At 37.7% G+C, this 72,089-nt stretch overlaps 2 protein-coding genes and 1 long non-coding RNA gene across 4 annotated transcripts in view; all 3 read right to left on the minus strand.

The window, feature by feature from the left end:
- Nucleotides 1-16,849: 16,849 nt before the first annotated feature.
- IFI44 (interferon induced protein 44) lies at nt 16,850-35,274 on the minus strand. The gene is made up of 9 exons (XM_039221702.1): nt 35,172-35,274; nt 34,466-34,932; nt 29,560-29,596; nt 28,420-28,615; nt 27,869-28,018; nt 22,415-22,586; nt 21,251-21,351; nt 18,648-18,823; nt 16,850-17,566 (listed from the first exon to the last, which is right to left on the minus strand). Exons 2-8 carry the CDS (start codon nt 34,920-34,922, stop codon nt 18,656-18,658), a joined length of 1,281 nt encoding a protein of 426 aa, XP_039077633.1. The 5' UTR covers nt 34,923-34,932; nt 35,172-35,274; the 3' UTR covers nt 16,850-17,566; nt 18,648-18,655.
- A 4,416-nt stretch (nt 35,275-39,690) lies between these two features.
- On the minus strand, nt 39,691-55,651 carry IFI44L (interferon induced protein 44 like). 2 transcript variants are annotated; one of them, XM_039221700.1, is made up of 9 exons: nt 55,284-55,432; nt 52,472-52,941; nt 51,884-51,932; nt 50,959-51,154; nt 48,922-49,074; nt 46,478-46,649; nt 41,098-41,198; nt 40,639-40,813; nt 39,691-39,880 (listed from the first exon to the last, which is right to left on the minus strand). In XM_039221700.1, the coding sequence occupies exons 2-9, from the start codon at nt 52,929-52,931 to the stop codon at nt 39,858-39,860; spliced, it is 1,329 nt and encodes a 442-aa protein (XP_039077631.1). In that variant the 5' UTR covers nt 52,932-52,941; nt 55,284-55,432; the 3' UTR covers nt 39,691-39,857. The 2 variants fall into 2 exon arrangements, with proteins under 2 accessions (XP_039077631.1, XP_039077632.1); XM_039221701.1 differs by lacking the exon at nt 52,472-52,941 and adding an exon at nt 55,616-55,651 and having other exon boundaries at nt 39,692-39,880; nt 55,284-55,376.
- A 2,108-nt stretch (nt 55,652-57,759) lies between these two features.
- The window catches only part of LOC120223523, a 15,132-nt gene continuing 802 nt past the window's right edge, over nt 57,760-72,089 (minus strand). Inside the window, exons 2-4 of the long non-coding RNA XR_005526323.1 lie at nt 68,182-68,414; nt 61,349-61,460; nt 57,760-58,206 (exon numbers count right to left, since the gene is read on the minus strand). This is a non-coding gene — a long non-coding RNA (uncharacterized LOC120223523). The remainder of the gene's footprint in view (nt 58,207-61,348; nt 61,461-68,181; nt 68,415-72,089) is intronic.

Below are 72,089 nucleotides of genomic sequence, written 5' to 3' on the forward strand. Positions count from 1 at the left end.
ACAAATGATTATATATCCTGTGCAAATTAATATCTGCTGTGCTATTGCTTCTAATAAGACACCTTTACATAAAATGGGGTAGTAATATTTTACTCCAAGATTCTACCTCAAATTTTTTGCTATGCATTTATCCTCTCTGGACCCCAAAAGTACTGCTCCTCATGCTTTACCCAGTCTCTAAATATTGTCAAATCAATTGATGAAATATTTTTAAAAGACAGAAACAATAAAATCAACAGAGGGAAGTTTTTCATGGTGTTGACTTAATTGGTAGCTTCAAAGCATTGACCCCACCTCTACAGTTTTAAAAAATCCCCCCAAAATGCATTCTATTGAACTTCTCCTTTTGGAGGTACCAACACATAAGATGGAAACATAAATATCTTTTAAAAAATCTGCTTACAATCATATTCTTCACAAATAGTTCCTCTTCTGCCTTCCCCCACCTCAATGAGAGAAATATACTTCCCTACAATACCATGACTTCAGAATAAGTCCCCAAACTTACTTTGACCAACAGGACATGACATGACACAAAATGAGCCTTGGCAGGTGCCTGGGAGATCATCTTACTCTCTTGTGCCTTTGATATCATTATAAGAAGAGCTTCCCCAGATCAGCTGCTGCCCACTCAGTCTGGGCCCAGAATAAACAGGTGGAACATATCTGAGTTTAGCCATCAAACCAGTTTCAGCTGGATCGCAGTTTGAGGCAGAACCAACCCAATTGCACTCACCATAGATTTGTTTACCCCCATATGGGCACATAGGCAGGAATAAATCATTACTGGACATCTGAATTTGGGATTGGTTAAGAAGCAGTAACTGATGGGGGTGCCTGGGTGGCACAGCCCGTTAAGCGTCTGACTTCGGCTCAGGTCATGATCTCAGGATTGGTGGGTTCCAGCCCCGCCTCGGGCTCTGTGCTGACAGCTAGCTCAGAGCCTGGAGCCTGTTTCATATTCTGTGTCTCCCTCTCTCTCTGACCCTCCCCTGCTCACGCTGTCTCTCTCATTCTCTCTCTCTCTCTCTTAGAAATACATAAAACATTTAAACAAAAGAAAAAAAGGAAGCAATAACTGATGATACAAGACTTAGTGTCATCTGATTCTCACCCTGCAGCTTGTAATAGTAACTTTGCCCAGAGTGGCTGGGTAACTTGTCCACATTCACCTAGTGAGATAGTGGCAGAGCTGAACTCCTGATGCACATACAGACTAATGCATGCTCATGAAACCACATTTACCTTGAGCTTCCGGGACATGCTTTGTTTTAGAAAATCATAAGCAAAGAAGAACCATGATTCATTTCCCTCCAGCACTGTGCGTGGGCCTGGAGTCAGCTCCACTCTTAAAATTGGAATCCCCGACCAACCATAAACCCCAGGACCTTCTTACAGGATGCTCAGTAAGCGCTAGACAGGGGATGCTCCCTCCCATAATGAAAAGTACTCATATTTTTGCTTTAACTAACAAGATGGGAGCGTCCAAGCTTCTCCTTAGTGAACATCAAGTCCATGGTAAGGGAAAAAGAAGGGAAGGAAGGAAGAGAGGAAGAGAGGAGGGAGGAAGGAAGGGAAGAAGGGCGGAGGGAGGGAGGAATACTGATAAGACATCTAATAAGTCGCCATTTTCCAGCTCTACTGCTTTAATGGCAAGTGAAATGCTGGCCTGACAATACATGTGATTGTGCCCTGTAATGGAAGGCATGTAGGTGTGAGAGAGTGTGTTCATAAGCAGAGAAGGAGGTGAAGAGTGTGGGAGGATGGGTAGTGGGAATGGTGAGTGGATATTTGGGACCAGAAGGGAATTTGCCTCTTTAGCATGTCTCATATCCCATGTGAACGGATCCCAGGAAGTTCACACACTTCAGACACTATCAACACATGTACACACACACACACACACACACACACACACATGCACACACCAATAAAACCAGGTGAAACATGGCATGAAGTACAAGAAAAGAGATTCTGTAGATTCTCAGATTATTCTCTTGAACTTCTATCAATCTTCAAACAGACACTGCTTGTGTTATAGTTCTCTTGAAAGTAATTTTGATACCAAATTTTTCCGAAAACAATACACATTCTAAGCAGAACTGCAGTAGCTTTACATACACTTTTTACAGAAAATAAGAAATAAATAGGATGACCCAATCACACTGTAAAGAATTAAAGTTTAAATGTTTTAGAAACATTTGAGGAAATAACAAAAGCCATTTTTCCCTTTGCCGTATATAAGGAATCCCCAAGTCCATGGGGTTTTACATAAAAATCAATGGCAAATTATGGTACTTAATGAAAGAGGAAATTATAATTATAGCGCTGCTGGTAGCATCACTACAGTTAAGGCTGAGCAGTCTTTCCCATTATCACTTATCAGGATTTAATAGCTCAGATGTTTTGAGTCCTACTTGGCTGAAACATGATATAAAACTCATCAAGCTGAATGCAATTAGTTATTATTATTGTTATTGCATAAACAAATCTTTTCATCAGTAAAGCATTTTTTAATTATGAAGCTTAAAGAGACTATTTTTTCTAGTGACAGGTGCAGGGGTGGGGAAATAGACAGTAAAAAAGGGCACATGCTTAAAAGAAGGTAAACTGAATGTGGCAAGTCTCTCAATTAGAATAATGCACTTTCCTTTGGCGGTGGGTACCAGGGTGGCCTGCTATGAAACAAAATCTCCTGGGAAAGGCAGCGCTGTAGAAGACTGAGGGAAGCCATTCACTGGCTTCTTCAACCCATTTTCCTAGTATAGACATAAGTGCATGTGCAAATAGGAACACACAGCAGGGCTCCTAGAGCTTCTCAGCACACACTTGACAATGCCAACCTTGCTTTTCTGGAAAAAAAAAAAAGTGCAGCCACTTTGGCTTATGAATGTTCTCTTATTACTCAGTCCACAGGTGTGTACCCCATAGATTTGACAGGCCCCAAGGAAAATGTTCAGGAAATGGTTCAAATAGCCTCTTGCTCTCCCATATGGGTATCCCCCTGGAACCAAGATGGGGGGTTTATGCTTATTGCATATCAGGCACAGATGAGGAAGCCAGAGCAGTAGAATCTTTTCTTTTAGAAGTTTTGGTACTCACAACATCAGAGTTCCTTAGCACTTGGAAAAGCCAGCTGTGACTATACATACTGGAGACCTTCATTTCCCGAAGAAGAGGGTAGATCAAATTAATAGAATATGACAGGAAAAAGTAAACGGTACTTGCAAAGTATCTATTATATGCACTATGTACCTCCCTGAATTATTTCATTTAATCCTCATGACTAACCTGTGTTTGCTGTTTTCAACTCAATTTACAGAGAAACACAATGAGATTCAAAGAACTTAACAAGATTTTTCCCAGATGCTTCAATTAGTAAGTGGAAGAGATCAACTTGAGCCTCAGGTCTTAAGAGGCAAGTTCAGTGCTCACGCTATTTTCCTTCTTAACCTCCAAAACCATACCCTATTCTGTTCTCAACACTGTCCATTAAGGTCTCTACCCCCTTTTGTTAGAGAAACTGCTCTTGTCAAGTCCACCAACAATCTCCATTGCCAAACCCAGTGGTAACTGCTCAGTCTTCATCCTTCACAACCCCTCAGTCAGCCTCCAAAACAACGGACCTCTTGTGCCTTCTTGAAATCCTCTCTGATCTTCATTTCTATAATAACTGCTATATGGAGGTAAAGGTCCTTCCAACCTTGCTGGAAGTTTCTTTCTTAGTGCCCTTTGATGGCTCCTCCTTTGCTCGGCCTCTAAATGCCCCAAACCCAGCCCTGAGCCCCCTTTTGTCTTTGCCCTGCTCAATGCAGCCCCAGGGGCTTCCATTCAGTTCCATGGCTTTTCTTCCATCTCTGTGAGATGTGGATTTGTACATATAACTATCTACTCAATAATTCCATACATTTCTAATAGCATCTGATAAGTGACATTCCCAAAATAAACTCTTGCCTTCCTCTCCTTAGAAAAAGACTCTATTTGGGGTGCCTGGGGGGTTCAGTAGGTTGGGCGGCCAACTTCAGCTCAGGTCATGATCTCACAGCTCGTGAGTTTGAGCCCCGCTTGGGGCTCTGTGTTGATAGCTCAGAGCTTGGAGCCTGCTTCGGATTGTGTGTGTGTGTGTCTCTCTCTGACTCTCCTCTACTTCACACTGTGTCTCTCTCTGTCTCTCAAAAATAAATAAACATAAAAAAAAAAGAAAAAGACTCTCTTCTTTCCTTGTTTTCTCCATCTTAGTGAGTTGTAGCATCCTTTTTACAGTTGTTGAAACTAAAACATGGTACATCATCCTGTCTTTCCCTTGCCTTCCGTTTGTAATCCAACAACAGAACCTGATGATTCCACACTAAAACAATATCTGAAATCTACTCATTCTTTCCAGCATCCATGTTCCAGATTTACAATTGACTCCTAATTGGGTACCCAGCTTCTACTCCATTTAATAGCCAAGGTGATTTTTTAAAAAACATAAATCAGATCAAGTCACTTCCAGGCTTTAACGCATCTGAAAGAAATACAAGGTTAAACACACAACACACACACACACTTAAAATCTGCCCACAATGCTTTATGATAAAATCCAAATTTATTTCCATCTTCTCACCATGACCTTACCCTCCTCATTCTCTTTCCTTTTCCACACAATTCATACTTCCACACTTTAAACCAGACACACTGGATCTATTGTTGTCTGAATAGATTGAATACCGCCTCCACCACCTTGAGAACTTCGCACCTACTATTTGCTCTGCCAAGAACACCTTGAGTTTTGCATAATTGGATCCTGCTCATGACTGATTCCTCAGCCAACTGTCACCTTCTTAGAGAAGCATTCCAGAATAAGCTTTGTAATGCTGGTCCTGGCACATAAGCCTAAAATATTTATTATCTGGACTTTTGTATTAGTCAGCTCAGGCTGCCATAACAAAATGCCATAGAGAAGGTGGTTTAAACAACAGAAATTTATTTTCTCACTGTTTTGGAGACCCTGGTGCCCTGGAAAGCTGAGTTCAAGTGCCAGCAGGTGAGGTTCAGGTTAGCAGGTAAGGTTCTGGTGAGAACATGATCCAGGCTTGCAGAGGACTGTATTCTGCTGTGTCCTCACATGGTTGAGAGAGAGCTCTTGTGTCTCCCTCTACTCTTCTAAGGACACCAATGCTAGTGAATTCTTATGACCTCATTTAGCTTTAATAACCTTCCTAAATACCCCATCTTTAATACAGTCTCATGGGGAGTTAGAGCTTCAACACAAATCGTAAGGAGACCCAATTTATCCATAGCAGCCTTTATAGAAAAAGTTTGACACGCCTGGTCTATACCAAAAATACACTCCTTCCAACCCACCATATTGCCCATCTATCTGGCATAAATATTTTACTGGCGTTTAATGTCGCAGAGTATATATGCATTTTCCATTAAAAGTATTATGTATGTAGAGAGGAGTCAGATTAGAAATAGCTATGATGTTGGTTATAAAACATTAACCAGTTATTTTAATTTTATAACAGTCTCACTTTTGCTCTCTCTTCAAATTACACTGTTAGAACAAGAAAAAATAAATTTAGGAATAGCATGAACATAAATATCTCCTTGGTTTTCCTCCTTATGCTTAGTAAAAATGTAAAAATAAGGAATAATAAGAATCAGAAAGTCCTTCTAGTAGGCTTAAAGGAGCAGAACAGATCTGTAGTGGGTTCAGAATGCTTTTCCAAAACACACAGCTTGGTTTCTCAGTCTTATTCACTGTGTTTCACATTTGTAGAAGCCATTCTACCAAATGTAGCATTTTCCTAAAGTCTGACTATGTGTGAAGTAAAGGAAAGAAAAAATAAAAGATGACCCCTAAAGAAGGGAGGCCTAGTTGTGTCCATCACTAAAGGGATAGGCAATTAAATTGTAGCAGGTGCATACATAACACAGAGTAATACCAGAGAGCGATTAGAAGTGACAGCGACTTGAACATTCCTCGGAAATCTAGTGTTCAATGAAAAAACTAAGAAACAAAAAATCAACAGAGTGCCATTTATGAAAATTAAAAACATAAACATGTATAACATAAACATCATGAGTGTACATACACTTTCAAGAGTAAATATCAAATACATGCCCCTTGATGCCTATGGGGGAGACCTATGTGGAAATCCAGAAAGAGAGGGGAAACATTTTAAATGGGAGTGTTTTACAACTAGTGATGGTGGTGAGCAGAATGTGAGTGGCTCAGATATTTGCACCTGAGGCATAGAGGGAAGGACGCAGGGAGGGACAGAGGAAGAAGGAAGAGAAGGGGTTAGAAAGAAAAATAATGATGGTAAACATAATCCTCTTTTGATCTCACCATTTCATTGCGTTCTGCATCCTAGGTATCTCAGGCTGTGTTTGCCGGACCATTCTTGAACGTGAACTAAAGGTGCAACCATAGCCCACAGAGCTAGGATCTTAGAGGCAAACAGTATAAGCTCAGACAGAAGTGTCAGACATAAAAGAAAGTCCTTTTCCTTTCCTTGAGCCTCTGAGTCTATCCTGACTTATTTATGCCATCTACTGGCCCTTTCCATTAATAGCCTTTGCAAAGCTCTCACTTGCTGCTTCCCTTGGACAATGTTACAGTGATTTCGGAGCCAGAACTGAGAGACTTTTGGCTCAAATACTCCATTTCTTGCCAAAGATACCCTCTCCAAAGCAACCTCATGCACCTGCTCTGAGATGTCCACCTTAAGCTTTCTCTTTCTTAGCAAAACTCGACAGAATTAATGCCTTTGTTACAAGTATTCTAGGTGGGGGGAGGGGGAGGAACAGGATGCAGGTTTTGATAGAGGCAAGAAAACCATTTCCCAACTTTGCTATAAACATCAGCTTTGATTTCCTTTTCCCTAACTGGAAACTTGCCTTGGATGTAACCAAGGATACATGAGGTATCCTTATGTCCGCCTAAAACTCATTTGTAACACTTTCCCATTTGAATTAAAAAGATTTGCATAAACTTATCATCATCTTAGGGACAGATTTCTGGTTGTTGTTTTTCACTTGAGTGTAAATTTCTGATCTATAACAATCTTACTCACAGTTAAATGTGTACTATCATATGCCCTTATTGTCTTATTGCCATTTCCCCTGTCTCTCTTTTTTAATTTTCTCATTTATCAGACCAGTCCCTGGCTCAACTCATGAAGAAAAGATGATAGTCAGTATTTTTAATGCTGTTTCAGCCAGCCAGCCAGTCAGTTGCCTCATTACTGATGGTTTCCCCGAACATGTGAAGGAATCTAATAGTCTTTTTTTCTTCTTCTAATGTTTGTCTATTTTTGAAGGGGGGGAGGGGCAGAGAGATTGGAAAACACAGAATTAGAACAGGCTCCAGGCTCTGCACTGTCAGCACAGAGCCCGATGCAGGGCTCAAACTCACAAGCCAGAAGATCACAACCTGACCCAAAGCCCCAGGAACCTAGTCGTCTTATAGCTGTTCATAAATGGAAGCCATTCATTAACAAATGTAAAATTTCAACAACAAAAATGAAAATTATGTCTCGTTCCACATTACCTTCTTGCCAGTTTGGTACAGCATATTAAATGATTTCTCATTCATGTTTAGAGCTGAAGGAGAAAAATCAAGCAAGTTATTTCTGAAGCAAACACAGAGAATACCCACTAAACTGACAAGCCATCTTCTCTTCCTTGATGATGGCAGCTGAAGTCAATTCCAGGAACAGATTGTCCTCAGAGTATTTCCCCCAAAGTCCATCTGACCATAATGCTGTCATTACAGAGGAGTCCTGAATCTCCTCAGGGAGGACTTGAGACTCTAAGGGAGAGATCAGAAAATTATAGCCATGGATCCAGTATGCCCACCACCTGTTTTTGTACAGCCTGTGACTGAAGAATGGGTTTTTTTATATTTTTTTTTAAGTTTTTACTTAAATCCCAGTTCATTAACATCCAGTGTAATATTAGTTTCAGGTGTACAACAAACACAGTGATTCAACACTTCCATACATCACCTCATGCTCATCACAGCAAGTGCCCTCCTCTATCCCCATCACCATTTGTTATATTTTTAAAACTAGTTTTAATGTTTATTTAGAGAGCAAGAGAGAGAGCAGGAGAGGGGCAGGCTCGGCACTGTCTGTGCAGAAGCTGACCCAGGACTTAATCCCATGACCGTGAGATTGTAACCTGAGCCAAAATCAAGAGTCAGATATTCAACCAACTGAGTACCCGGGTACCCCTTTTTTTAGGGGTTTAGGGGCTTAGGATTTTAAATGGTGAAAAAGGATATCAAAAGAAAATAGTAATTCATAATGCATGAAAATTATATGGAATTTATTTAAATTTCAGTGTCCATAAATAACATTTTATTGGAACACAGGCTTTCTCATTATTTACTTTTTGTCTTTGGCTGCTTACATGCCACAACAGCAGAGCCAAGTAGTTGTGACAGAGACTGCCTGGCCTGAAAAGCTGAAAATATTTCTAACCAGCCTCTACAGAAAAAAATTGTCGACTCCTGCCCTAAAGTCAAGTCGGTAAAACATCCTTGGTGGTCTCTGCAGCCTGAGATCTATGGGTTCCCAACAAAACAAAACAAACAAAACAAAACAAAACAAAACAAAGCAAAGGAGAACCAGTGAAGCCAGCCCCTCACTTCTCAAAAGTCATTGTTCTTTCATCCTCCTTTCTTCATCAAATGCTGGTCTCAAGACTCTTGGGTTTCCTTTGTCTCTGTTTCCATGGTGTGTTGGTTCACCTCAAACCACACAAGCAAAAAAGGGAAGGGTTTGTACTGGAAATTTCCCCTACAGATCTCAGCTTGTGGTGGTCTCTGGAGTCTAATTCTGAACGAAGAGTTGGGAGCTCCAGGTTGTTTCAAAGAAAACAAGCTGAGGTTCCTCAGAATATGACCCTTACTCATTTCATAATATTATTTGAGGGCAAAAGTCACTGAGATGGCTTCCCTTTTCCATGGTTCCTTTCTTCAGGACATTGCTGGTGAAGTCATGAGTTCCTTGTTATCTCTAAACTCAAGATTGCACCAAGTTTTAAGCCTCTTTTATTTAGATTTTGACCTTCAAACCTGTTAATCAAGTGCCTCAAGGGGTAAAAGTTGCAGAGAAAGAGGAGCTTACCTCTGGTTGCCTCGGTTCCTTTCCAGTGATTTTATTTTTTTTCCAGGAATTTTAAATAGCTGTTTTTATTTATTGATTTCTTTTTATTGTACCCAGTTTTGATTGTTTGTTTCAAAACAGGAAGTTTGCAAGCCACTCCCCTAGAACCAGAAGTAGCACTGTTTTTTTTAATCTCTTTTCAGAAGGAACTAATAGTCTCAAATCATTTTCTACCAGGATTGCCAAATGATAAATCTGTCTGCTTCATTCCAAGAAAAAGTGACTGTAGGCTGGAAATCCTGAGAGATGTCTTTATGATATAAAGTATATATATTTTCTCTGAGTGTCAAAGGGAATCACTCTGTGATAGTAGAGATAATGCAATTATGTGACACAGAAGAGACCAAACTATGACCTACATAAGAATGGAATGTTGTCCCAAGGAGATCTTCGGAAGGTGAAATGCCATTGAGAGAGTATGAATCTGTGATGTCTATTCATCTCTGACTTGCCATTGGATACCCTCATTTGCCCCTTTAAATCATGTTTCCATGTAAATATTGAGCTCCATGACGAAATACTCAGAACCGAATTATCTCTTTCTCTCTACATTGCTTTCTTCTTTTAGGTGACCATACAGTGATTATTTTCCCAAATTGTGGATCTAGTAAACTTCAGTGCAATGTTAATTTCCTGAAAGCAGGCTTTGCTACAAATGAGTCATAGGTAGTGCAGTGTTTTCAATTGCATTTCTCTGATGACTGCTGGTGTTGTCATCCTTTGTGATGGATTATGACATAATTGGCCACTTTCGCAAAGTATCTGTTCCAGTCTTTTGCCTATTTAAAATTGTTTTATCTTTGAGTAAGGATTACTTATATGCTCTGGATATGTCTTTGCTTATTTTTCTGTCTATCAGTTCTTGGTTGACATAGGTATTTCAAAGAGAAAACATTTTTTAATTTGATTCAGTCTATTTTTCAAGTTTTATTTTATGTGGATTTTTTTGTCCCCATTAAGAATTCTTTGTCTAATCCGGTATCATGAAGCTTTTCGTTTAAGCTTTCTTCTAGTAATTTCATAATTTCAGCTCTTTATTGAACTTTATGACCCATTTGGGGTTAACTTTCATATGTAAGGGTGAGACAAGGGTTGGAGTTCCTTTCTTCCCCTGTATTTATTTATCTATTTGTTCCAGGACTGTTTTTGAAAAGGCTATCTTTTCCTGTTGAATGACTTTGAAACTTTGATTGAAAATCCACTGAAGAGTTAAGCATTAGTGCCCTTTCTGATGCTTTTTTACCGTCTCAGCTAGGAAGCACCACATTAGAACAGCAAATCACCTATTGAAGCCTAGGTAGAGCCCCTCTGAATGGATCATTTTTAGGAAACACTTACAGATGCAGACAGTTTTCACTGGTGACTTATACAGCCAAGACTCTACCTGATTCTCCACCTGTTAGCATATACACATACTTCTTTCCAGTCATCTGGGAAGAATGAAGTAAACAACATATTTCTTTAGATATTTTAAGCTGTCCTTATCTTTGATTTCAGTGAAGGGATTTGATCACCCTGAAGTGTCATACAAATTAATAAATGATGATTTAAAAGAGTGCACAGGTTACAATTAGCCCCTGTGAGTCTTTGTCTTGGAATCTGGTATATTATTCTACATTTTTGCAAAGTATTTATAATAACTGGCATTAAGGGAAAACACCAATAATAAATGTGATGCAGAGAAAATAAGTTAATGTGTTTTTACAACTGATACTGGCTCTTAATGCAAATGATTCATTTTGTGACTAATAGCAAAAAAGAGAAAACATGAAATTAGCAGTTGAACAGAGCCACCTAGCATCATCCTGATCAACAATCACCACTGAAGCTTCCGGGGCTTGCATTCACATGATTCTTTCTCAGGGCACGTGTGTTCCCAGACTCTCGGCCCTGCCTCCCGCTGAGCTTCCTGTTCCATCCTATCTGCTCGGTCTCTTATTCCCCTGCCCTCCCCACTGCCTAGGTCTCACTGAAGATTATGAGCTTGTCTCTTCCGGCCAAACAGACTTCACCTGCCTGAAGTAGCAAAATGATATTCTCACCCCTCTGGACATACCGTCCTGTCATTTGAGCCCACAAGTGACAAACTGGGACCAATTATAGATACTTAGCACATCATTTGTAATTTTAAATCATGTATGAGAACAGAACAAACATGGATTGATTTTTATATTTTACTTTGATTCTACTCAACTGCAAATTGTGGTGAAACTTGTTTTGAATAAAACATTAGGAGAGAGTGAGATAAAAGTCACAGAAGGATGGTCTGTAACCTACAGGCTGCCAGTGTCTTTCTGTGTTTCTTCTACCACTCGCTCATCAAAGATACTTTCAAAATCAAGTTACATCACGTAGAACCTCGTCTGTTAGAGTGCACTTTGTAGAGTGTTAAGTGCCTGCCCCATATATGCAAATATTTAAATCATAGTATCTTAGACTTTCAGAGCTGGAAAAGAGCTTGGAATTAATCTTGTGTAGTCCAAGCTTCTGATTTTACAAAAAAACTAAATCTTACAGAAGTAACAAAATTAACTTCAAACCACAGAGCAAAATATTGAATCCCTGCATCCAAAGTCCCATTTTAATCCTCAACTTCAGATTCTAGAATCTGGAACAATACCCTGCACCATAGAGAATTTCATGAATAATAATCTTGAAGGATGGAAGAAATCAATTTTCTTGACTACAAACAAGAGTTCATTCTTGTAACTAAAGATTTACATGATTTTCAGGATAAGCATGTTTTCCATGCATAGAAATGTGGAATGCATAGAAAATGTAGCCCAGATGAGTGCTAAATGTTTTTAAAACAAAATAGGCCTGAAAAAGAAGCAAAATTAGAACAGTACAGGAGGAAGTCTCAAAAATCCGTTGTATGAGACCTTGAAGTATAGTATCTCAAATCTGTGGAAGTTACAAAATAGTTGCAAGTTTCTAGATATTGACTTCTTGGAATGACTCACTAAGGCCTGTATGTTGAAATGCACGTCCTTGGCATTGCTGAGATTCAGTTAGATGGTATCATTTTAATCTTAACTGGGCCCTTGATAGCCCCAGTCCACATTCCTGAAAAGAATCCTGGGGATCATTGTAACCAAACTCTGTGCAGAACCAACCCTCCTGAAACATTTGCACAGTCATGGATGCTTAATAGAGAATGTTGTGGAACAGGTGAATTGTCTTTTCTCAGAATACTGGGAAATTTGTAAGACAAAACATTGGGAAATATATAGTTTGAAGCCATATCTGTAGATAATAACCAACTCTAATATTGGTGTTAATAAATCAAGCTCCACACCATTTATAAAGGAAAAACATACTGGCCATAACTTTCTCACCCTCTATAGCCTTATCTCAGAAAAGAGATAGAAATCTTCTCTGTCTTTGGAAGGAAAAAAAGTCTTTAAACAAAAATTCCATAAACTCTTGGTTTATGCATAATAATCCTAAATCAAATACAAATTAAAATTGAGACAACATGACACTTGAAGTACTATGTTTCCCCTCTTCCACAGGACTGGGATTGGCTGTACAAATTAACTCATGTAGAAATGGGTTCAAGACCTCGTTATCCAAAAGTAATGTAATTGGAAATCATGTTTATGAAAAGCAAAATGCAAAAGTATCCATTTTGTGTGTTCATTGATCACCATAAGACTTAAGTTTTATTCTATTCAAATTTTTATTCTGCAGATTAACAGACATGCTAAAATAGGACACATTGATATTAGCTCAAAATGCAAATATGCATAAATAATAGGTCTAGGGGCACCTGGGTATCTCAGTCTTTTAGGTGTCCGACTTTGGCTCAGATCATGATCTCATGGCTTTTGGGCTTAAGCCCCACATCTGGCTCTGTGCTGATAGCTCAGAGCCTGGAGCCTGCTTCAGATTCTGGGTTTCCCTCTCTCTCTGTCCCTCCCCCTGCTGGCACTCTCTCTCTCTTTATCAACATTAAATGAATGAATAAATAAATAAATAATAAATGAAATAAATGAAATATATAACAGAAATAACAAAGCATAACAGAACACAACATTTCCAAATACTACTGCATCTTCAACAGCAGAAGAAAATTGTCTTCTATTTAAATTATGCATACCTTTTACAAAATTGGACATTTAATTTTTTTTTTCTGTTGTGATAGCTGTTTTAAGAATTAGAAGCTTTAGGGGCACCTAAGTGGGCACTTATGGGTGCATCAGTCAGTAAAGCATCCAACTTCAGCTCAAGTCATGATCTCACAGTCTGTGAGGTGAAGCCCCTCACTGGGCTCTGTGCTGACAGCTCGGAGCCTGGAGCCTGCTTCAGATTCTGTGTCTCCCTCTCTCTCTGTCTCTCTCTCTCTCCCTCTCTTTCTCTCTGTCTCTGTCTCTCTCTCTCCAAAATAAACATTAAAAAATTTTTAAATAAAAGAATTAGAAGCTTTAGCAGTTTTTATTCAAGCTTCCAAATTCAACCTTCAGCATCCTTTCTACTTTGTAGAGAATTGACCAGTAGGGGGCATACATGACCAAGCCATTTAGTATGTTTCTATTTGCTATCACAAATTTGAATTTGAGATCCCTTATGCTCTTGAAGCCAAAGGTATGTTTTCTTTAAAACTGCCTATCAAACAGCCGCAAACAAAACTCCGAAAATTTGATCTTCAGTCTCTCTTGTTTTGTTATGAGCTATCAAATCCAAGTGTTATCTTTGTTTTCAACTACAAGACAGATTTATAAGAGAGACATAGTGACTTATCATTTTGTTATACAAGATTGGCAATGTCCATCAGCATCTGCGTGTCTGTTTCTCACTGCCTACAATGATCATCAGTTATATATATTACTTAATTTAGTTCTTAAGGCATACCTATGAAAAAGGTGTTGTCATCTGTAAGATAAAGCAATGAGAGATTTTTAAAAGATCACTCATTGTGTAGCAGAATAGAGAACCGGACCCAGTTTTGTCTAATTCTAAAGTTGGTGTGTGACATTACTTCTCATTTTTTTATGTTTACAATTGTGAAATATACAACACGTGCGGAAAATTACACAAAATACAAATGTACAACTTAAAAATAACTATAAAGCAAATACCCATCTCACCACCACCCTGTTCAAAACAAAGGACATTTTGGCTCCTACAGAACCACCCGGTACGCCCCCGACTCTTCACCACCCCATACCCTTGAAAGGTAATCAGCATTTTCATTTTTATCGTCATCATTTCCTCTCTTATTTAGACATTTTGTGAAATTTATATAAGTCTATTCACAAGGTATACATTCATTCATGTCTTTACTCTTTCAATCAATACTGTATTTGCAATTTTATACTGATGTATATAGTTACTGTTCTTTAATTTTCTTTCCTATGTGAAACGAAATATTCTATGTAATATACAACAATTTATTATCTTTCCTGATACTGTTTCCTAATACTGTTGATGAGTATGTGGGTAGTTTCCCATTTGGGATGATTATGAACAATGCTACTCTAAAAATTCTTATACATGAATTTTGATGCACACATAAAGAGTGTCACTAAGATACACAACAAGGAGTCAAATTGCCAGCCCATCATATCATCATTTTGGGTTTGTTTGCATATCTACCACTTTACTGGACACAATGAGAAAGTCTGTTAACAGGTGAACGGATAAAGAAATGGAGTATATTTACACAATGAAACACTACTTGGCAATGAAAAGAAAGAACTGCTGATACATATGCAACAATATGGATGAGTCTCAAAATGTGCTGAATAAAAGAAGCCAGACACAAAAGAACATATTCCGTACAATTTTATGTATATAAATTCTAAAAAATGAAAACTGACTTCTAGTGACAGAGTGCAGACCAGAACAAGGGGAGGAATAAAGGGAATGGATTACGAAGGCACTTGTAAGGGGGGGGGGGGGGGGGGGCTGGCGGAGGGGAGTGATAAAAAGAGTTCTCACCATGATATGTCAAGATTATTTTACAAATGTATTCATATGTCAAAACTCACCTATATTTACACCTTAAATATATGCATTTTATATGTCAATTAAATCTCAAAAGTAAAAAAGGATCAAATTATTTCAGTTTCATTATTTTTAATTACTAATGATTTTTCTGTACCGGATATTATAATTTTCTTCTTCTTTAGAGTGCTCAAGTCTTTTGTTCATTTTCTTTTATATTTTAGTTGTCTTCAAGGTCTGTAGAATTTCTTTATACATCCTTTCATTAGTTCTTTGCTAGTTGTATATTCTGCCACACTTTGCTGTGTCTTTTCACTACCTTAATGGGATTTGTTGAATATCAAAGTTACTGATTTCAATGTAGTTGAATGTGTGTTTTACTGTTTTTCTGTTCATCTGCAATGCCACCCCTATAGCAGAACAAATGTCCAGACATGTTTGAGTATGATTCTGGACTCTCTATTCTGTTCCATTAATTTATTAATGCATCAAAGTCAACTTATATTTTCTTAATACGTCTCTGTATGCCTGTTTTCCGCTTTGTTCTTCTTCAAGAAAGCCTTGACTATGTTTGACCCTTAACACTACTCTGTTAATTTTAGAATAATGTCAAATTCTTCGTGATGCTACTTCTCATTTTCAAGCTCTATTTACAAATTGAAATATAGTATGCTCACATTATGAAAACTTTATTATAATACAAAAATCAGAAACACCCAAAATCATATGGTTTGTTTCTATATAGCTATAAACCAAAAAAGGTTTAACGGAACCTATATGAAATATATTGTTGATCTATAAGGAAACTATTAGAACCACCCATTAACATTAAGATAACAGGATAGATGAGAATAATTGATCTTTACCTATGTACAATAATATGAATCAAACAATACACTATCTCATGAAGGAAGTCAGGCCCAAAAGAGTAAATAGTACATAATATTATGTAAGGGATAAAAAAGCACAAGATTAATCTATGCAATTAAAAGTCAGAATAGTGGATATCCGGGGCATAAGAGGGACTTCTAGGATGTTCTGTTTCTTATCTGAGTTCTTGTTTCATTGGTTTATTAAGTCTAGCAAAACGTATTGAGCCATCTAATTGTGAACTGTATACTTTTTATGCATATATATCACTTTAATAAAAAGCTTTTTTAAAGTAATTATTAATGACGTTAGACTTATTAATAAGACATTCTTCACAATCTAAAGGAGAAACTAGATGTAAAACTTCCCTAACGATAAGATACATATTGTGGTACCTCTCCAGTTCAGTTAATCCAACAGTGGCCATGTCCATAATTAACTCCCTTCTTCTAATATCACTCTTCCTGAGAAAGTATGACCTGATTCTCTTCTGGAGAAGAGAAGTGATTGTTCCTAGGGGTCAGACATATGATTTGATCTAGAACAATCACAGTTCTTTTTTGGAGTGTTTCACAATGAAACCAGAAAAGAAAGCCTTCTTCCTTTTCAGGTCATGAGGCTAAATGAATGCCAATTTGAAACCTGCATTCAAGTGGTTTAAGATGTATCAAGAATGTTAGCCTGAGACAATGACAGCAATAGACACAAAGAAGGAAGCCGAGGGTGTGTATGTGTGTGTGAGTGTGCATACACATGTGCGTGCATGTGTGTGTGAGAGAGAGAGTAAAAGAAAGAGAGAGGGAGAGAATACCTTTTGAATCCCTAGATTCAACCATTTCTGAGGCAGTTCGTTTCAACCCCAGCCTTTCTTATGATTTGATTATCTTTTTATTCATATCATTCAGGTTGAGTTTTGTCACTTGTAACTAAAATAGCTGGAATTGACAGAGAAATCAAATATAGTCCTTGCTAGTCTTAATCCTCTAGAACTCTTACTAATATTAATTGCCACATCCTGTAAGGGGGTTTTAGACATTAAATAAACAAACAAAAAAAAGTAGCTGTGCGTGAAAGAATACAACATTAATTGGAGACCCAAAAAGAAACTCAAATATGTTAGTATATGTGCTGCCAGAGTGAGCACTCAAATACTTTAGAAATAAAATAAGAAGGCAAAATTAAGATAACGTGGGTGAGGATCAGAAGTTGCTGACAAGTTATATTAAAGTAAACTTTTCCGAAATCACACATACACATTGAAGTTAAGCTCAGGGTTTACAAGAAGAAATTTTCATTTTTCACAGATACAGAAAATAAATCCAAAAAAATTTATGATCTTTTTTTTTTTTACAATGGCTTTAAATCTTGCTGCTCTTAGTTATGGGCAGATATTACGAGTTTGAAGTGCATCTTCATCCAAGACATAATAAAACATGCCCCTTCTGTTTCAACTACTTCTCTTTTTTCTGTATTTTCTTATTTCTCAATTTTTGTCTTCTATGATGAGATAAAAATTATTAGTATGTGAAGGGTTCATATATTTGTTTCCTCCTTTTACACACTTGATAGTGCCTTTTCTCCAATCTCTGAGAAAAGAGAAACAAAATATTCTTAATGGTTTATTTAAGGAAAAGGAGTATTCCAACCTCGACTTTGGGAGTGCATGTGCCCATCTAAAAGAGAAGAAATGGAGAAATCAAGATGGCAAAGTTGGTAGTAGCATGAGAATGTTTTAGTAGTTTGCAAGTGAGAGAGAATAAAGAGGATATTATATGCTAATTTGATTTCTCACAAATTAAAATAAGATTTGAGTATAGACTGAAATTTCTTTCTGTCTGATATTTGATTGAAACAGTGCAGCATGTATTGTTGAGAGAGGGTGAAAGAGAGTACATCTAATGCTAAAATCTCAGGCCATAAATATGAAAGGCACATATATCTACCACTGGCATTAAGACCACACTGACTACGTGGCATTAAGAGAAACTCTGAGAAGGAGACATATCAAAAAAGTCAAGTCAAGAAAGGCAGAAATGTAGGTCCTAAGAAAGAGGCATGTAATCAAGGGATGCCTGGGTGACCCAGTGGCTTAAGCGTCTGACTTCGGCTGACATCATGATCTCACAGTTTGTGAGTTTGAGCCCCACATCAGGCTCACTGCTGTCAGCGCAGAGCCTGCCTCAGATCCTCTGTAACCCTATCCTCTGCCTATCCCCTACTCATGCTCTCTCAAAAATAAATAAACATTAAAAAATGTAAAAAGAAAGAGAGGCATGTAGTCAAAGATCACACCTGGTCAGGAACAATGTTGATCCAAATCATGTCTGCGTCCCAAGCAAAGAAGCACATTTCAGGAGAAGAGGGCAAGGATATAGCTTGGGATGTTCAAACAGTAGAAATGACAGAAGTGCATCATTTCAAAGATTCTATCTTAAGACAAGTGACAGAGAAGTTGTACAAACCTGTGGGATATACTCTAAGGGTAGGAAGTCAGGAAACGTGAGAGGAAAGAAAAATACAGCTGGCTGATGAGTTAAAGGGTAGGACTAGTCATAGGACAATGACCCAAGAGACACAACGAACTGTCAGGTACCCAATAGATCCAAGCAGGGAGTAGCCACACAGCTGACACCTGTAGTAGTGTCTACACCACTAAATGCATCTTACCTGTTTCCTCAAAAGGTCACACTTTCTAAGAAGTCATCTGAAGCCCACAGCATATGTCTCAGCGCAGAGAGGATCAAAACATCTTTTACCGGGTCCAACTCCCACTCTGAGGTATAATTACTAACCACCAAGATGTCAGAAAGAGCAAATCCAAGTTCTTTGTGGACTACCTGTAACTGCAATACAGAAACAGTAACATATACTGTTTTAGGTCAGTATGCATTATGAAAGCAATAATAAAAAGCAGGAACTTAGCAATAGTGTTCCTGTTAGAGAAAATGAAGATAGAGATCTGGAACCATAAAGTACTTTCTTTTTTTTTTTTAATTTTTTTTTACATTTATTTATTTTTGAGAGACAGAAAGAGGCAAAGCACAAGTGGGGGAAGGGCAGAGCGAGAGGAAGACAGAATTTGAAGTAGGCTCCAGGCTCTGAGCTGTCAGCACAGAGCCTGACGCACGGCTTAAACCCACGAACCATGAGATCATGACCTGAGCTGAAGTCAGACGCTCAACCGACTGAGACATCCAGGCACCCCCATAAAGTACTTTCTGAAAGAACTTCACAAGTCAGCCTCCAGTACTACTGCTAATGTTCATCGAGAATACATGTAATAGATTGCATATGAATTAGAAATGAAAGGAACTAATAGTTGTATATGAAGTATTTCGGAATTGAAGCATTTTTAATACTCTTATGCTAGAGTCTATAATTTACCTGTTTCCTATTAAAAGTTTTAATAGGATTAATCTAGTTTTACTAGAGTAGTTTAATATCAATGTTTAATTCTTGCTTAGACTAATTTATCTATGGAATGATATTGTCTGGATTCAAAATAGGGTCTGTTCATTCTTCGCACTGTCAAAAACACTGACAAACATTTTACTTTCTGTGCTTTCATTTTCTCATCTATAAAATGTAGTAATGGCAGCACCCATCTCCCAAGGTTGTTATAAGTATTGAATAAGAAAATTTATCACATATGTAGTGTTCAGCAAATATTAGCTATCATTATATCCTCCCTACTGGTGTTCCCAAGTTCAGGTTCCTTTGACTCTGATTTATTCTGCATATGGGTGGCAAATTAATTTTTGTTAAGCTTTACTTTAGTGACATCACTACTCTTCATAGTAGCATTATCTGCAATAGCCAAATTATGGAAAGAGCCCAAGTGTCCATCAAATGATGTATGGATAAAGAATATATATATATATATATGTATATATATATATATATATATATATCCAAGCAGGAATAGATAGATAGATAGATAGATAGATGATAGATAGATAGGCATGGATAAAGAAGATTTATATATATATAAATATATATATGTATGTATATATGTATATATTTATATATGTATGTATATATGTATATATTTGTATATATGTATATATTTATATATGTATGTATATATGTATATATTTATATATATGTATATATATATAAATGTATGTATCTATGTGTTTATATATAAATATATATGTATGTATATATGTATATATTTATATATATAAATATATGTATGTATGTATATATTTATATATAAATATATATGTATGTATATATTTATATAAATATATATGTATGTATTTATTTATATAATGAACAAAGGGAAAAACAGAAAGAGAGAGAGACAGAGAGCGAGAGAAACCAAGAAACAGATTCTTATTTATAAAGAACAAACTAATGGTTACCAGAGGGGAGGGGGATGGGGAGATGAGTTAAATAGGTGATGGGGATTAAGGAGGGCACTTGGAATGAGCACCGAGTGATGTACGCAAGTCTGAATCACTATATTGTATACCTGAAACTAACATTATACTGTATGTGAACTGAATTTAAATTAAAAGTTTTTTAAAAAGAAGAGAAAAAGTTGCTGATTCCCCATAATGTAAACAATTAAGTAAACTCACCTCATGCAAACATAACTTCCATACTTTATCTCCCTCTATGAGGATTCAGCCCTCCACTAAACTGAATGATTCCATGACCCCCCCCACACACACACACTGCTGTATTGACTTATGCTACCTCATGGCCTGAATTTTTCCCCCTTTTTTTCTCTTCACCTCCTGAAATCCTCTTTCTCTTTGAAAGCTATTTCCCAGTGACACTCCAATAATCAAATCTTTCCCAATCCTTTAACACAATATTTTCCTCCTCTAAACTTTCAATTTCATTTTGAGTCACTTCATGAGATTTATCATACTCGTACTCTGTCAACTTTCTCTCCTTCCATTCCCCCACCCCCTCACCTCTGCTGATAAAACTGTAAGCTTTTGAGTGCAGGGAGATTGTTTTAATTACCTGTATCTGCTTAGAGACTATCACACTGACTTGATTATGAAAGATAATCAATAAATATTTGTTGAATTGAACCGAACTGAATTAAATTATAATGAATGGAATAATCTGTGTACCTGGAAATATATTATACATTTAATTTTTAAATCTTGGGATATGATTCTGAATTATCCAAGGAATTGCCTTAATTCTTAAGTTCAGTAGGTGCCCATTTTTATTTTTATACATGGTAATATTATGTGATTATAGTGACGTATCTTAGAAAGTGTGTCTACAAAGAAGGACATCATTACCTTCTGCTTTACAGGAATACATCTGTATATGTCTGTTAGGTCACCTTTTGTAATCAGGTCCATGCTATCCACATGAGTGAGCAAAACTACGTGTAGCATACCTAGGTCAAACAAATACATGTCATTTTGATCATTATAGATAGCATCAGTATTTTTCAGTTAATCAGTTATCAATTATGCAATAGGCTATCAATGGAGCAATTCCAGAGATTTGGGAAGGCCCACCACCCCTCAACAATATCTCCCCCTCTAACTACTCATTTGTACTCAGAATTCCTCTGACATAGGAAATTCCCTTCATTGCTTTCCATGGTAAGAAATAAGACTTCAAATGAAACCACCTCTTGGAAGTGACAACCAAAATGGATGCTACAATGTTGTTGATTGGTTTAATATCCTGTCCAAACAGTTGTTTTTATGGAGACTAGAGAAAAGAGATCTAATAAACAAGATGGGGGAGAAAAGGCCTCAGGAAGGCAACAGAATGTGTCAAAGCATCACAAATAACTTGCTCTTCTGTCACAATGTTAGCAAGCACCTCCCTGCACACCACCCTTGCAAGGCTTTAAATTTCAGAAAGCAAGTAAATCACTCCATGCTTCTAACATAATCAAAGTGGTGGTAAACTTGCTCTTTCCCAGACAGAATGGATAAGGTCAAGAAAAGCCAGAATGGGGCACCCTAATTCTCTAGTACTGTTTACCTTCTCCTAAGACTTGATGCTACGCCTTCCCTACCAAACATCTTACTTCCCTGATGCTTTTTCTTACTGAAATATTGTTTTCCATTTCTAATTATTTATTAAGGCTCGAGGGAAAATCTAGAATTTTTGGTAAATAAGTTCATGCTAGGATAGAGTGGTAGCAGGTTGTGAGAACTGTGCCAAACTCTTCATATATATTGATTTGTTTAATCTTTGTAATAAATCTCTGAGATGGGTACTATTATCATACTAATTTTATAGATTAGGAAGTTAAGACATAGAGAGTTAAAGTCACTTGTACAAACTCATAACGCTTTCAAATACTGGATTTGATTGAACTCCACTGATGGGCCAGGGAAGATTCACATACACAATTTCTTAAGTTTTTCATCCTGTTCTGAAACCATTCTACACTATAGTCTAATATGTTGTCCTTAATAGTAAAGTGGAATGAGACTCACCACACTTTATCAACTGCCTTCGAGTTTTTTTTATCTTTGCTATCATCTCATGAGAGAGGTATTCAAGAGAGTTGATATCAAGCACAAGTGCCACACAATGGATTCTGTCCTTCAGCAGTGGGCAGTCAACATAGTTACTATGACCTGGTGTGATCGGTTTCATGGAATTAAACTGTAAGATAAGCATAGTGCAACATATTAACTCCATGGTTATTTATAAGCACATACAATGTATCAGGCACAGTGCAAGTCTCTAATATTCTGAGACTAACAATCTGGTAGAGAAGACAGTCTATGCAAGTAGCTACCAACTCTTTCAAGAAGTCAGGTAAAGCTTCTGCAAGAAAGGAACACATAATCTGGGAGCTACAAAACATAGGGAATTTGTCTGATAACAGGAATAAAGGTATGACAGGCAGTGTTCTAGAAAGAAGAAGCAATGTGGGCAAAGGCAGAGGTGAGAGCATTCAGAAAGAAATCCGGTGTCATCATACAGAAGGCAGGGATGAAAGTGGTTCAAAATGAGATGCATTTATTCTTGAACTAGCAACCCCTCTGCTGGCAAAAATACAAAATGATGTATGTACAAGCCTATTAACTCCAGCACTATTTGTAATGGCAAAATTCTAATATATCAATAGCATAGAGTATTTCATGACCTCTCTGAAAAGAGGGGAGCCACAAATCCTTAGGTATTTTCTTATAGAGTAAAAAATGAAAGTAAACCAAAAAAATTTTATATGGTTGCTTATAAGGAAAAGGGAGAAATGTATTTAAAGGGGCAAAGAAAATGAATTTTTGAACATGCCCTGTTTTGTAAAGTTGACTTTAGAACTATATTTTGGTACATTAAAATTAATTGCATGTGCTTTGGGCAAATTTTAGTTGACTACTGAGGATGGTTCAATACTTTTGATCAGAGTTGTGGTGTACTTGCTATGATGGGTTGGAGAATGTATACAGCAACAGGCACAAACTCATGTGTTTACAGAGGTCTGGTAGGTAATAAAAATGAATGGAGATGTCTGGTGTAAAATAAATATATTTAAACAGGAAAAAGAGAACTATATAAATTATAAACATAAATATAAAACATAATTAAATTTAAAAACCCATCCCTAAATTAAAATAAGCAAAATGAACTTTTAAATCCATTTGGGGGTGTCCTAATCACACACAGAGAGATTATTTCTGATTGACTGTATGATTTTTATAATTGACTTTATTTTTTTTTATTTTTTTAAATGTTTTATTTATTTCTGAGACAGAGAGAGACAGAGTGAGCAGGGGAGGGTCAGAGAGAGAGAGGGAGATACGGAATCTGAAACAGGCTCCAGGCTCTGAGCTAGCTGTCAGCCTGATGTGGGGCTCGAACCCACAAACCGTGAGACCATGACCTGAGCCAAAGTTGGACGCTTAACCGACTGAGCCACACAGGTGCCCCTATAATTGACTTTAAAACACAGTAATTTGTATACTCCTACTACTTGATATGCCTGAAATATATAATATAATAATATTTTTGAAATAAAAATTAAATAAATAATGTGGTTCAAATTTTAAACTTTTGCTGATTTTAATTATGATTATATTTATACTGAATATGGTTAGGATTAAACTGTTCATGGTACTGTTAGAGTTTGTTTGAGAGACAGAGAGAGAGAGCATGAACAGAGAGAGAGAAAGAAAGAATCCCAAGCAGGCTCCACACTGCCAGAATACAGGCCGACAAAGGCCTTGATCTTACAAACAATTGAGATCACGACCTGAAACAATCAAGAGTTGGATGCTTAACTAACTGAGCCACCAAGGTGCCTTGGTACTATTACAGTTTTATTCTGAGATCAGTGAATATTTTGTGAGAAAAAGCAAATGAGTTGTGACATAACATTCCATCATCTCTGCGGTCCTTGAAAATAGAGACTCCATTTGAGAGAAAGCAGATATTGAAACAAGACAGAAGGAGATTAAGACTGTCTAGTCCTGAATTTGAAAGAGAAGTTTCTATATGAATTTATAATGCACTTTATCATACAAAGATATATTTCTTACCTCTGTCCACCAAAAAGGTGAAGAACCAATGACCAATCTCATAGCAATAACAATTCTAATAAGCCAAACCAAGACTTCTTAGAGAAATAACTGACTCAAAAATCTGGCACTGGAAATATATAAGGTGTGGCTTGGACATCTAATCATACCAGAAATCAAGGGATATAGTAGACTTTTAGGTTCATGTCAAAAGGACTCAAGATCTAAATTGTAGAGGCTCCCACTGCTCAGAGATGTTAAATGTGATATTAAGAATGGAGAAAATGGCACAGGATTGAAGCACATTAAATGTGTTCAAATCATGAGTTCATAGTGATAATGAAATAATCACTGGTCATTATTGGCAAATACAAAGATAGCACCTTAAGATTTTAGAAGCATGTAGGGGCGCCTGGGTGGCTTAGTCGGTTAAGCGTCCGACTTTCGCTTAGGTCATGATCTCGTGGTTCGTGGGTTCAAGCCCCACGTCGGGCTCTGTGCTGACTGTCAGCTCAGAGCCTGGAGCCTGTTTCAGTCTGTGACTCCCTCTCTCTCTGACCCTTCCCTGCTCACACTGTCTCTCTCTCTCTCCTAGAAATAAATAAAAATATTTAAAAAAAAAAAAGATTTTAGAAGCATGTAGAAAAGAAAAAATTCTGCCTTTCCCATGTTAACTGTACTACCAGGTAATCAAACAGTAGATGAAGAGAAATTTATCTCCTCATCTAATAAATGTAAAATAAAGAAAGAATAATAAAGATAGAATATCACATTTTCATACCCTAATACATACCTGAATCTAGGCATTGAACATTAAAGAGTATTGACATTAGAAAAGCAAAAGGGATCAAATAAAACAAAATGGGTGTCTCCTCATGGAAGAGCACAGCACCTCTACAAAGTAGAAGCTGAATCTGAACATGCTTCTAGACTCAATTACTAATTTTCAGGATGCATAGAAAACAAAAGACCACAGGAAACTGCATCAAGGGATGCATACAACAAAGTTCAGACTATGTTTAAGAAACAACAGGATTTCTTAAAAAAAACATTATAAGGAAAAACACCAAAAGAGATAGAGGAAGAATATACAGGTTAAAAGAGACTGAATAAATTTATTTCAATCATTTGCAAACAAACTGTTTTTTAAAATGCATGATACTAAGGCGCCTGAGTGGTTCAGTTGGTTAAGCATCTGACTCTTGATTTCAACTCAGGACATGACCTCATGGTTTCAGCTGTTGGAGCCCTGTGTTGGGCTCTGCACTGGTGGTGTGGAGCCTGCTTGGGGTTCCCTCTCTCTCTCTGTCTCTTTCTCTCCCTTTCTCTCTCTACCCCTCCCCTATTCACGCTGTCTCTGTCTCTCTCAAAATAAATAAATAAACTTAAATTTGTTTTTAAAAGCATGATACTTACTTGTAAGACAATTAGGAACTTGGACATTGGGTAATGGTTGATAAATTAAGAAACAATGATAAATTTAAGATATGATAAGGGTATTATGGCTGTCTATAACAAAAAGTATATATCTTTACATACATAAATGCATATGCATTTATGGATTAATTGTTATGACATGTTAAATTTGATTCCAAATACTATAGGAGAAGAGAAAGTGAGTAGACAGAGATAATGGGTTATGAGTCAGAGATTGTTGAAGCTGAATAAATGAGAAGTCATTAAATTGTTTTGTCTCCTTTTGCATAGGTTTAGAATTCTCTATAATAAAATTGTTTTTTTTAAAAAAGCATATTTTTAAAAAAAAAAAACTTTACCTCTATACCAAAGAATGGAAAGCCCTTGCATGAATGGAAAAATAAAACATGCTGTGTTTCTGGATAAGAAAGCTGTATATGTAAAGATGTAAACCAACTTTATATATAAAATTTTAATGTAATTTTAATCAAAGCACCAACAAATCAAACATAAATAATCAAATAAAACACAAACAGGCTCATTTGGAAAAATATATTGTGAAAATGGTCCAGAAAAACAAATGCAAGAAATAAATAACAAATATGACTTGTTCAGTGAGGCATCAAGACATTTTGATTGCTTTGGTAATTAAAACAATTAAATGATATGGCAAAAAAATGAATATCATAAAGGAATCGATAAATATAGCAATAGAACAAACTAGAGAATATAAAAACCAATCCCCATATTTAGTAGGGAAAAGATGCAAAGACATTCAATGGAAGATGTTGGTCCAATTGACTAATCATTTGGAACAGGTGAATTAATGATTAATTCAAAATTCAAATGTTTATTGAAAGTACTAGAAAGTTATGGGACACCTGGGTGGCTCAGTCAGTTAAGCACCAACTTCAGCTCAGGTCATGATCTCACCATTCATGAGTTCAGGCCCCATGTCGGGCTCCGAACTGATAGCTCAGAGCCTGGAGCCTGCTTCAGATTCTATGTCTCCCTCTCTCACTCTCTCTGCCCCTCCCCACTTGCGCTTTGTCTTTCTCTCTCTTTCTTTCAAAAATAAATAAACATTAAATATAAATAAATAAAAGGACTGGAAAGTTAAAACACAAATTGATAGACTAAAGTGGCTTTCTCTTTAATCTCCTCCCCTCTCTTGCCTAGAACACGGACAAGGCTCAAGTAAGAACATCTGGAGAGCATAATGATGAAAGTCCCATGTCTTAGTCAGCTCAGGCTGCTATAAAAAATTACCTTGTGGGATGGCTTAAACAACAAAAATTACTTCTCACAGCTCTGGGAGCTAGAAAGTCCAAGATCAAGGTGCTGGCAGATTTGGTATCTGATGACAGCCTGCTTCCTGGTTTGTAGATAGCCACCTTCTTGCTGTGTCCTCATATGGTGGAGACAGAGGTCATCTTTCTTATGTCTCTTCTTAAAAGGACACTAGTCCCACTCATGAGGGCTTTACTCTCATGACATACTCACCTCTCAAAGGCCCCACCTCCTAACACCACAGCACTGGTGTTAGGGCTTTAGCATATGAATTTTAGGGGGGACACAAATACTTGATCCATAGCACCCCATGCTGAGGGTCTCAGAACAGAAAGTTAGAAGGACCCTTGAATTTAATAACTTTTGAGAGCTTCCACATTGACACAAAGCCACCTACCTTCAGACTTCCTGTTACATAAGAAAAATGACCTACGTGAGTAAATTGACGTAGTTGGAGTTCTGTTTCACGCAGCCAAAGGCAGCTGAATATGTAACAGCATTCAGAGTTGTAACAGCTATGAGAGAAGAGTCTTTTGGATGTTTTAATTCTTTGTAAAATAAAATATCAAGAAGGAGCAAATGATTTTGAATGAGTGCACTTGAAGAAAATAAATGATGATGCATTAAATTAGATTAGCATCTGCTGTTGTCCAGAGTAAGCAAAAATAAACACCTTAAATATCAATTATAACCTTTCAATGATTGGCCCAATCATACCTGGTATCTGTCAGAAATGTGGCCTTTCAAGATGTAGGCTATGTCATCCACACACAGTCCTTTATCTTTCACATGTAGCCCCATTGAGTCACACAGAATAAATGGCAGCAAGTTGCCATCCAACATATCCTTAATGGAATATGTCCTGTACTACAGAGGAGAAAAAAGCAATTTTAAGAGTACACTTCTTAAAAACTTGCAAACGGAGGGACGCCTGCGTGGTTCAGTTGGTTAAGCATCTAACTTCGGCTCAGGTCACAATCTCACAGCTCTGAGTTCGAGCTCTGCATTGGCCTCTGTGCTGACAGCTCAGAGCCTGGAACCTGCTTCAGATTCTGTGTCTCCATCCCTCTCTCTCTCTGCTCCTCCTCTGCTCATGCTCTGTCTCTCTCTCTCTCTCAAAAATCAATAAATATTAAAATAATAATAATATTTTTAATATTACAAATGGAGAAAAAGTTTACATGTAATGAAGTTGATCAGCAAAAGACTTCAAACCTAATTAATCTGAACAAAGAAGCAAAGGCTGAGTGACCTTCCAATGGACATACCTTGTCAGATACCCCGGTTGTATCAGAGCCCACCAGAGCCTGGTGTGTGACATGGCCTCGGAAAACAGACTTTACTGAGTTGAAAAAGCTAGACTTCCCAGCTCCAGTTGGGCCCAGCAGCAGAATTCGTACTTGGGGAACGAGGTTTCTATATGGTTTGTACATTTTCATGTCTGACAATAAGCTCTGGCGGAGGCTGTACAGACAAGACAATTTTAACAATGATTGAGGGTAGGTCACAAGAACTTACCACACATTGTCCTAGAATTTGTTTTTTTTATGTATTATTATTTACTTTTGATGAGCCACTTGTTTTCCTACTAAAAGGACTGGAGGGGCGCCTCGGTGGCTTAGTCGGTAAAGCGTCCGACTTTCGCTTAGGTCATGATCTCGCGGTTCGTGGGTTCGAGCCCCGCGTCGGGCTCTGTGCTGACTGCCAGCTCAGAGCCTGGAGCCTGTTTCAGTCTGTGACTCCCTCTCTCTCTGACCCTCCCCTGCTCGCGCTGTCTCTCTCTCTGTCTCCTAGAAATAAATAAAACATTAAAAAATTTAAAAAAAAATAAAAAAAATAAAAGGACTGGAAACTAACCTACTTCAAAGAAGAAAAAGCAAAAATAACACTTGTAAAGCCAATCAGACATACAACCTTTCAGAGTTAAGCAACCAGACCATACAAACCTAGTACTAAATAGGAACTATGTTAAACATGAAAATAATTTATCAATATAAACTTCAAAAACCACAGTATAATATGTGACTTTTGAAGTTTATGGAAGTGGATAATTTCTGACATGATCTTGCGATTCTATAAGCATTCTCCAACCACCAACCACCCCTTCCAAAGCAATTTCCTAAAGTGGTAGAAACTGAAACTGCAACAATTCTAAGCAAAAGTGTAGACTTGCAGCCAAATAATAATTTTCCTTCACATATATAAAAGCATTAGGAATGTTTTCCCTCTCCTCAGTGTTCTTTCTGTTTTAACATTAGTACTCATCATATAGCTTTATGATTATAAATATAGTTACAGCTTATTCTTCACGATCCACAAGTTATCTGTTATAATTTGTGCTACCGATTTATTGACAGAATATAGAATATGTCTAAGATAATTAACAGAATAACAGAACATTGACTTACTCAGTAATTCCTTCCAGAGTCCTTATGCCCAATAAATCTAGGGAAATAATCAAAGAAAAATGAAAATTACAAGTTGTTGAAATGACTAGTTGACTGAATGAATGTCAATGCATTCGGTAGGGAAAAAGACAAAAAGTAGCTTTCCCATGAGAACGATGCAGTATAATGAAAGCAAGTGGAGAAAATTATGGCAAATCTCCTTAATATGTCATTTGCAGAATCTAGAGCTAGAAGCAAGGTGGGCAATGTAAGACTAGATTTTCTGCAAATCCCTTCTCACCCAATTACCCAGCAGTAGTGTGTGGCTTGTTCCCTCATGGGAAATGAGAACTGGGTCCTTTCTGAATCAGAGAAGCAAAGCGTAGAGACATGGACAGGCCAGGGAAAGGCTGGGAATATTTTAAGATAGTTCTTCTCCATAATCCAATAGGTCTGAAAGGGATAATGTACAGAGACACCCAAACAAAAAACCTACAGACAGCAGATTTTCTCCAAAACCTACTATCAACAATTGGAGCTCCTGGAGCTTCCAGGCCAATTGATTTTCTTCTTAGCTCCAAAGAGAATGTAGGACTCATCCCTACCCAATTAGAGCACAGTGAGAGGTTAAGAAGTGGTCTGAGGGCTTTATTTGAACCAATGAGACTAGGCACAAAATTATTTATTTCCTGTGAAGAGACATTCTTTTGTGGTGGGTTTAAAATGAGGGGCACCTGGGTGGCTCAGTCGGCTAGGCGTCAGTCCAGGTCATGATCTCACCGTTCGTGAGTTCAGGCCCAGTGTCAGGCTCTGTGCTGGCAATTCTACACTACAAAAGAAGAATATTATGTGCAAGTTTCATAAATATGGTTATATATAGGGATTCTAGGCGGTTCAATCAGTTAAGTGTCTGACTCTTGATCTCGGCTCAGGTCATGATCCCAGGATAGTGGGATCAGGTTCTACACTGGGCTCCACACTGGGCATGGAGCCTCCTTGAGATCTCTGCCCTCTCCTCCCATGCTCTCATGCACTCTCTCTCTAAAATAAATAAATAAATAAGGCTATATGTATGGAAACAAAACCTCTTTAAATTACCAAAAGTAAAAATAGTGAAGACTACAACGACAATGATATAATCAAACTGGAAAAGAATAAGCAAAGAGAAAAGCAACCTCTTGGAATTTCACAAAGCACTCTCTTAACTTTAACATTTAAAAGGAAATTAAAGATCAAAATTGTAAGTATATTGCAAGTAACAAAAATATAAACTTTATATCAATCTTGTGATAAAAGTAACTTTCATTAAGAAAAAGAAAGGAGAGGGGCGCCTGGGTGGCTCAGTCGGTTAAGCGTCCGACTTCAGCCAGGTCATGAACTCACGATCGTGGGTTCGAGCCCCATGTTGGTCTCTGTGCTGACAACTAGCTCAGAGCCTGGAGCCTGCTTCGGATTCTGTGTCTCCCTCTCTCCCTGACCCTCCCCTGCTCACGCTGTCTCTCTATCTCTCAGAAATAAATAAAACATTAAAAATTTTTAAAAAAAAGAACAAAAAAGGAGGAAAGTTTTGAATATAAAAACTAGAAACAGAAAAGGATAAAGAAATGAACCTTAGAAATATAAGAAGGAATTAACAGAAACACAAGACAAATTTCATAAATTAAGGGATAGGTTACATTAATATAGTAATGGATTGGTTTAAACTGTAAAACAAATTACTGAGTAGTCTAATCAAAGAAAGCCAAATTCACAAAGTGCCATGTCACAGCTCATGTACCCAAATGACTACATGTCACATAACCAGTAGTAAAACGTGTTGGGAAAAGTTTAGAAGTGACAGAAACTCCCATGCACTGCTTGTGGGAGGGGAAATGGACTATCTATGACTACGTTGGAAAGCTTTGTCAGTGTTCACTGAAACAAACATACATGCACCTGGTGCCCCAGAAGTTTTATATTTATATTCTTCAAAAATATGTATATGTGGGAACCAAAAAATCACATACAAGAATGTTTATAGCAGGATTGTCTGTAATCACCCCAGACTGGAAAACTCAAACCCACCAGCAGTAGTTTTGTTAAGAAAAAGTATGATGGAATCATTACAATGGAATGCTACATGAAAATCAAAAGGAGCTAATCACTGCAACATACAATAATACGGATGAGTCAGTAAGGACGTAGGAGTTAAAGCAGCTGGCTTGAGATACATTCACTCACTGTAGCGAGTCACACCCTCAAGGAGAAAAAGAAAAATGACCCAGCCTAACTTCCTTAAAAATATGCTAATAATCTTATCTCCTGGTATATAGACTAATGATATTTCCTACAAGGAAAGTACTTACCTCTTGAGTGTCCTTAACAGAATGTTCCTGCCTAAGGATTATTTAGAATAAATAAATACAGAGTCTATGGATTTATGAGGCACATCTTCATGGGAAATGTCAGGCAAGCTGTTTGTCTTAGTCATCTCAGGCCGCCATACAAAATGCCATGAACCGCGACAACAGAAATGTGTCACTGTCTGGCAAGGTAGATTTCATTCCGTGGCCTCTTCTCTTTCTTGCTTTGTAGTAGCCGCCATCTCACTGTGTTCTCCCATGACCTCTCGTGTGTTCATGGGGACAGAGAGAGCCCTCTGGCGTCCCTTCGTATATGAATGCTTATCCTATTACAGGCTCCACTCTTATGACTTCATTTAACCTTAATTACTTCCTTAGAGGTCTCATTTCCAAATACAGTCACGTTGGAGGTTAGGGTTTCAACATATGAATTGGTAGGGGTGGGCAGGTGGGGACACATTCAGTCCGTAGCACTGACACACAAATGCTCCATAATCTAACCACTCTTCAATATGTAGGGTGGCCCACAAACTTCATTTAAAAATCTTTTTGGTGGGGACTCCTAGGTAGCTCAGTCGGTTAAGCATCCGACTTCGGCTCAGGTCATGATCTCGCGGTTTGTGGGTTCGAGCCCCGCATCGGGCTCTGTGCTGACAGCCAGCTCAGAGCCTGGAGCCTGTTTCAGATTCTGTATCTCCCTCTCTCTCTGACCCTTCCCTGCTCATGCTGTCCCCCCTCTCTCTCAGAAATAAATTTTAAAAAAATAATAAAATTTTAAAAATCTTGTTGGTGGGGCGGCTGGGTGGCTCAGTTGGTTAAGTGTCCAACTCTTGACCTCATAGTTCATGATTTCAAGTCCTGTGTTGGGCTCTAAGCTGGCGGTATGGATGGAGCCTGCTTGGGATCCTCTCCCTTTCTCTCTGCCCCTCCCCTTCTCTCTCTCTTTCTCTCTCTCTCTCTCTCTCTCTCTCTCTCAAAGTAAATAAATAAACTATAAAATAAAATCCTACTGGTTGTTTTTAGCCAGAAAGCATATATCTAATATACAAAGGAAGGCTGGGAGCCACATAGAATATTCCTATAGACTTTCTGCCTTCTATGAGACTTCTGATTATTTTAATCCTTGAAATTATTAGTAAAACTTTATACTGGGTGAGATACCTGACTGGGAGAAGTCTGATTTTAGAATCCATTACCTTGCTTAGCTTAGTCCCTCAAACATAATGTCGAATGAAAGAGGCCAGACCCCCCCCCCCACCAAATTACATATTTTGATGATTCGACTTACATAGAATTCAAAAGCAAGAAGTAATTAGTGTCAACACAAACCAAAGTAATAATTATTTTTGGCTGGTAATAACCAGGAAGAATCAGCAAGGAATCTTTTAAAATGATGGCACTAATCTATTTCTTCGTCCAAGTAGTGGTTACGTCAGTGTGTCTAACTTACAAAAGTTTATCAATTGGTACATTTATCAATTGTGCATTTCTCTGTTTATGTGTTATACTTCAATAAAAAGTTTACTTAACTGATCCAGGATGCTCAATATCATGGCATACCCAAGTAAATTTACCCGACATCAACAAAAGCATTTTAAATGTTTGGGCAGCCAGGAAAAATGATCAAATGATTCAAAGGGAAACAACAAAGACAAATAAATAAGTCTGGGCCTGTGTTTTCCACAGCAGCATTAATGCTGTGGAAACATTACAAAATCCCTCACAATAAAATGTGATTCAAGTATCACATACTCTGACAATAATTCAAGACTACAGACAATTAGTTTGGAACACTAAAATACTCAGAGAGTATTATTCCCAGGGTCCATTCTTTTAAATGGATAGATGTAAATAACTATTTCGTGGAAGAAATGTAAATGGTTAGTACACACAGACTTGCGAGTAATCAGGAATAAGCAAAAGAGAAAATGAAAAAGCATCTTTAGCCATCAAAATGGCAAATATTCTAAAGTGTGATAATATCAAATAGAGGTAAGAAAACAGGGAAATAGACATTTCTATGCACTCTTGGGAACAGTATGGACACTTGAAGCTTTTGAGAGGTGTCTGTCAACCTGGGAATGTAAATATTTCTCAAACAGCAATCCCATCTCCAGGAAGTTACTATATTAAGTAAAGTAAAGAAGTTTTTTGTACACAGCTATATGCATAAAGATATTATATAAAAGCATGTTTATAGCAGCAGATATTGGAAAGAATGCCCTGTAGCAGAAAAATAGGTAAATTAATTTTGGTCTTTTGATATAATGGGAAACTGCAGGATCTAGTACCAATCAAGAAAAGTTCAAGCTTTGGTTTCATTCCAAGAGAAGCCCTCTTCAAGTTTGCTGCCTCTCTCTCTCTCTCTCCTTCTTTACTTTCCTCCCCTTCCCCTACCCTTTGCCCGTCAAACACACTCCAGAAAATTCAATATGCTACTTTTGACTATGGTTGTGTCTCAGCAAAGAATGCGTGACCAAGTTTCAGTCTGGGTCACCCGGAGATAAGGACATTCTTCCTTAAAGAGATGGGTCACCTCAAATCCTCCTGACACTCAGGAGAGAATTCTATATATGGTTACATACCTTCACATCGAAAAGCTTCACATTCCTCAAAGGGAGTAGTAGTTTTCATCTGCGGTAATCCAAGTTCTCCAATTGTAGCTGAGTTCATAGTCATCACTTGTTTCCTCATATTTACATGGAATTCTAAGTCACCCCATACTCCAATACCATCATCAAACCATACAGTTGGTAACTGTGATCTTATTTTGCATTCTGAACTTTTATTCTCTTGAAGGGCAAAAAGGACAGCGGAAACTTTCTCCTCTTTCTTGCAACCCCCTTTCATATACACCCCAACAATACAGTGCCCCTTATAAATCACCACCATAATCGGCCCTTGACCACAGCATCTCTGAAACAAAGCATAGGCAGAGAATTCATGAACACTAGCTTTATAGAGAAGGGTAAACTGTTTTCCTCCAAAATAATTTTGCAGATTCTTTTCTTGCATCCATGTCAACTGAGTTGTCACCGCCATACTTCTCAATCTAGTAGAAAATCAAATATATTTTCCATTAAGTATTGAAAAACAGGCAATACATTCTGACACAAAGCTTGTGTTAGTGCCTCTTATTTACTCTACATTATACATGAAATGAGTCAACCAGGATAAACGGATAGCAAGAAAAATCATAAACTAGTTTTCCATTCTAAAGGATTTTTTTAATTAAAAAAAGACTACAATTTGCAAGTGGCTAGGAAAAGCGCAAAGCAGTAAGTCATTTACCTGTTTGCAGAATCTGGACAAGGACTGAGGCAGAATATAGCTGCTCTGTCTGGACAGCTAAGCAGACACACAATAGGAGCCGAAAATTCTTCAGCAACGTGAAGTCTCCGGCAACTCAGAGAAAAGGAAACTGAAACTTAGTGAGGCCCAGCCCAGTTGGCAGAGAGCCAACTTCCTTCTGCCAGGGAGCAGCCGTTAAATTTTTGCAGGAAAGTCACAGGAAAGTATTAGGAGAGTCAAAGAATCGAAGTCAGAGAAAAGAAAACCTAACGGTTTGCCAGATTTTTAAGTGGATTTTTTTAAAGAAAAATTCGGACACTTTATGTCTGTTGAAATACCAAAAAAAAAAAAAAAAAAAAGATGCTCTTTAGTCTATCTAGTCTATCTAACTCCAGGACACATGCCTCAAAATCATCCACTTCTCTGCCATCAGCTTATTCGCCTCAGGGTCCACCGCTCTCTGTGCTGCTGGTGCTAAGGCAGATTGCAGCCAAGAGTGGCGAATTCTGATAAGCTGTGACAGAGGAGCAACAGTCTCAGAGAACACTGGGGTAGGACACAAGGCTTTTGGAGATGAGCAACTGTTAAGGACAATGTCACCACCATCGGAACACCTTCTGTGGTCAGGTCCCACTGCTCCCTGGCAGGCTCAAAACAGCAAGAGGTTCTCTCTTTTTCCTTTTGCCTCAAGCACCCAGACTGAAGCAGGAGGGGCTCACATTGCTGGGCAAACAGCTGTTTTCCAGGAATGTTAGAGTAATGTTTGGCAAATTGCCTGTATCATCAATGGAATGGAAATAGAAGAGGCTTAGCTCCTTAATAATAAAGCAACAAGATGCGGAGATGGCAGCAGAGATCATCTGGTAGTCTGTACTTGCCTTGTATCCTTTCAGAGAGCCTGTAGAATTGGCATTTATCAAGACACAGTTTCCAACCTGCCCCACACCCCTCTCACATACAAACAATCCAATAATTTAGGTAACCTTTGTCATAAAGTATGTCATTTGAATAAACAAGCACCTTCAAGAAATGAATATTTCCAGCTCTCCCTTCCTTGAGCTTTTGGAAGACACCAACCCCCCGGCAAGAGCTCAGGGGGTGGGATAGGTCCCTTCCAGAGATCCGTGTTGGTGTTGACCACACACCTCCTGTGGGTCCCCCAGTTCTGTTCCTCTTTCATATTTCTACCAACGTTACACCAAATTTCTCCTCCTCCTTACTTCCCAGTGGAAAGTACACAAAGAAGTGCAAAAAAAAAAAAAAAAAAAAAAGAGAGTTGCTAGTTTAAAGGATTGTCTAACCACACCTAATGTCCATTTGATATATTCTAAGTCTTATGATGCAGATAAGTTACTTTTTTTTCTCCTAAACTCTTCAGTCATGAAGATTTGGTAATTCCCTCTCTATATAACTAACATTGAGAACAGAAACACCGACTGATTATCTACCAGGCAGAACAGAGTCTCGTATATTTCGAATACCACACATGTATTTGTCTTCGTATGCTTATTTAAATTATAGTAATCCATTCACATTTGAATTGATTTCACAACACAACAAGTGTTGGAAAACAAGTTTAAATATTTTCCTTGCATTAAAAATTTTTTAATGTTTATTATTATTATTATTTTATACAGAGACAGAGAGTGAGCAGGGGAGGGGCAGAGAGAGGGGGAGATACAGAATCTGAAGCAGGCTCCAGGCTTGAGCCGTCAGCCCGGGGCTCAAACCCACACATCATGAGATCATGACCTGAGCCAAAGTCAGATGCTTAATCAACTAAGCCCCCCAGGGGCCCCTGCGTTTTTTAAATTACTATCAGATAGAGATTATCATAAAATGGGCAAAAGAAATTTTATTGTTTTAAAAACTTTAAAAATTAAAAATTATGACTGGGTGGCGCAGTTGATTAAACATCCAACTCTTGATTTTGGCTCAGGTCATGATCTCATGGTTGAGTTCAAGCCCCATGTCAGGCTCCATGCTGAGCCTCAGGGATTCTCTCTCCCCATCTCCCTCTGCCCCTCCTCTGCTTTCACATGCACATGCCCGCACACACATTCTCTCTCTCTCAAAATAAATAAATAAAAATGATATTTACAACATTGTTTAACATAATTTGTTCTTCCCCATCTCCACTCCCATTCCTACAATCTCTACCTGCAGTTTTGCTTACACTCTCATTCCTGTCCTGGAGTCTAGAACAGCTCAAATCCATCATGTGAGCCGTGTTGGGAAAGGATGTGGGGGACGTGGGGGAATGCAGCTAGATATTAGCCATAATACTAATTCTATTGTCTGGCTGACCCCAGCGGTCTGCGTTTTCTCCAACTTCAGAAAAAGATTTTGCAAAGATTGGCAATTAGTATGCAAGTTTCCATCTTCTTTAAATTGGTGGCAAAAATCAGATCTACTTAAATCTACTGCCCTCCATAAATTGGCCCAGAGATTCATCACCTTTGGGATGGGATTTGGGAACTTCTAAATTCCCACAGCTTTTAGAAACACCAAGAAGACTTCAACCAGCCTTGTTGTCAAAGCAACTTTAGCATTAAATTGAGTTTTGTCACTTCAAGATGATTGCCTATCAGCTGGTCTCTGAAGCATGTGGGGCTTGAGTCTCTCCACTTCACTATATTAGATATGCATTGACTTTAAAAAAATTTTTTAATGTTTCTTTATTTTTGAAATAAAGAGAGACAGAGCATGAGCAGGGAAAGGGCAGAGAGAGAGGGACGCACAGAATCTGAAGCAGATTCCAGGCTTTGAGCTGTCAGCACAGAGCCTGATTCAGGGCTTGAACGCATGAATCGGGAGATCATGACCTGAACTGAAGTCAGACGCTTAGCCGACTGAGCCACTAGGTGTCCCTGGACCTGCATTTTTTATGAAGAAGCAACATGATAATCTTTAAAATTAGCTTTCTAAAAGAGACACAGGCTTACACATCACCTACCATAATGATGCTTGGTGTTTTTTAAGGTGGATAATGGGTAAATTTGTACAGTGCTACAAACCTCTGTCAGAAACAGCCACTTTTACTTTTTTTTTCCAGCTTTACTGAGATATAATTGTATAAACATACTCTTATGTATAGATAACAAACAGGGTTGCTGGAGAGGAGGTGGGTGGGGGAATGGGTTAAGTGAGTGATGGGGATTAAGGAGAGTACTTGTGATGAGCACTGAGTGATGTATGGAAGTGATGCATCACTAAATTCTACTCCTGAAATTAATAGTACACTATATGTTAACTGGAATTAAATAAAAGCTTGAAACTACAAAAAAGTTAACTAAAATTAAAATTAAAAAAATAAAGAAATAAGACTCAAGAAAGTTGATTGTTTTAGACTTCATGTGTTACTCAAGAATCAGTGGACTTCAATACCAAATAAATAAATTAAAATCCCCATGAAAAAGAGATATAATTAATTTTTATAACATTACATAAGTTTAAGGTGTTCAACGTGATGATTTAATAGATGTATATATTATCACTGGTTACTACAATAAGGTTAGTTATAACATCCATTACCTCAGATAGTTACCTTTTTTGTTCAATGTGGTGAACATTGAAGATCTACTCTCCTAGCAACTTTCAAGTATAAAATACTGTGCTGTTAAGTCTCTGAGTGTTTATCTCTCTTGATCTCTCCATTACTCCTCTTCCTCTGAGGGTCTCCATCTCCATCATGAGGTGTCCCACACTACCCCCTTCAAACAGAGTAAAGAAGTTCCATCTTGAATATAATTTTGCATGTAGCAAAACCTTCCTCTGACCGGATTTTTGCTGACTCCACCTGAAGATGGATGAGTTACAGCCCTATAGTCAGTAAGGACAATGGTGGGTCTTCAATCACCTTCAATCTTCTACCCAATAATGGCTGTGGCTCGTTTTTATCATGGATTACATAGAGTCAAACACATATTACTTGTTGGGCCCCTTGCTCCCCTTTCATAACTATCCCGGCTGGAACTCTACTTTTGTTTCCCAGCATCTACTTCTGGCTCTACTCCTCAGTATCTGTGACCTTTCTATTCCTCCATCTCTTTTAACGACCCCATCCATCTCTTGCACTGAATCACAGCTCCTGAACATTCATTTGAGCACCACTTTACCTGTAGCTTTGCTTTAAGAAATTGTTGTTTTTCTATAACTATCCCTAAAGAATTCTTGGCCTCATAATATCCAGGACTTTCCAAACACAATAATTCTGAATAAAAGTATATTCGACTACTTTAATGGAGGTAACTATTGAACCAAAGCATATTCATGTGAAAAGTACTAAGAAATTTGGAGAAGAGAGTTAGAGTTTTATGGGAGAAAAATCTATCTTCTGAAATTCTTTTTTGGTTTATTACTAGTCCTAACTTCTACAGTTACTTACTCAGAGGAATTTAGAATCATTTGGGAGTTCCTGTATAAGACAACCTTCTTATTGCCTTGCACTAGTAAGTAACCTCATTTGATCACTCTACTTGGGAAACATGGCTAGGACGGTTTGGAATTCAATTAATGAAAATGGGGCATGAGTGCACTAAAGGAAGAAATTTTATTTTTTTCACAGAAATAACATGTAAGTCCTTAAGAAATATTTGCTTTTTTAATTCGCTTCAATTCATATCTTCATCCAGAGATAAGTGAAACATTCTCCCTCCTTTATGTCCATTTCTTGTCTCCGGAATTTCATTCTTTTCCAGTCTTCCCCTCTGTAAGGAGAAAAATGTAAAGTACGTGTTATCACTCTGGGGAAGCTGGGAGGGATGCATCTTGGCAAGCACGCCTGCTCCGTCAGGCAACGTGCTAAGCTCTGTGAATACAAATGTGCGTAAAATCCAAAGCCTACTTCTTGAAGAACCACAATCTATTCAGGGAATTGGATATCCATGTAATCATGCTTAAATTATTATTCAATGTATTAGTACTCACATAGAGTTTTAAATAAAGAGCTAAAGACAAATACATAAGGAGATAGTCAATTTTGCTGGGGAGGCTTAGAAAGGTGTCACAGCCATTGAAACCATAAGTGGTGCAGGAATACCGAGGGTGGTCTACAGTAGGGCATATCTTGGCCCACCTGTGCTCAGGGCTGGCCTTTCAGCTTGAGGTACAACTGATCCTAGAAGAAACTATCAGTTAGATACTGTCAGGGACTGAAGGCGAAACATAAATGAAAGCAGAAGTCATAAGGAGGCTGTCAGCAGAGGTGGACTCTAATCGGGGCATGCCAAGCCAGGTTTGGACCAAGTGTCAGAATCAAGGCAACTGATGTCACATGCAGAGCTGAACCTCCCTACAATTTTACCTGAACACAAAAGAAAAAGGAATAGAAACAAAGCACATATCCTAACATGGTTGTCAGGTCTAGAGCAAGCAGGTGGGCACCAGCCATCCTGTAAGATAGAACTCAGGGATTTTCAAAAAGTACCCATGCTTTATGACAGGAGTGGAAAGGGGGCCAGATTACCTGTTTCCTCAAGAGGCATATCCTCTAACATGTCATTCACTAGGCGTAACATCTGCCTCAGCACAAAGAGGATCAGAGTGTCCTTAAAAGGGTCCAGCTCCAACTCTGATGTGTAATTTTCAACCATAAAGATATTATAAGTAGGAATATCTAGCAGTTTGCTGACTTGTATTATCTGTGGAAAAATTAATAAGCATAACTCATATCTGAAAATGGACTAAATTCAAATATGATTCAAGGAAGAAACTGAAAAATCAATAGCTTGATAAATTCTCTTCTGAATATAATTATAACACAGATAATTATTGTTATAAAGTAGGACTAGACTTGAATTAACCAGGCAATTGATCCAGTTCTTCATTTACCTGTGCATTTGTACTGTGAACAGCCCCCCACACACACACACACATACAATATAACACTATTACAATAATGTCTGGTTAGAAATATATTCTTTACCTGGCTTTGGGAAGTCATAGATTTATCCATGTTTGAAAAGTTTTCTTGAAGAGTTTTACTGCAATTACCCATTTTAGTAAGCAACACCACACATGCTATACCTATATCAAAGAGATAAATCAGTTATATTGTATCATAAACAGCTATGGGTCAACAAGGCCATTCAGTATGTGTGAAAGCAGCTCTCTGTGGGGTGAAGATCTAGAGAATGAAATAACCCCAGTAAATGTCAGTATGGAACCAGAAGTTCTTCTAATAGGAGATAAGATCTTTTCTTCCAACATGAGATATAATTTCTAAATGCAACTGAATTCACACTACGTTGCAATCATCTATTCCAAATAGTGTGTTTTAAAGTGATCAGGTTTGGCGGGGGCAGTGGGGCGGGGGGGGGGGCGGGGGGGTTGGTGGTTGCTGGATATTGAAGAGTAAAAAAGACCCAGAAAGTGAAGAAGGTTGTGTGAGAGAATTTGTAAAAACAAAGCACACTGATTTCACAGTTCTACTAAGGACTTCTTGCCCTCTCCCAATTGGCTGCCAACTGAATCAAAGGCCTCTTTAGGTAAACCTGCTTCCCCAGGAAAAAAAATATTATAAAACTAAAATTTCCAAATGCCATTCATGGATGTCCCTGAGATTTCTTTACAAGAGCTTTGAGTATTTCCCCTTATGGGAATCATATGTTTGTGATTTCTATTACTAAATGATTGCTTTTGCCATCTTCCCTCATTCAAGTCCCAGAGCAATAAGTAGCAAAGTTAGCCAATCAAAACCTGGCTTGTGTTGATAGCAGTTCTCAATTGACACATATTAATTTCTTTTCAACTTCTGGTAAAATGCAATTCTCCTCTTTCAAAATTAATGCAATGTCTTCTTCGAGGCTCTAAGTCAGCCCAGTTAGATGCATAAAGCATTGTCACCCAGCCTGTCCTTGAAAAAATACTTTCAAACCTTAGCACTTCTGTAACTCACTCTTATCTATAACCCACCATAATTTTAGAGCTGTTAAATACTTACATAGACAGTCCCTGATGGGACTAGACTAACGGTTTAGACTTAAGAATTTTTTACTTTATGACGGTGCAAAAGCGTTATAATTTTGGTAGAAACCACACTTCAAATTTTGAATTTTGATCTTTTCTGAGGCTAGCAATATGCAGCATAATATCTCTTGGGGTGCTGAGTGGTGGCAGTGAGCTGCAGTCAGTCAGCCACGTGATCACGGGGTAAACAACTTACATACTTACATTCACTCTGTACCCATGAACCATTCTGTTTCTCATTTTTACAACAGCCTTCAATAAGTTATATGAGATATTCAACACTTTATTATAAAATAGGCTTTGTATTAAATGCTTTTTCCCAGCTGCAGGCCAATGTAAGTGTTCCCAGCATGTGTAAGGCAGGCTAGGCTAAGCGACGATGTTTGGTAGGTTCGGTCTATTAAGTGCGTTTTCAAGTTACAGTGAGTTTATTGGGACATAAACCCATTGTAAACTCAAGTCGATCAGTATATGCTCATATATTTACATTGAATACATCTAATGTCTAGATTCAGAACTTATTTCCATTCTACAGGAGGCTAAAGTTCAGTGCACTTAACAACTTTCTTAAGATGAAAATTATGACTATTAAAAAAAACCTAGATTTACTTTGTCACTAAAACAATCCTCTATACATAAAACTGCACAGCTTTTTTCAAAAAATTATATTAAGTAGTCTTTCTATTGCTATACTAAACAAGGGGCTCTAGAGTATAAATGCCCAAACAATTCTCTTTTTTAAATTGTTTTTTTAGGTTTTGACCACCTGCATCCATCACCTATTTCTCCCATACCCAAATCCCCACCTCTCACAACCATTAATCTGTTCTCTGTATCCATGAGCATGTTGGGTTTTTTTTTTTTTCTTTTAACCATTCCACATATAGGAGAGATCATATAGTGTCTTTCTCTGTCAGACTTATTACACTTAGCATAATGCCCTTGAAGTCCACCGAAGCTGTTGCAAATGGCAAGACTTCGTTCTTTTTTATGGCTGAATAATATTCTTCTTCTACTTTCTGGACTAATATCCTCTTGTACTTTTTGGAATAGTTTGAGAAGGATTGCTATTAATTCTTCTTTGAATGTTCAGTGGAATCCACCGGTGATGCCATCTGTTTCTAGACTTTTGTTTGTTGGGAGTTTTTTGATTACTGATTCAATATCCTTACTCATGTTTGGTCTGTCCAGATTTTTTATTTCTTTGTGATTCAGTCTTGGTAGGTTGTATATTTCTAGGAATATATCCATTTCTTCTATTTTTTTTGTGTATAATTGTTCACCGTAGTCCCTTATGATAATTTGTATTACTGTGGTACCAGTAGTAATATCTCATTTCTGGTTTTATTTTTGTCTTTTTCTTATTCTTTTTTTTTTCCCCCTGAAATTCAGTGAAAGGTCTCCCAGTTCTGGACCAAATGGAGCCAATACACTTTTCCCTATTCTTCCTTCTAAATACGACTAGAAACACTAGACATTACCTATAAATCAAACAAAAACATTGAAAGGTAGAGAAAATAGTGGAATAACAGAAACTCACTAAGGACCTCAGGATCCAGGGAACAAAAGGATGGTTGAGTTCTCTAGGTTTCCTTTTTTACTTCATAGAGCCTATATTGGCTGCCAGAGAAGCTCACAACTAAGGAATCCCAATTGGATCTGGTGACAAGAAAGGAACAAAGCAGAAAAAGAAGGGAAGGGAAGGGAAGGGAAGGGAAGGGAAGGGAAGGGAAAGGGAGAAGTCCTTCCCTTCAAAAAACTAGAAAAAAGAAAGCTAATTATATCCAAATCAAGAAGATGAAAGAATCCCTAAAGAGCAGATATCAAAGAACAAATTGAAAACAGAAAAACAATTTAAAATATAAATGAAACAAAAACATGGTTCCTTGAAAAGGAAAATAAAATTGACAAACCTTTAGAAATAGTGACAAAGAAAAACAAAAGACAAGACATAAATCACCAATATCAGGAAGGACACAGGGATATCCCTACAGACCTCACACGTGTAAAATGAATAATAAGGAAATGCTATGAACAATTCTATACACTTAAAATTGACAACTTAGATGGAATAAAATGAACTAAAATCTACTATCTATCACAACTCACCTAATATGAAATAGATTATTTTAATAGCTTGGTAACTATTTTAAAATTAAATTTTTTGTTTTAAAAACCCCTGAAAAAGAAATCTCCAGACTCAGATGATTTTAATGGAAGACTCTACCAAACATTTAAAGAGAAATTAACACCAATTCTTCACAATTCCTTCAAGAAAGTGGAAGAGGAACACTTCCCAACTCATTTTATGAAGCCAGTGTTACCCTGACACCAAAACCTGAAAGCAGCTGGAAAAAAAAAAAACCCACAAATCAATATCCTTCATAAATATAGATACAAAAATTTTTAATAAAATATTATTATAGGATTCAGCAATATATGAAAATAATTATGTATCATGATTACATGGGATTTATTCTAAGGAAACAAGCCTGGCTCAAGATTCAAAAATCAGTGTAATCCATCATACTAAGAAGATAAACAGGAAAAAATTTTCATGACTCTATCCATCTGTGGATAAAAATTATTTGATAAAATTCAACATCCATTCCGGATAAGAAAAAGAAAAAAAAACTCAGAGAATTAGGAATAAAGAACCTCCTCAAATTGACAAAGAACATCTGTAAAAAAACCAAACAAACTTATAGCTAACATCATAATGGTGAAACACTGAATACTTTCCCTCTAAGATCAAAAACACCACAAGGGTACATGTTCTCACAACTTTTATTCAACACAGTACTGTAACTGCTAGCCAGAAAAATATGACAAGAAAAGGAAATAAAAGGCATACAGATTAAAAAGAAAGAGAAAATTATTCCTGTTTAAGATGGTATGAAAATCCCAAGGGATAAATATAACTTTCCTAGTACTAACAGGTGTGTTCAGCAAGGTCACAAGAAACAAGACTGACATAGAAAATTCTATTATACATTGATATACAGGAATAAGCATCTGGAAACCAAAATTCAAACATGATACCACTTTTTTAAAAAATTAAATAGTTAGGTATAGAGTTAATAAAACATGTACAGGACTTGAATGTTAAAAACTGTGGAGAACTGGTGAAAGAAATCAAAGATCTCAATAAATGAAGAAACATATTATGTTCATGGGTTGGAAGACTCAACAGATAAAGATGTCAATCCTCCCAAAATTTATATATGGGTTAATGTAATTGCTATCAGTACCCAATAAAGACTTTTTGTATAAATAGACAAGTTAATTCTAAAATTCTCATGGAGGACAAGCTGAGGACGGCAGCATAGGAAGACCCTGACTTCATCTCCGCAAACAGACACAACAAATTTACAGCTCCGTATGGAATCACTGTCCTCTGAAAAGAACCTAAGAACTAGATGAATAGCATATCTACAACAAAAAAACAAAACCATTGCATCCAGAAGGGTATGAAAGGCAGAGACACTGCCCAGGATCCCACTCCATAGGCAGTCACCCCACAATCAGGGGGCATCCAAAAAAATATGAACTTTTTCTCAAGGAATGAAAGGATTGTGCCCCACATCAGGCACCCAAAGCTGGGGGCTGACACCAGAAAGGCAAAATGTCTGGTCTTGAAAACCAGTGGGGATTATGACCACGAGAATCACAGAACTATAAAGAACACAGATCCCAATCCTAAAGGGCTCCCACACAAATCCAATTGCCCTGACATCCAGTGAGAAAGCAACAGACTGAAAAGCACCCACACCATAAATGAGGGCAATCCACTTAACTACTTTTAAATCTCTACATGTGATAAAACGACACAGAGCTACACACACACATAAGAGTGGCAATTTTCTGGTTTTGATCTTTCTGGTCAGGTCAGATAATGTGAGGTGACTTGCCTATCGAGCCACTGGAAAATCACATGTGACATAAAATATGTAAATGATCTCTGTCTACTAGTGCTAGTAACCAGCCTAGGAGTCAGGAAATTTAGTAAAGGGTCCATAGGACCTTTCTGTACTTTCTTTGCAATTTCCTGTGAATCCATAATTATTTCAAAATAAAATTTTTAAAAATTTTGTAATGTTCTTATTTATTTTTGAGAGACAGAGACAGAGCATGAGTGGGGGAGGGGCAGAGAGAGACACACACATAGAATTTTAAGCAAGCTCCAGGCTCCGAGCTGTCAGCACAGAGCCCAACTTGGGGCTTGAGCACATGATCTGCGAGATCATGACCTGAGCCGAAGTCGAACACTTAACCAACTGAGCCACCCAAGTGCCCCTCAAAATAAAGGTTTTTTTAATAAGGACAATGAAACTCACCACACTTTAAGACCTCTTTTTGAATTTGTTTGAACTTTGCCACCATCTTAGAGGAGAGATTGCTGATAGACTTGATATCTAAGACATAAGCCACACAGTGAATCCTGTCCTTCAATGATGGAGAGGTGATGAAGGCAGGATCATAGGGTGTAATTGGTTTATGAGGGCTAAACTGTAATGGAAACATAAGGTAACATTTAGAGAGTCTTTGCTGAATTTGTTAAAACACATTCATGCCTGAAATGCAACTACCACTAACCTCCAACCCAAAACTTTCCTCCCACTTGCCACTCTTTCCCCAGGCTAATTAGTATCCCGCTTCCATATGTTCTCTCTACTATGACTGTAATGTTATTATGTTTCTTACAGAAAATTGCTTTGGCAAAAATTATAATTATACTTTACGTTATCCATAGTGGAACTATTTCAGAAAAATACAAACAACGTTTGTTTAAAAAGTTAACTTCAGAGGCTCCCGGGTGACTCGGTCGAGAGTTCCACTCTTGATTTCAGCTCGGGTCATAATCTCATGGTTCTTTAGATCAAGCCCCACAGTCGGCTCCACACTGACAGCATAGAGCCTACTAGGGATTCTCTCTCTTTCCTCTCTCTGCTCCTCCCCCACTCTTGTGTGCACATGCACCCATGCACACATGCTCTCTCTCAAAAAAATGCTAATTTCAAATCCCAGTCTCTGAAAAAAAAAAGAATATTGACATTGGTTACACACTATTTAAGACTTTAAACATTTCGCATACTTAAATGGACTAATGGACAGAGGAGAAAAAAGGAGAGGAAAAACTGCCATTTAAAATAAAATGCTATAGGGAACACCTGGGTGGCTCAGTCCATTAAGCCTCAGACTTCAGCTCAGGTCATGATCTTGTGAGTTAGTCAGTTCGAACTCCCATATCAGGCTTTCTGCTATCAGCACTGAACCTACTTCAGATCATCTGTCTCCTTCTCTCTGCCCCTCTGCTACTCACACACTCTCTCTCAAAAATAAACAAACATTTAAAATAGATTAAAATAAAATAAAATAAAATAAAATAAAATAAAATAAAATGCTATAGGAGCACTTGGTTGGCCCAGTCAGAAAAGCATGCAACTCGATCTCAGGAGCGTGAGTTTGAGCCCCACATGGGGTGTAGAGATTACTAAAAAAATAAATTAAAACATAAAAAATTAAATACTACAATTTCTTTAATTTTACAGAAGAAAAAGAAACTAAAGTGAAAGAGGAAAAAACCCAAGTTCCAAGTTAACATCTTCATACCACAAAACAATAATTTTTCTAGGATTAAGAAAATGGATTTAAAAATACAATACAGGGCTAGGTTCATTATTTTTTAACTATATGTTTCAATGCTGAACTGAACTGACTGCCTCTCTGTTGTGAAAAATGAAGGTGTTAGTAGGCTCAGGGGGTCTCCTATCTGCTCTGTTCCACCTCCATATTTCTCATGTCTCCTTAAATTGTGAGGATAAGGATTATGTTCTTAGTCAACTATGTGTTTCAACTAGCATAGTATCTGGCACAAATTAGGTTTTTAATAATGATTTTTTAAAATATATGAGTACATAGTTAAGGTTTCCAATCAAGCACAACTGAGAGGCAACAAAGTCACTGTTTAGAAATTGAGGCTGATTGTATGCCCCAATGCCCAATGCCTAAAAGAAAGGTAATAATATTGGTTGACTTTTCGAGAATTTAAGGTACATCAACTCATTTACCTTCTCAGGCACTCTACAAAATGGGCATTATTAATACCTACATATCAACATAAAAAAAGTAAGACTTTCAGAGATAAATATGTAACTTCTTTATGAGTACACATCTACTTGTTGGCAAAGCCAATTTTTGGATACAGGCATTTAGGTAGCATTTTAGTAGTGAAACATAAATACTTATTGTATAACAATATCACACTTAGACAAAAATTGGTTAATTGTTACAATATTTTGTCTAAGTGACCAAAAAAGTGCATGAGGTTAATTACTACTTTTCTACTTATTTTACATTATTGTAAAGAGTGATATAAGAACAATCATCTCCTGAACTTTTTTGGGATCTGTATGAGTAAAATACTGCTGTTGGCTGTATTTCTTTTTTTTCTTTTTTTTTAGATTACCTTTTTTTTTTTTTTTTTTTTTGAGTAACCTCCACACCCAGTGTGGGGCTCACACTCATGACCCTGAGTTCAAGAGTCTTAAGTTCTACCAACTGACCCAGCCACGCACCCCAGCCTATATTTCTTAATGTCAGAGAAAATAAGTTCCTCTACTTTACTTCTATGAATATTTATTCATTTAAAAAAGAGAAGTGTTGGTTGATGTTGAAAACACCTTACAACAGTTGAAATTGTCTTATGGGGTAAAAAACATTTAACAAAGAGCATTGATGGAAATGATTTAAAAGGTTTTCAAGATTCGAGAATTCTTACCTCGTATCTGTCTGGCACACAGCCTTTTAAGATGTGGGGTATGTCATCCATACACAATCCTACTCCCTCTTTCTCATGTAGCCCCATGGAGTCACACAACCTAAATGCCAGAGATTTGCCATCGTTCCCATCTTTAACAGAATATGTTCTGTACTATAAAACAAAGTATATTAAATGTAAAAATTCATTCTTCAACTAGTATTCAAGACATGACAATAGGATGAGCATAGGGTGATTAATATTTTAAAACTGTTGTCCTCAAACATTTTGGTCTCAGGATCACCTGATACTCTTAAAAATTATTGAGAATCTCGAAGATATTTTTACTTATGTAGATTATATCTGCTGATATTTAACATACTAGAAACTGAAATGGAAATAATTTTAAATATTTCTTAAATCATTTTAAAATGCAATTGTGAATTTATTGCATGTTAACCCAAATAAAATTTTACCCAAAAAATTACTTTCCAAAAAATATTAAAACCAGCAGGATCGATTTAGTTTTTACAATGCTCTTTGGTATCTGAATTATAGAAGATAGCAGGATTCTCATATCTGCCTCGGAATTCAGTCTGTTGTGCTATATCATTTTGATTGAAGTATATGAAGAAAATCTAGTCTCCCGTGTATATATGTAAAGAAAAAGGAGAGAGCATTTAACAGCTTTCAGAAAATTGTGGATATTCCTCATTAATAATGCATCAAAGCTCAACAAGTGATAATTTCTCAAAGGTTAGCTACAGTGTGGAATCTGTGATATTTTCACACTCAGTTACATTAAATTCAGTGATCTATCTTACACTTTGAATATATTTTGTATCCATGCATGACTTAGCAACTAGATGCATTTGGTCATTTGAAAATATTGGTTCCCTTCCTTCCCCAGGTCTTTCAGCCTAGGCACATTTCAGCCGACGATATTAAAACATCATGTTTGTTACTAGTGCCGCTAATCTTATCAGATAAGTCTTTAAGTCTTGGGAAGTTATGAAGCTCAAAGTGGTGGATACAAGCTTCCCAAAGTTCTATTTTTTTCTTTAAAACTCAAATGTTATCATTGGCAACAAATGTTGATTGGTTGTTTTTCTTGCCATGTTATGCCCACTTAGTGCATTTTCCATGAATTTCTACTGAATAGCTAAGTATAAATAAGCAAGTCTGCCAAATGTCTTCTTAATTAAAAATGATGTTACATGAGAAGAGTTCAGCTCACAACTCCAATGCACCACTGTCTTTGCTCAATAGCCGCCACATTTTGGGATGCCTTAGAAACCCTTTATCCATACTTCCCATTGCATCACACAAAATACTAAAATAATGTGTTCTCAAAAGCTGAGCTTAAATAAAATCCATAGTTGTTACTTACTCATCAATTACATTCTTTTTTTTTTTAATGTTTTTAATTTATTTCTGAGAGAGAGACAGTGTGAGCAGGGGAGGGTCAGAGAGAGAGGGAGATACAGAATCTGAAGCAGGCTCCAGGCTCTGAGCTAGCTGTCAGCACAGAGCCCGACATGGGGCTCAAACCCACGAACCGTGAGATCATGACCTGAGCCGAAGTCAGACACTTAACCGGCTGAGCCACCCAGGTGCCCCTCATGATCATTCCTTATATAATGGTTTTGTAAAATGGAAAAGTGTTGTAATACATAATTTTCATTATTTTATTACAAAAAAAGAGAAAAGAATTTCAATCCAGGTAAAACCATGTGGGACATAAGCAAAAACACATTTCTAAAATAATGGACTTACACAAAACTTTTAAAATTTTACTGCTATATTCTACAAACTTAAGCATTCTTCTCAGTTATATGAAGAATGTGTGTGTAAACATGGAAAGCCTCTCAGTAAAAAACAACTCAATGGAGACCATTCTGATTCAGCTCGTACTTCTGTTTTACATTTGATTTAGCATTTAATTGCTTGTAGGTAAGAAGGAGGTTAACATTCCTAGAGAAAATGGCAAAGAAATAAACAAATCTAATAATTGTAATTGATAAAACAAAATCCTCAGGCAATACTTAAGTAACTTACCTGTTCAGTAATGCTGGTGTCATCAGACCCCACTATGGCTTGGCGAGTCAGACGGCCTTGGAAAGCAGACCTCACTGAATTAATAAAACTGGACTTTCCAGATCCAACTGGCCCCAGCAAGAGAATACGAATTTCTGAAATCAAGTCTACATTGGGCTTGAAGGCTCTGAGTTCCTCCAGAAGTTGATTCATGTGCCTGTGAAATAACATGCAGAACTTGAAACAGCCAAACCCCCATAAAATCACTGTGATTCTCCTGGACCTTTTTTCCGTCCCTTTACAAGTATGTTTTAATTACATACATATTATCTGGGAATTAACGTGTATCATCTGACGCGAAAAGGTCTACGGTTATGCATGTTGTGCTTGAAGAAAATGCATATATCTATATCTTAATAAAGCTAAACATTCATCAGCAACCAAATCACTGCTAAACTATTAGCCTTGATGACACAAGTCTGAGAAATATCAACAACACTGAAGATGTGTGTTATTTCAGTAATAATATTATATTAAGGAGAAATAAAATATATGCAACACAGATATTTATCTATAAATTGGGGAAAGGGGGGTTGTTTTTAAAACTTACTGAAGTTCTCCCAAAACTGTGTTCTTAAGTAAAAGCTTCAAAGGAAATATCTGAAATAGCCATCTAGACCTTTCTGTCTGGAAAACTTTAAATCTAGCTAGTTCAAAGTGAAAAATAAAGTCAAATTGTTGTCAGGTAGATTTTTAAAGGTTCACGGTTGGTAGTGATTCTATTTTTGCTGTTGTTGTAAATTGCGTCAAAGATATTATTTAAATAATATTGTAATTTATTTTTATCACCCAACTTATATTTTTATTTTACTCTTTCATTTCCAGTGTCATTTATAGAAATGTTCTAAATAAAGTGAGTAAAAGATAGTCCGAGAACCTAACTTACTTCGCAGCTCTTGTCACCTTGCTCACATAGGTGGTGTCATCCTTAATTCCTGTAGGAAACAAACATAGCATAATAAGTTTTTTAACCTGTCTGGCTAAATATGCTCAAGTCAACCTTTTAAATGGGGCAGCGAGTCTGCTTATATAAACCAGGGCTGAGCTGTCCAGTTAGGACTTAGGGTTGGCAACCTAATGAGCAGAGAAGAGAAAATTATTCCCTGCCTTCCATGGAGGATAATTAACTCACTCTGGAAACTCTCAGGTACGTATACCTGGAGGTCCTAGAGTTGACCCAAAAGGGACCATGTGTCAGAATAAACCCCGGCTCTCGCTTGCTCTCCATCTTCATCTCTCTATCTCTCCACTTACACTTCTCAACCTCCTTTCCTCAAAGCTGCCTATACCTTCTGGGTGATACCTCATAAAATTTATGCTTCCCAGGTTATATTTTGAAGTTTATGAAAGAGAAATTTGATGGCATGAAATAGGACTGTTCCTCTCATTTTTCCTTGTTCTTGTAGCTCAATGATGACCAACAAATACAAAGAGAGACTAGAAACACAGTGTAGGATTATCTCATTTAACCTACCTTCGACTCGAAAAACTTCACATTCACAAAATGTGTTGCCAGAGTAGAACATTTTTAATTTGGAGCTTAGTGAACGATGCATAGAAAGTTTGGCTTTGCTTGGATCTATACTGAGCATCTTTTGATCAAAGGAACAAAATATCAGTTCCCCAGAAATAATTTTCACTTCTGCCTCTAGAACTACAGTTGTCATTTCTGTAGCTTTATGTCTTTGAAATGAAAAACAGAAGGAGGATATTGGCTCGCTCAACTCTGTGGCTATAGGATAATGCCCAGGTATAAAGACCCCAATAATAATATTAGAAAAGTAAACTACTGTTATAGTAGATCCCTGAAGCTGGCAATTATTAAACAAATGTTCGTGGACACTAGACTTAGAAAGAAGTCTCAAGGAAACGTTTCCAAGCAGCTTTTGTAGGCTTCTCTCCTCATTCCATGACAATCTGGTTGTTACTGCCATGGTTCTGTACCTGATAGAAAAACAATAATAGGTTGAAAAGCTAGTTAGTATATCATCGTGGTTTAAAGCACAGATTTCTGCTTCTTTTAGTTCCAGCATGTTATTTTTTTTCTCTGACCCAATTAAAACACGTTGGTTGTATTACAAGGAAAAAAAAAAACATAGAGATAGAACATTCGTAGGTGGATATGAGAAAAACTCAGATAATTTAGAAATAAAAAGTATCATTAAAATATCATTGAATTTTTTTTTAGTTTATTGTCAAGTTGGTTTCCATATCACACCCAGTGTTCATCCCAACGAGTGCCCTCCTTCATGCCCATCAGCCTCCTTCCCCTCATTGAATTTTTTTAAGTCAGTAGTCAAGTGGAAAACTATATAAAGAATAAAGTAAAATAAATAAATTAGAACATGAGTCCACAAACATTTCTTAATGACAGCAAACTTTTTAGCCTTTGTGGGACATATACTCTGCCATAGTTAACTGAACATTGCCAGTGTAATGCAAAAACATAGATGAAATATAAACAAATGGGCATGATTATATTCCAATACAGCTTTTTTTTTTTTTTTTTTTTTTTACAAAAACAGGTGGGTGGCACACAGGCCATGGTTTGCCAACACATGAATTAGGAGATTGAGAAAAATTAGAACACAGGATAAACTGTGAATATATATATATTTGAAGGCATTGAAGAGATAACAAAGAAGTGAAGACTATGCCATTGACTAAGATTTGGAAAAGGAGTGAAGACAGTGAGGGAAGTTAGGCATTTGGGAGCATATTTCCCTGAGGAGCATCTGTTAACTTTAGAAGAGGTGCCTGAGATGCTGAGAAGTGAGGCAAAACTTTTTGTTAGACTCACAGAGAGAGGGGAATATAGTACAAGAAAGAGGGTGCCTTGGCAACCTTCCTCCCAAGCTATGGGCAAGCATTCTGAAGAGCTACAGAGGAAAATAAAGGCTGTACTAAAACTGGAGAAATTTAATTCCATCTCCTAGTAATTTCAGCCTATGAGTAGATTCACATACATGAAGCTTGCCTGTGCCTCTAGTTGTAAGGCAGTGGGAAAAACAAATCTTGGCTGGATGAAGAGAATATTCTTCTAGCTTCAAATTATCCCCACAATGCTTTTTATATTTAGTGAGTCACATTCATCAGAAACACAAGGGAGGAAATGAAACAACATGAAAGAAAACCAAGAGAAAAAGCAAAACACAGAAATAAACCCATGCTCTTTATTTATTTGCTTTGTTTTTCTAGATTCCACACATAAGAGAAATCAGATGGCACTTTTCTGACTTATTTCATGTTCCATAATACCCTCTAGACCTATCCATGCTACTGCAAATGGCTTATCTCCTCCTTTTTTATGGCTGAGTAATATTCCAGTGTGTGTTTTTGTGTGTGTGTGTGTGTGTGTGTGTGTATGTGTGTGTGTACCTCACATCTAATGGAAAAACTGTCTCTAATGGAAAAGTAGTCAAAGTATATGAAGACATTTACAGATGAGGTAATTCGAATGAACTATAAACATATGGAAAAAATGTTCAACTGTTCTAGAAACAGAGAGCTGTGAATTAAACAATAATGAGATAGCATTTTACATCAAACAAGAGTAAAGCAATACCAAATTGACCCGGCTATGGAGATTCGGTCATAGTCACAGTGTTTTGATGGACATACGTCATTTTGAGGAACACGGCAGCTTTGTTTAGCATGAATTAGAAGACTGGATGTACAAATTTTGGCATATTCACACAACGAAATACTAACGAGCACTGAAGTGACTGAACTAGGCCTATTTGTATCAACATTGATGAAGCTCAAAAGATTAAGCAAGTTGAGAATGATACACTTAGTGTGATATCATTTATATAAACTGTTAACACAAAGCAATACCAGAGATGTTTGGATACATAGATATATATGGCAAAGGCATATAAACAAGCACAACAGTAATTATTCCAAAGTCTGGATATTTCCCTCTGGCAAAGAAGGGAAGAGAAAAGAGTATAGGAGAGATTCCCAGATAACTTCAACATTATCTGTTATGCTTTTGTTTTGTTTTGTTTTGTTTTGTTTTGTTTTTTCAGGGGAAAAACCTACTCTAATTAGATAAAGCAAGTCATCTTAAAAATCTGATAGGATTGTGTAAGATTACACCAGAGTTCATTTACTCTCTAGCATTCCCTGCATTTAAAATTTTCATTAAAAAACACAACAAATGAAAGAGAAGAGTATGATCATTGGCAGCAATTTTACTCCAAAATTCTTTTTCAAAGAAAGGAAAACAGGCAATTTCCTTTACACACAGCTAAGGAAGCATTGGATGGCAAAAAATCACTTACCTGTTTCTAAGAGTTGGATGGAGCTTACATGCAGTTTGATAGACCCAGCAGCCACAGTTTGGAGACAGACGGTTCTGCTGAGATCTGGGGCGTCTGTGTTTGAAAGAAAGGAAAATGAAACTCAGCAGCAACCAATCAGCTGCCAGCACGCAGACCATTAGGTTTCTTTTTCCTGGTTAGAGAGGAAGAGACAGAGAAAAAGAAAAAGGAACTAAGATTTCTGCCAAACCCATGAGAAAGATCTTTGGTCCCCTCTGCAGCCCACATGTAGGCACACATGGAAAGACAGGTAATAAAAACTGCGAGAAAACTCAGAGCCAACGTTTCTGCACATTTTACTACGTGATTGCCACTGTACAACTGCTTGCATTTCCTAGTTTCCTCTCAGAAAAATCTCACCCGGTAAATGCTCTTGGGATCTTTATTTCTCAAAGTATGCAAATGAAACTTAAGTGTGCAAATGAATTCGGCTGAAAGAGTGGTAGCACTGGCTGGTATTTAAAACCAGCTTTCTGCGCTGGAACACACAGATGAAAATTTGACTCTTCCCAAATTCATTTATAAGGCACTGCACAGCTTCTTTCCCATTTACACATTCAGTCATTCAACAAGGGCTTAGACCCTGGGGAAGGATAATGCTGAGTAAGATAAAAATAGTGCCTCGAATGCTGTGCACTCAGGGAGATGGTCAGGTACATAGATGGGTATATTAGGTGTTCCAAAGGCTGCAAGAGGAGTAAACACAAGATGCACAGGGGACCGGGGTGACAGTGACCTCACCCAGTCTTAGGGCACTCGTAACAACTGGCAGAGCAAAGTTTAGATTGAGACATGAAGTTGTAGGTTGGGAAGAAACTTCCTTCTTTCCTCCAAGGTTTTTCCAGCTGGTTTAGGAATTAAACTGACATGAGACAGATCAACAGAAGGAAAAAAAACGAAGCTTTATTATGTATGCCTGGAGGCCCAATAATAAAACTGAGACCCAAAGGAATGACAAAACAGGCAGTTTTTCTACAATTTAGACAATAAGACAATCAATCTGTGAGAACGTGACAGGATAAAGAAAACAGATGTTTGGGACCTTCAATTTTTCTAAGTGGAATATGGGCTGAGGTAGCTATAGATTGGTAAACACACACATGCATCCCAAGGTTTATTTCCACTGCTTTCTTGGCTTTAAAGTCCTTATCTTTCATGATAAGGATGTCTTTTTACTTCTTAGTACAGGGAGGATATTTTTTCATATGAGAGGTTTATTTTCTGCTTTCAGGGGGTCAGAGAAGGGTCTAAGTGTCCTTCCACCGGCTATTTCCCAAGTAGCGTCAGTTCAAAATAATCAGTATGTCATTGTGGGGGCAGGCCCGGTGGGGGCTAGCCGGTTGATTAGGATTTTAAAAGTCTTTATTTAAGTTGGATTTTAGCACGAAGACAATACAAAGACTCAAAGCAAAGGAATGGCACGATCAAAACTAAATGTCATAGAAAGAAGGGTTAGTTTTTTTCTTGATTTGTAACAAATAGTCACAAACCAAGAGGCTGTAAAAAGACTCACATTCATTATGGCACCGGTGCCATGGGTCAGGAACCCAGCCTGGTTCAAATGGATTTTCTGCTCAGTGTCTCTCACTTGAGGTATTGCCAGCTGTGCCCCTATAGCAGGATTCTTGCAGAGAGAGCCATGACACCGAGCCTTTTCTTTCCAGAAAGCAACTTTATGCACAACTCAGTCAGTTGGGTTCCTACCTAAAGAAATGAGCCCCGAACTCCACTTGGCATAGTTTTTTATAAATTTTTTACTTCTTTGTCTCCCATATATGGTAACACACAAAATTGTAGTCTGATTTAGTGGTCTCATGTTACAAAGTTGTGAGGGATGTTGTCATGTACACGTATAACCAGGTTGCATTGAGGGTCTTTTTTTCCTTTCCTTAGGTAGGGGACCACACTCCTCCCGTTGATGCTTGGACCCCTCTATTTTGGGTCAAAGAGCATTATCTCAGAGATGAGAGAAGTTAGACAAGGGGTGGGGAATCTGGCCCCCCTCCATTGGGTTTTCTGGCAGTTGAGTTATAAAATCTTTGGTCTAGGCATGTTAAATTTTTAACAGAGATGATGATGAACTTTTTCCCCACCAGGCAAGACATTTTTTTTTCAATTATTGAACATTTGAGGAAACAAACCCCAGTAGGAGGACTGGGGTGTTTTGTTTTGTTTGTGTGGATCTAATTTTCTTTTTTTTTTTTTTTTTTTAACATTCATTTAGTTTTGAGAGAGAGAGTGAGACAAAGTGTGAGCAGAGGAGGGGCAGAAAGAGAAGGAGACACAGAATCCAAAGCAGGCTCCAGGTTCTGAGCAAATGTTCAGCACAGAGCCCAATGCGGGGCTCAAACCCACGAACAGTGAAATCATGACCTGAGTAGAAGTCGGACACTTAACCGACTGAGCCACCCAGGAGCCCCTGTGTGGATCTAATTTTCTAGTCTCTGATGGCTACTGTTTTTGGTGCCAACGAAGCATCCTATCCACAAAAGGAAGGTGAGTGCTAACAGAAACCTCTCACCACATTCCCAGCGGGCCTGGGTGGCCTCTGCCAATCCTACGGTGAAGGGCAGAGCAAGAATCTCAATAACAGTGAGAAACAAGGGGTAACAGTGCATCATAGTAAGGAAACAGATATAGAAAATAAGGACAGTCTTTCATTGCACCAGATCATCGATTCCTCAAGACTCTGCCATGTGTAGATTAGTCAGCTTCCAGAGTGATTAAAGCAGGGCTGCAGTCTCCCGGAGCCTCTGGAGTTGAGGATTGCTTCTTCTGTATGGTCAGCTTGCTCAGCATTGTTGGATCAGGAATGCACCCCCAGTTTTGAGATGCAGCTTCACTCTGCTGTGGTGAATTCACGGACACACTTTGGCTACCTTTACTGTAGTAGGGGTGGACAAAATGACAGTGAATCAGTCCCTCCAGAAGGGTTTTAGGGGTTGGACACTCTCCTCCTTTATCTATAGTGCATCTCCTCTCTTAAAAGGGTGAGCATCTGTGGTCAGACTCACAGGTAATCGCTCCCTGAGCCAGTGGTGAAAGGTGGTTAGGGTAAAGCCAAGGGCCTGCATCTGTTGCTTAGGGTTAGATTGTCTATCTCATTTAGATCCTCCCTTATGCCCTTGATAATGGGGGTGAGGGCACTCATAAAGAATTTTATAAGGGGAGAACCCCATCTGTATTTTAGCCTCTCACTTGCAGCTGCAGTCTGCCTCCCTGAAGGTCCCTTCTCTCTCCCTGCTTAATGTTAACCCTTTCCCTATTTATTTCTCCCCATGGAATAGGGCTCCTAACTGCCATCAAGGAACAGGGACAGGGACCATTCTGGTTTCTTCAAGTTGATAAGGGACGGTGTAGGGGTCGAGCAGTTGCAGTCTACCCAAAGGTCAGTGGAGTGGCCCAGGATATGGCTCTGCAGGAAGGCTGACACGCACAACGTCGCATAAACATTACCAGACACAAAGAGAAAAACACAAAGTAAAGATTGTACTGACCAAAAAGATGGCATCTTAAGATAATGTCCCCAGTTTCCAAACCTGTCAAACAATCTAGGATACACCCTGACTTGGTAAACAATGTATGTCAGGGAATCTCTCATAACCCAGGAGCAGGAACAGTAAGTAATGAAGGGTGGCTCTGATTTCCAACAGTTTGGCCCTAACTCAATTTAAAAACATTTGTAGAGCATCTAATGTTTGTGAGGTGTTATTTAGAGTTTTGCTGAGTATAAGCAGACAGTTTGCTTTATGGTGAGGTGTAAAACGTTTCCAAGAGCCAGGAGTTCTATTAGAGAAAGAGTCAAGCCAGTATTAATTTGCAAATTAAAAATTCACAAAATTTGAAGCCAAACCTGGGTATCATTTCATAAAGCAGAACTTTTATTACTTTTTGTGCCTTTTCTGTCTTGTTGGGGAAGGCCTTTACTCAATTAGTAAAAGTATCAACCCATACCAACAGATGTTGGATTCCTTTGACCTTGGCATATGAGTGAAACTTCCTTGCCTTGGAGAGCAAGTTTATAGTTGAGAGGATTGTTTCTAAGAGATACTTCACAGGCTGATTCTATTTGCTGAACTGTCCTTGACAAATTTTCTTTTAAGTAAACATCCTTTGGGCCATTTGATAAGTTTTGTCCCTCTCTAAATGAAAGGCCTGATGCTGTGTTTTAATGATTTTTAGCTCTGTGAGTCAGACCCCAGTTTCTTTTCTTGGGAGAGTAGGTGAGATTGAATTTCCTTTAATAACTGACATAGCAGCAAACTACTTTCCTGAACCCTGGTATCTACAGCTTACAATATCCAGTAATTCCCCAAAACTCACACAATTATTTTTTTTCTGGAGTTAGTAGCACTATAGTCTCTAATTCAGTTATAATGTCCCTTCCTAGCAGGGGAATAAGGCTCTCTGGTATTATCAAGAAAGAATGAGAAAAAATTAGTTTTCCCCATATGTATCCCAGGGGCTGAAAGAATAATTTAGTTATGAGTTTTCTGGAGATGCCTCTAATCACCATGCTGCATTTGGATAGCTGGCCTGGAGCAGAAAGCAGGACAGAAAAGGGAGCTCTGGTGTCAAGAAGGAAACCAACCAGTTTTCCTTCTATATTTAGAGTAACCCGAGGCTCTGGGTTTCTGATAGACAGTTGGTTTAGGGGAACCATGATGAAGAGCCCCAGGCCCCGTCAGTCCCTTCCAAGGACGGTTGGTTATCTTAGCCCTCACAGATAGAGATCCTCAAGGCATTCAGATCTCCAGTGATTGTCTCCACACAAGAGACGTGGCTCATGGGGTTTTCATTTTCGTTGTCCCCTCTGAGCACAAGCCAGGACCTTGGAAATCTGGTCTGACATAGTATGTAAGGCCACAACTAAGGCCTCCGATTTTTTTTAAGCCCCCCTTCTTTGTTTTGTTTTGTTTTGTTTTAATTCTCCTCTTGATCTTGGTTGTAATATACCCAACTGGCAGCTCGTAAGAGCTCCTCCATGGTCCCTTCTGGACCAACAGCCAATTTCTATAGTTTTCTCCAAATATCTGGGGCTGATCAAGTGAGAAATGTGTCTTTTAGAATAGTCTCAGACTCAGGGGTGTTAGGGGAAATAGCCGTATATTTAATGAGAGCCTCCCTTACCTTTCCAGGAAGGCCAATGGGGTTTTATTTTGTGTCTGTATGATAATGGCTAATTCAGTGTAATTAAAGGTTTAACCTTAGGCTTCCTGACCATATGTAAAATTTCTTTCTAAAGATTTTGGCTTCACAAAACTTTTACAGCTTTCATTTATTTTTAGAATTTGATCTCGGCCCCTTTCCCACCCCCAAACAACCAGGCTCATTTAGGACAAAATTATCTTTCCTTTTTTTTTTAGCTTTAACAACGAATATATTTTTATTCCTTATATATTTTTTTATATATCTATTTTTTTACATGCAGAATTGCTTTCCTTATCCTCATCAGTCTTAACTACACTTGGCAGAATTTTAACTCTTAGAAACTTTAGTCTCAAGTGAAAATTAAGTAATAACCAATTGTGAACTGTTATGTCAGAATTTCTTAGATGACAAACTTATGAATTAATTAAACACAAAGCATGATTTCCAACAGACTCAAATATCTTTAGTTTTTCTGCAACAAGTCAAAAGCACAAACCTACATCTAGTAATTAGTGTTTTAGCTTCTTATCTCATTAGATATCCAATGAATTTAATACCAATTTATCATGCAAGCAAAACCTTTAACATGTTAGGTTACCAAAGACTTTGAATTACCCATGAAAAAGACAGACAAAGTTAATCATTACTTTAAGTCGTTCTTTTGCTAACAAATTGGAACAGAGATAACATGAGCTTATTTGACCTTCAGCAAATCTAGGTAGAATAAAAGTTTGTTAGTTTGTTGTTTTCTTTTTTTAATTTAATGTTGATAAACATTGTCTATCTCAAACCAACAAACTTAAATTAACTTAAACACTAAATATATTTTACTTGGGTCCACCTAAGACAATTTGTTCCTCATGGTTAATTTTTACCTGGAATATTGGTGGGGAAATCTGAGGTGGGTGGTCTTTGCTCCACAACATCAAGGGTGGGAGGCGCTGATGGTTCCTGAGGCATTGAGGAGCCAGTCATGCAGGTCGCATGCTAGGTGGTGCAAAAACGGGAGGGAGAGAAGGGGAGGCAGAAGAGGTGAGGTGCCAGCAGAAGGCAGAGCAAGACAATTCTGTTTTAAATCTTGTTAGCTCAGACAAAGGAGCAGACTCCAGGTTTCTTTTATTTTATCTGGTCTTCCACCAGTGGAATTAGGCAGTCCATGTCAGTCCAGAGAAGACAGTGAATTGCCCCGAAACAAAGGGACTTTCAGCAGCTGCTTGGGAATATTCCTTAAAGTCCCCATTCTGAGGGAGACTAACCAGAGACAGTTGGCTCTAATTATCATAGTCATTGACCCAGGAAATGAATGAGAGAGAAGTCCCCACATACAGTCACACAGCGACTCCAATCCACTGCCCTACACTCAGCTCCTTAGAGTTGTAGCTTTGTTCCTCATCCTTTGTGGAACTACTAGGGCAACTCTGGGAGGTTATCAGACTCCCCATCTGCCTTTTAGGGGCAGGCCTGCCAAAATGAACCCGAGTTCTTACAAGTCTGATGGGCAGTGCTCCCTGATCTGGTTCCTGGGTCTCACTGGTTCCGCTGGAGCACACACGGTCCTTGCCCCAGTGCACCAGGAGGGGCTAGTCTCCTGCAGATCGAGTGATCCGTTGACAACAGGCCAGGTTGCCTCTCGCGGTGCTCCGAGGTTCATAACCCTGGCAGCAAAGGATATGGAAACATACATCTCCGATTCCCAGATGCGAGCCCCCAAGTAATGTAGCATGATTCTCACACAGAGTCATGATATCAAGGCTTTTCTATCCAGGAAGCAACTTTATTCATGCCAGCACAACTCAGTTGGGCTCATACCTGAAAAATTGAGCCCAGAACACCATGTGGTGTATTTCTTAAACATTGTTTACTTCTTTGTTTCCCATATATGGTAACACACAAACATGTAGTCTGATTAAGTGGTCTCACGTTACAAGGTTGTGACGGATATTGTCATGTACACATATAACCAGGTTGCCTTGCGGTTTCTGTTTTGCTTTTTTCTTTCCTTAGGGAGGTGACACTACCACAGTCCCATCTTTCTCTGGGAAAGAATCTGATTCAAAGCTCATTCGGGTTTTTGGCAGAATTTAGTTCTTTGTAAGTGTAAGACTGTGATCCCTCTTGCTTTGCTAATTACCAGCCCGAGGCAACTCAGCTCCTAGAGTTTGTTCCCAGTTTCTTGCCAGTGGTCTTTGCATTCATCTTATACAACATGGCAGCAACAGAATCTCTAAGGTCAGCAGCAGAATCTTCCATGTGTCAAGCCTCCTTCATGGCTTGAGTCTCTGCCTTCAGAAAGATTCCCATTTAAGAGCTCACCTACACCTAATTTTTTCAAGGTCACCGAAGATAATCTCTTTCTTAAAGACAACAAATGAATCATGGAAGTGATGTCCCATCATTCTCAGATCTCTGCCATACTCAAGGGGAAGGAGTAGTACAAGGAGGTAGGCCATTGGGGGACCACCATAGATTTCTATAACAAAGGACAAGATTATAACAAAGGACAAGACTAGAATCAAAGAAACTAGTTTTTAGCCTTTTGCATTTACTCATTCATTTGTTCACTCATTCATCCATTCCTCCATCCATTCTTTCTTCTTTAAATAAAAAGAAAAATCTTCATCACCAATATACCAAACTCTGTGCTAAACTCTGAGGACATAAACAGACATAGATTCTACTCATAAAACCAATGTGGAGTGAGACTAGGTGAGGCAATCCCTAAACATAAAATTAAGATTAGGTGCAATAAAGAATTTAAGGTAAACACAATAATCATTTAGTTCATTTAAAAATATTATTAGTTATGGGGTGCCTGGGTGGCTCAGATGGTTAAGCATCCAACTCTTGGTTTTGGCTCAGGTCATGACCACACAGTTCATGAGTTCGAGCCACACACTAGGCTCTGTATTGACAATGCTGAGCCTGCTTGGAATTCTCTCTCTCTCTCTCTCTCTCTCCTTCTTTCTCTCTCTCTCTCTGCCTCTCCCATACGCTTTCTCTCTATTTCTCAAAATAAATAAATAAACTTTAAAAAACACATATATATTTAGTTATTAGACCATGGGCAATAAAATCTGAAAAAGCTACTCGCACAGAAAAACCACAGGATGAATTAATGTCATCTATGCTGAATTAGGAAGTAATATGGCCATCTTTTTTGAGCTACTAGAGTACTTACAAGATATGCTGTGTATACCAGTTTAAAATATGCAAAAAAATTGCACCAAAACCCATTAAATGCCCAGGAATAAACCTAACCAAAGAGGTGAAAAATCTATACACTGAAATCTATAGAAAGCTTATGAAAGAAATTGAAGAAGACACAAAAAAGTGGGAAAACATTCCATGCTCTTGGATTGGAACGCAAAGCAGTCTACATATTTAATTCAATCCCTATCAAAATAACACCAGGATTCTTCACAGAGATAGAACAAACAATCCTAAAATTTATATGGAACCAGAAAAGACCCCAAATAGCCAAAGCAATATTGAAAAAAAACAAAAACAAAAAAAAAAAAACACCAAAGCTGGAGGCATCACAATCCTGGACTTCAAGATGTATTACAAAGCTGTAATCATCAAGACAGTATGGTATTGGCACAAAAACAGACACATAGATTAGTAGAATAGAATAGAGAACCCAGAAATGGGCCCACAAATATATGACCAACTAATCTTTGACAAAACAGGAAAGAGTATCCAATGGAATAAAGACAGTCTCTTTGACAAATGGTGTTGGGAAAACTGGACAGCAACATGCAAAAGAATGAACCTGGACCACTTGTTTACACCATACAGAAAAATAAACTCAAAATGGGTGAAAGACCTAAACGTTATGACAGAAAGCCATCAAAATCCTAGAGGAGAAAGCAGGCAAAAACCTCTTTGACCTCGGCAGCAGCAACTTCTTACTCAACACATCTTCAGAGGCAAGGGAAACAAGCAAAAATGAATTATTGGGACCTCATCAAGATAAAAATCTTCTGCAAAGCAAAGGAAACAATCACCAAAACTAAAAGGCACCCAACAGAATGGGAGAATATATTTGCAAATGATACAGATAAAGGGTTAGTATCCAAAATCCATAAAGAACTTATGAAAATCAATACCCAAGAAACAAATAATCCAGTGAAGAAATGGGCAAAGGACATGAATAGATACTTTTCCAAAGAAGCATCCAGATGGTCAACAGACACATGAAAAAAATGCTCAACATCACTCATCATCAGGGAAATACAAATAAAAACCACAACGAGATAGCACCTCACACCAGTCAGAATGGCTAAAATTAACAACTCGGGAAACAACAGATGTTGGTGAGGATGCAGAGAAAGAGGATCTCTTTTGCACTGCTGGTGGAAATGCACACTGGTGCAGCCACTCTGCAAAACAGTATGAAGGTTTCTCAAAAAGTTAAAAATAGGGGCCCCTCAGTGGCTCAGTCAGTAAAGTCAGGTCATGATCTCATGGCTTATGGGTTCGAGCCCTACATTGGGCTCTGTGCTGAGAGCTCAGAGCCTGGAGCCCACTTCGGATTCTGTGTCTCCCTCACTCTCTCTTTCTCTGCCCCTTCCACACTCATGTTCTGTCTCTCTTTCAAAATAAATAAACATTTTTTTAAAAGTTAAAAATAGAACTACCCTACAACCCAGCAATTGCACTACTATGTATTTATCCAAGGGATATTGGTGTGCTGTTTTGAAGGGGCACATGCACCCCAATGTTTATAGCAGTGCTATAAACAATACTTTGACAATAGCCAAAGTATGGAAAGAGCCCAAATGTCCATTGATGGATAAATGGATATATACACTGTACATATACAATGGAGTATTACCTGGCCATCAAAAAGAATGAAATCTTGTCATTCACAACAACATGGATGGAATGAGAGAGTATTATGCTAAGCGAAATAAGTCAGTCAGAGAAAGACAAATATCACATAACTTCACTCATATGTGGAATTTAATATACAAAACAGATGGACATAAGGGAAGGGAAGAAAAAGTAATATAAAAATGGGAAGGGGGACAAAACATAAGAGACTCTTAAATACAGAGAACAAACTAAGGGTTGCTGGAGGGGCTGTGGCGGGGTGGGGGGGATGGGCTATATGGGTGATTGGCATTAAGGAGAGCACTTGTTGGAATGAGCACTGGGTGTTATACATGGGGTGAATCACTGGAATCTACTCCTGAAATCATTATTTCACTACATGCTAACTAACTTGGATGCAAATCAAAAATAAAAAATTTTTTGAAAAAAATATGTAAAAAATACACATATATAAAAATATACTGATACTCTCAAAAATTTTTAAGAATGCTCTTTATTTATATGGAAATGAAACTTCCTAAAAAGATTTCTGGGGCTGTTTAAAGAGGAAAACAAATGGAAGATGGAGAGATATGAATACAGGATATTCCCATCATCCAGGTCATAGGTTGGTTGTAACAATAAGTGGATGAAATTATTGCCAGATCTGCCTGGAGTAAAGCCCTAAGCCCTGTACTCCAGACCCCAGAAACTGAAATGGCCCAAGTTTTTTTTTCGTCACTTGAGACATTCCTGTAGCTGGATAAGGGAGCCACCTCTAAAAGCAGCGAGCATCAGCCATGCTGGGTGGCTGGTCAGGAAGACCGGGAGCCAGAGCATCTCCCTGAAGGGCATTAAGGTTTGGCTCTGCTTTCCTCTCCTTCATCGTTCTTCCTGTTCTTCTTCTGCAGCCTCTCCCTGCTACAAACTTGGGGTCATTTATTTCCCAGGACTGTCTTGCCTCAAGATTTCATTTTCTTTCCATCCGCTTTACTTCCTCACCTCATAGTTCTGTCTTTTCATAGTTCTGCCTTCCCGACATTTTTCCTTCCTTGGCTTTCTCCTTTTCTCCTCTGTAGTTTTCCTCCACCAATGCTGGCCACAGCCTAGCTGCTTAACATACATTAGAAACGAATTACATGAAGTAGGTGAGTGACACGTTAGAAACCCCAAAGATGGGGCGCCTTGGTGGCTCAGTTAAGCGTCCGACTTTGGCTCAGGTCATGATCCTGCGGTTCATGGGTGAAGTCCCGTGTTGGGTTCTGTGCTGACAGCTCAGAGTCTGGAGCCTGTTTCAGTTCTGTGTCTCCCTTTCTCTCTGCCCCTCCCCCACTCATGCTCTGTCTCTTTCTGACTCAAAAATAAATAAACTATAAAAAAAAAGAAACCCTAAAGATTAAAAAAGAGCCTAGTCAGATCCATTTTGACACAATCCACTTTTCTAAAGGGAGGATAGAGCATATGTAAAGAAAAATGTTTCCTTGAGAAAATAAAAGTAATAAAAATGAGTGTTTTCCTTATGATTAAACATTTATCTCATCAGTTATTGATTTCATATTATTCTGTATTATAGAGGAACAGGAAACTGATTTAAACTCAGATTTAGTCTAGGAAAAATAACCTACAATGCTTATGTAATTTCAGATTGTGGGCTGTGATAAACTACGGCATGATAAGTGTCAAATTTAAAAGGTTTGCTGCAAAGACATTAATCATTTATATTATTACATGAAAAAGCGTGTTTCATAATAATATGTTCACCAGAATCATGGACACAAAACAGATACATTTAAAAGAAATACAAATTTCACTCTTCCAGCTCAAGTGTATAAGCCATCATTTTCTTTAAATCAATGTAAATTCATTTCTGAATCCCTCTGCCAGAGTTTTGGGGCTTAATTCTCCACCATTGGAGGGGCTCTCCACTTTCAGAAATGGACCAGGGATCGAGTCCAGCAACAGGATAATACGCATCCTGCAGCAATTAGGGTAAGTGTCCTAAGTGAGCCATTCCAGGGACAAGCGCTTGGCTGTGGCCCTTCTCCATCGATTCCTGGACAAACGTACTTCCACAGCTTTCCTTTGACACCCACATAATGCATTCTTGCTCTTTAAGTCAATGAGAGTTGATGAATACCACACATTCTGATATGCCAGTGACTCCCAAATGTATGTCTTCAGTCCCAACGTCTCCCCAGAACATCAAGTGACCCACTTAAAATCTCTGTTGGATGTTTAAAAGGCATCCAAAACCAGCCAATTTCTCACCGTTTGCCTGAACCCCACGTGGGCCCTTTGAACTCACCTCATAATTGGTCATTTTCATAGGATTCTCAAAAGTCATGATTGGGTCCCACCAAAAGTAATGAACACCTCACAGATACTGAATGGTCAAAGCTGTTACCAGGGGTGCTGTACAATTGTAACTGGTGCTTATGTGATGATGCTACATGTACTGTAACACCCCCATCCCTTACTCCTTAAAAGCCCTGTTCGCTATTGTTCTTCGCTTCACCTTGCTGCCATGACACTGGTAGGCTGGTGAGCCCCTGCTCGAGCTTGTAATAAAGACCCTTTTGTACTTGCATCGGTGTTGGCTCCTTGGTGGTCTCTGGGGACTAGCGAATCGGGCACAACAATCCCAATACCCACCTGGTTTTATTAAAGAATTCCCTTTTATTTCTCTTTTCGTACCCCAATTTCCAAATTATGAGCAAAGCTGTCACGACAATATATTTTTCTAATATTTAGAATCTAAAACATTACCTTGTTTAGCCTAGATAATGATACAAACTATGTCTTGGTGTTTCAGTTATCTGTTGCTGCATAACAAAGCACCTCTAACATTTAATCACTGAAAACAACACAATTTACTATTTACAGGGTGCTCTACCTTAGCCATTAAGGGCTTCTGCTTCAATGGATTTCAGCTGAGATGTGGAACAGCTGTAAGGTCCAAAATGAGCTCACTACCAAGACTGGAAATTGAAAGTTGTTTCCGGCCACTGGTTAGAAGCTCTCCTGGGCCTGCTGACCAGAAGTCTCAATTTTCTTTGACATTCCTTTTTCACGGTAGAGTGAGCCAAAAGCCGATTCTTTGCAAAGACAAATAAAATTGATGAACTCCTAGAAAGACAGATCAAGAGAATAACAGGATGAGAGGGGAGAGGAAAAGACAAAACACAAATTAGCAATATTAGATATGACAGAGTGGGCATCACTAATAATTTAATTCTAAATAATAAAAAGAAGATATTATTAACAGCTTACATCAACATATGTATAAAATGGAAAATTATCTAGGAAAACAACTGACAGAAGAAAACATAGAAAATACAAGTTTTCTACTCTCCAGTAATTAAACCCATTCTTTAAAATGTTCCCACAAAAAGACATGAACAAACACAAAGTTCTAAAAATGCCTATCAAACATATGAAAAAGTATTAAACACACTCATAATTAGACAAGTAAAAACGTAGAAAGCATTGATACACCATTCCTCATCTATGAGATTTAAATTTTTTAAGAACTTTAAAGCACATTCTATTGGTGAAACTAGGGGGAAACTGGCACTCATATATTACTGGTAAAAAGATAAGCTGATACAGCATTTCAGGAGGGAATCAAACAATATTAAGTAAAGTACACATATCTTTTGGCCCACAACCCCACATCTAGAAATCTGCCTTGAAAATACACCTCCAACAATGCAAAAAAAGAAAAAAAGAAAGAAAGAAAAGAGTATAACAAGCTTATGTTGCAGCATTGTTTGTAATTGCAACATATTGGAAACAACCTACATGCCCATGCATGAAGATCATGTAAAGAAACAAGGGTACACAAAGAACTATGCAGTGGCCAAACAAGAAAGAAGATCTCACTGAACTGATAGGAAACAATTTCCAGAATATACTGTGAAGTGAAAAAAGCCAGGGCAAAAAAAGAGTATCTGTAGTAATCCATCTTACATGTAAAAAAAGAAGAAATATAAGAAAATGTTTTGCACTCGTTTGTGCAAAAGAAATACAGGGGTGATAAGCCAGAAACTAAAGAGCTTGGCTACCAACAGGTGGGAGGGAGTAGAATAAAATGAGGATGAACAGGAAATAGTAGGTATGAGGGATAACATTCCTTCTCTAAGTATACAGGTATACCCTATGAATGAGTAAACTCTTAGAATGACAGTCATATTTCATATACCAATATGAAATATATATATAAATAATTAAAGTCAATCAAGATGTGGGAAGAGTCTAAAATACCATACAGACAATAACAAATTAACCTGTGTGCACATATATAACATAAACACATTAGAGGGGAGAGATAGGGAAGAAAAGAACTGGCCTAAGTATCCACAGAAAACAGTATTTTGACTGTATTCTAAGGCTGAAGGCAAAGGAAACTACAACACTGTACTCTAGTCAATAAATGTGTTAGCAAGAGGGGTTTGGGTTAGCAATTGTTTAGTGTTTATTTATTTGAGAGAGAAAGAGAGAGAGCGGGGAAAGGGCTGAGAGAGAGGAAGAGAGAGAATCCCAACAGGCTCCACACTGTCAACACAGAGCCCAATGTGGGGCTTGAACCCAAGAACCCTGAGATCATGACCTGAGCTAAAATCAAGAGTTGTTTAACCAACTGAGCCACCCAGGCATCCCTGGGTTAGCAATTTTGAACCAAATTAATGTTGAAGATAAAATTAAATATATTGTAAACAATAAGAGATAGGCTCTTTGTCAAAGAAGTTACAATTAAGAAAATAAAGAAGACACTATCATATATTCCTGGATCTGTCCACCGAGAAAGCCTAGAAGTAATAATACTATAGCAGAGAGCACTCTTAGTTCTAAGATCTTGGTTTCTAAATATCATTCTCCAGAGCTCTCTGGAGAAATGTCTGATTCCAGGTCTGAGACAGGAAAAATAGAAAATGAATCTGCACTTTCTTGGGGTGCCAGAAAGTAAGGAGGTGCTCAAAAAAACAAAAAACAAACAAACAAAAACTGGGTGCACGTCGAGAAAACACAGAATGGCCAAAGGAGGAATAATTTGAGAAACAAAATAAATAATAATAGTAGTGGATTATGACCCACAGAATAAAATAAATAGCCATGAGTCTATTGTTTAATTATAAACAAATAAATGAGAGATAAATTACCACTCTGAGTTCCAAGTAATAAATGTAGAAAAAGTGAGAATACAAAATCAACATTAGGTAAACTTCATAGTAATCATTTTTGCACGGAAGATCCATCACTGTGTGCTAAAATTAGTAAGTGTACATTTGAGGAGAAACAGGATATTTACAGTTTCAAAGTACCTTCTGCAAGATGTTTATTAATTTTGAAGAAAAAGATAGCAATTTAGAGTAGAGAATCCTGCAGACACCACCTTGGCTAAGTGATGAAGGTTAACATTGTCGGGACAGACATACTGATATCATGCACTTCCAGTTACGCCCAGAGAAGAGCACATCACCCCTGGTGTTCTTGCCAAACATTCATTACCTTCATTTACTCAGGAGTAAACATCTGACAAAGTCAAAGTGAGGCATATTTTTAAAAATAACTGACTAAAATTCTTTAAAAGTGTCGAGGTCATGAAAGACGACGAGAGAATGAGGAACTGGCATAGACTGGAGACTAAGAAAACGCCTACAAACAATATGGGACCTTCAGTGAATCCTGGGAGAAAGAAACTAGCAGAAAAACTGATGAACTTGAATGGTAGCTGTAATTTCGGTAATAATATAATTCCAGTATTAATTTTCTAGTTTGATAATTGTATTATGATTTTTGATGGTTTTACTTCTTTAATTTAAATCAAAGGTAGTTAATATATTGTGTAATAATGGTTCCAGGAGTGGAATTTAGTGATTTCTCACTTACTTATAACACCCAGTGCTCATCCCAACAAATGCCCTCCTTAACGCCCATCATCCATTTGGCCCATCTCCCTACCCAACACCCCTCCAGCAACCCTCAGTTTGTTCTCTGTATTTAAGAGTCTCTTGTGGTTTGCCTCCCTTTCTGGAGACAATAATATTAAAGGAAGCTGGGTTGAGTATATATGGGAACTTCCCTATGTTTGCAATTTTCTCTTTCTAAAATTACTCAAAATAAACATTTAAAGGAAAACCTTCTTATAAAGAAAATCCTAAACCTAGGTGTCTCTGCTCATGAATTCTTTTAAATATTAGAGGAGTAAGCTAATAGAAACCTTACACAAAATCTTTAAGAACACTTCCAAACTCTTGACAACAGGATATGACAAAACTGACAAAAGATATTTTAAACTGACAAAGATATTATAAGACAAGAAAGGAAAACTATAAACTAGTATCAATATATATACAAAAATCTTAAACACAGTATTAGCAAATTGAGTCTACTGATAAAAGGATAGAACATAACAATGACAGGTTCACTGAAGTAATACAGGGTGTCTACATTGAAAAAGCAATGTAATTTGGCATATTAATGAACAAGAAAGATAAAAATAATATGATACTATCAATTCAAGGGGGAAATACCTAAAATCTGACACCCACTCATGATTAAAAAAAAAAAAAGCTTAACCAGAAATAGAATAAGCTTTCCTTAATCCAATAGCATATCTAGTAATAAAAAAATACAACATGAATATTTAATGGTGTTATAATGAAAAATTTTCCAAGACCAAGAGTATTTCTTCTTTCCAGTTCTAGTCAATATTGTACCAAAGGTCTCAAATCTAGGTAAGCAATAAGTCAAGATATAGGAATAAAAAGTATACAGATTAGAAAGGAAAAAATAAACCTA

Source organism: Hyaena hyaena, unplaced genomic scaffold (assembly GCF_003009895.1).
Source record: "Hyaena hyaena isolate Hyena2069 unplaced genomic scaffold, ASM300989v1 scaffold_1000, whole genome shotgun sequence".
NCBI classification, from domain to species: domain Eukaryota; kingdom Metazoa; phylum Chordata; class Mammalia; order Carnivora; family Hyaenidae; genus Hyaena; species Hyaena hyaena.

Excerpts from the sequence above, each read along its gene's own strand:
- IFI44 (XM_039221702.1), bottom strand. The coding sequence starts at position 34,922 with ATGGCGGTGACAACTCAGTTGACATGGATGCAAGAAAAGAATCTGCAA. Across the intron at positions 29,597-34,465 it reads TGAAGCTTTTCGATGTGAAG|ATTTATTGGGCATAAGGACT; the intron begins GTATGTAACCAT and ends TTATTTCCCTAG. Across the intron at positions 28,616-29,559 it reads ACTCTGGAAGGAATTACTGA|CCTCCGCCAGAGCTTATTGT; the intron begins GTAAGTCAATGT and ends TTGTCTGTACAG.
- IFI44L (XM_039221700.1), bottom strand. The coding sequence starts at position 52,931 with ATGGCAGTAACAACCAGATTGTCATGGAATGAGGAGAGAAGCCTACAA. Across the intron at positions 41,199-46,477 it reads AAAAGAGGTCTTAAAGTGTG|GTATAGCATGTGTGGTGTTG; the intron begins GTGAGTTTCATT and ends TCTTTGATATAG. Across the intron at positions 39,881-40,638 it reads TATGCCTCTTGAGGAAACAG|AGGGGAAGACTGGAAAAGAA; the intron begins GTAATCTGGCCC and ends TTCTCCTTACAG.